The following is a 72,089-nucleotide window of genomic DNA, read 5'->3' on the forward strand; positions in this document are numbered from 1 at the left end:
CAGACCCATGACACCCTTACCCAGTTAGCTAGCAGCTAATGACCAGCACTACCTGCGCAGGTAATAAAAGGACAGGTAATGTTTTGTCGCGCTGTTGCACACACAGCACCTCATTTGTTTCAGTTCGTCAGTTGCTACAAGACAACTTACCACCGTGTACATAATAAGCTAATACTCCTGTTTGCTATAGAGTACAGTGCATGCTGTAGCCTGCATCTCCCAATTAATTTGTGTTTACTCTACAGCTCCGCACTGCTCAGGTGGCAAAAAATGCACATGCTCTTTGCCTGCTCGTGACCAGCGCGCTCTGGTGTCAAGTGCAAGCATTGGTTAATGGTAGTCATGTGACTGATGCAAGCCAGATTCTTTTATTTAGCAAAAATGTGATTATTAGTTCAATGTTATTGTTGAGAGGAACGGGCACTGGGGCCTATCCCAGATGTGATAGGGTAAGAGGCAGATTGCCAGTCTATCACAGGACTAACAACCATTTACACTCAAAGGTATTTTAGAATCACCAATTAACTTAACCCTAGTAACTACAGGACTTTTAACTGTGGGAGGAAACCAGAGTACTCAGGACCTTCTCACTGTAAGGCAACAGTGCTAACTACTGCACCACCAAGCTGTTGATCCAGTCTTATCAAAAATAGGAACCAACCTCAGTGATTTTCCTGTGGTTTGAAATCTTGTGTGATCGTGTGAATTTCGTGATTCCAGTCAACTAATCATTCTTACTAGGTTGTATCATGTTATCTGAACAAGAACAAATTAAGTTGCTGAATTTCATCCCAATCCTACATGATTTAATTATGTTCACCATAGAAACATGAAATTATTTTGTTCAAATTCCAAGTTTGAATCTTGTAAATGTAACAACCACCCAATTTCATTTTTTTGAGTGTAAGTGAACACAGACCTATTACTTAATCAAAGCTCACCAGATAAGGTTGGAATTGCCGGATTTGCTTATGTTAGTTACACATAAGTCACTTATTGGCATCTTAATAATAATTTAGAATTATGTAGAACAAAACTCAGCTTACTGGAAATTGAACAAATTATTTTTCTGAGTGTTGACATCAGATCATGTGATTGGTTTGAACATCTAAGAATATCCCATTTCTTTGCCTTGGGATATTTTGAGTCGTTTTTGCAGTACATTTTGAGTCCTTGTGGAGTTTACTGTTAAATGCAGTCCAACCAACTGCCAAATCTCTGAATTTGAGCAGAGATTATATTACTGCACTGCACACTTCTGAATTCATCCTGCTGCTTCTGTCAGCAGTCACATCGTCTGAGGGGACCAGTGACCTGAATCCACTGCAGGTAGTCCTATGCCATAACATTGCTTCCACCATGTTTGACAGATAATGTGGTTTGCTTTGGATTATGAGGTGTTTCTATCCTTCTCTATACTCTTCCTGTTATTCTGGTACATCTTGGTGTTTTTGGATAATGTCACAGCTGTCTGAGGCTATACTGGATAAAAAAAAAGCTGGTGCGGTATAGAAAGTTTAATTTGCCAGTTTTATTTGACTTTTGTTTACATTTACGGAGAGAATTTTGTAATAAAACTTTCATAAATGCAGTAGCTTATTTAGTTTAAATACTACGCTTCATAGGCAATTGTAAAAGCGTAACGGATCGCAATTTATGCAAGTTTGAAATTTGCGTTTGTAAAATAGTCTAAAGTGTGGTCAGAGTGAAATTTACCTGAATCACTGTACACAAACCTTTGTAACAGATTTCAGGTAAATTTCACTCTGTACTCGGTGGAAACTAACGGTGGAACACCCCCCCCCGAAACGTCTTTATCAAAAGGCAAAGTTAAATGCTGCGACAATATTTGACAGTACACCAAATTTACTGTACACATATTGTTTGTTTATATATTCATTTTTTATTCTTTCATTCATTTGTTTTTTCCGCATGAAGATTATTTCTTATCTTTAAATATTTAAAAGAAATCTGATGGACTAACTCAGTTAATTTTAACAAAAGAAATAAGCTGACTTACTTAACGTGATGAATTTTCATTATGACTTCCAGTTATTGATACTTATTACTTATAAAGTGATGAATTAATGATTAGAAAAATGCATTACATATGACAATTATTAAAAAAACTTATGACTCGAAACTGTGAAACTAAATGAGAATTATTATTTTTGAAAATATGATAATTATAGGAAACTTATTCTGAATAAATAAAGAATAAATGTTTATCACTCCACGTCGCTTGGTGACACTGGGAGTCAAGGTGATGAGGATGACGTGTTGTGCGGCAGGTATATAAGCAGAAGCCAACATTCGAATTTGGTTTTCATGCGAGAGCACTAACAGGAGATTTTTCTACAAGTGCTGTGAAAACTCTAAATTTTACGAACTACTTCCAAAGTTGTAAAACCTTGAAGGAAAACCAAATTGCTGTCCAAATTCAGGGGTAGCATGTTTCAAAGGACCCGATCTACCCAGTCCACGTAGGGAAGGTCCTTCGAAAGCCGGGTACGCCGGAAGTGAGCGGCTGTGAAACTGGACGGTTTAGCTTTCAGATTTGCGTCACCAGCTGTCTTGGTGAAGTTTAATAAACTTAGCCATCTGCTACTTGCTCTCTAAAGATATATCAGGACATTGGAGTAAATTCTCTACCATCTCACACTTCTGTTTAATCAGTTTTCTGTTTGACGTTTATTCAGCTGTGTGAAAACCAACTTTAATCTCAGCCAAACCAATTTACTCAGGAACATATAAAACACTGAAAAAAGCCAAACAATAAAATTTTTAAGTTATCTAAGTGACTCATATATCATGTTCCTGAGTAGCGAAAGACCGCGGTTTGAAAACAACGTGCCGGGAGTTGAGTGTTCTCGCCGGCTCTAGTGAGCCTTGAATCCCCAGCTAGCTGTCGAGCTAGTGGGTAACAGACATCTCCGAAAACGTCGGAGCACTTTTGCAAATATGTGATGTCTTGATAAACCGAGCAGATATTTGAAGTTTACACAGCTACATTCTCGCCTGAAAATATCTTAAAAGTTTATTTTGTGACCCAGAAAGAGTAATATTAAAACAAAGTACCTGCCGCCATTGTTGGAAACTGGGATTGGCTGGGCTGTGCTATGAATTCTTGGATAGGCTGGGCCATGAAGGATACACCCGACCCATCCTTCAAATCTGGGGAAAAGGAGGACGCATTTGTCGGCCGCATTTGTCGGAGCATGCAATTTAGCCATTTACAGTGCAAAATCTTTTTTCTCACCTTCTACCAATCTTAAGGCTTTCATAAACAATGAGTTGTGCTGTGTGCCTCTCATTGCCCGTGTGTGGAAATAGGATATGATGATATAAAGCCATGTCTTGACATTTAAATCCTTAATTTGTCTGATTACATCATGATTAACATAGATGACATTTTTGTTTTCTCATAGCTGAGCTGGTGAATCCACTCAGTGTACGTCAAATGGTCATCACAAACTTGAGGAACTGTCCTTTCAGCTGCAGCCATTTGAACTCCATGAAAAATCTAGTCTTCTAGCTCTACCGTGACCTGGTTGCAGGGTCCAAGGAGTTTCCTCACATTGCATTCAGGGGATCCATTGACCCACTGCAGCTGATGACACCTTTTACACCCGTGCAGCAGAGTCGGAGGGAGAACACCATGCCATCTCCTACAGACTCACCAGCTGGTATGATAGTGCTGCCTGCAGGGTCTCGCTTACATTCTCAGATCCTGACTCCAGTACTTCTAGAGAAGGTGGATATTTCTGTGCTGAAGACAGACCAGAGGAACTGTGCCCACACCCTGGATGTCAATAGCCTCACCGTCACCAGAGTCATGTCTGCCGTTTATTGAACAGAAGACAGTAAGATGACAAACTGCTGGAGAGTCAGGGACTACAGCTTAGAGGGCAGAGGTATTATGTCGGTGCTCTGCCAGTTTCTAAAGAGGTTTGCACAGGTGCGAAGAGAAAGGCTACAGAGGAAGAGACCAGCAGCCCGAGCCCCGCTCCACCAAACAACTGCGTCAAACTGTGATTAATAATGAAACCTTTCCCAGAGAACTTGTTTTCTCAAAACTCTGTAATAGTTTTAAGACTCTGGCACTGTTTCTGTGAATTGCATTGGGCGTATATGGCAGGGTTGTGACTGGATCTTGCACCAGGGACATCTATTGTAAAGCCAATTGAACTAAGAATCCATAAAGACAGTGCCAAGTGTACATTATACTCACCTACATTTCAGACATAAGCAAGAAAGAACAAAGTGGTAAGTAATAAATATGAATAAAAGTTGTCTCTAAAATAATGTCCCAAAATGTTAGTAAACATGTTGAGGTTTTAACTTTTATTGTTGCTTTTCTGCCTTTTGTTTTTTAAAGTCAGAAGAAAAGAAGAAGTAAGAAGAGACACCACCATAAGAATTTCACTCACTAAATTACCATACCAGCTGGTATGACAGTGCTGCCTGTAGGCTCCTGCTTTTATTCTCAGATCCTGACTCTCGTAATTCCATCATCTTTCAACATCTGATAGAAATCTTCAAGTAAACTGATGACACGCATCTCTAGCTGTCTTCTGATTGAGCCTTTCTCACTGAAGTCAGGTGACAGCACAAATACAAGGAAGTCTGCATCCACTTGAAAAAAGAAATGCATTAAATGATTATACAAATGTTTTTATAATAAAAGTAACAATACACATAATGAAAGTCAGTGATGCAGTAATCATCACAGCTCATCTAAACCATAGAGCTTTGTTTGAGTATTGGGATCAGCCGCACCACTGCATGCTATGTGATGACACTAAAAGACAGGGAGGAAATAATACTTGAATTTATTCAGAATGAAGACGTCATGCTAAATTTTCTGACAGTCATTTCAGTAATGAGTACACAGACTTTATCTTCACCTGACAAGCTGGAGTCAGAACCTCTGATTTTTCCTCTTCTGACTATTGACTGATGTTGTATGCTGATGTTATTTTTTTTGTTTTAAGCCTAACCAGATTCCTCTATAGGAATTCTGTGTTAAAGGGTCAATGCACCAAATTGGGTTTTTGATAGCAATTTGTTTCAAATTACACACCTAGTTATTCTTTAAGCTTCGGTTCTTGATTTAATCGAGGCTGTAGCTCAGGTGGCAGAGTAGGTCAGCCACTAACCAGAAGGTCGGTGGTTCGATCCCAGGCTGCTCTAGGCTACATGCCAAATATCCTTGGGCAAGATACTAACCTACTGGTGGTGGTCAGAGGGTTCGGTGGCGCCAGTGTCCGTCAGCCTCGCCTCTGTCAGTGCGCCCCAGGGCAGCTGTGGCTACAATGTAGCTTGTGTGAATGGGTGAATGACTGAATGTAGTGTAAAGTGCTTTGGGGTCCTTAGGGACTAAGTAAAGCGCTATACAAATGCAGGCCATTTACCATTTAATCTAAAACCTTCAGTTTCACATCTAAGACTGGCCTGTTTGGTGCAGGGCTGATAAAGCCAACGTAGTGATATGTGCTCGTCTAACTTGTGCCCACTACTAATCCCTCTGAGCAGTTTCTGTCTTTCCTTCCATGAGCAATAAAGTTGGGTTAACTAAAACTATCTTGAACTATGGAAGGTTAAGTGTGACCTACTGAGCTGTCACTGATTTCGTTTATATGTTTTTTTGTTTCATTTAAAGGTTTCCGGTGTCTGGTCTCTTCACTGTGCTTTGCTCCACCACTCCAGCAAACCTAGAACTTTTCTAGTAGCTTTTATATCTGTCTTACAGTGAAGTGCTACAGACACAAGTCTCTATCTCTCAATCTCTCCCAGTATATTCACTATATATGATGTAGGTTTGGATTTTCACCCCTCAATTCTTTGTTTCTCCACTGGTCGACCTGCCTGTGTGTATGTTTTTCTATGTGTTTTGTTTTGGCTCCCCTCCCAGTCCCCTGCCTCCTCCTTTATGTGTACGTATGTGTGTGTGTGTGTGTGTGTGTGTCTGTGTGTGTATTCCAGCATGCCAGTTTATGGGCATCATTAGGCTGGAAAGGGTTTCCCGCGCTGAAGCAAACCACACCTGTCTTCCATCTTGATTCAACAGGTACACTCTCAGTTGGCATGTGCTTTTCAAACCTTACCTTTAAACTGTGTAATATAACGGTCATTTCATCCACTCACCTTTGATCTTTAATAGTTTTTGAGATGTTGGTGAAAAATGTGTTCATCACAGTGCAGATTTCTGGCATTTTTTGTAAATTTAAGCATGTAAAAATCTGATTATTTCTAATAAAAAAAGAGTGAAATTGAGGTTAGACTTTTCTCTAGATCCGCCCCTGTTTGTCACACTGATATCGTATCATAACAGTACAGTTGACAGTATTTTTCCAATGTCAAGTAAACCATTTCTACAGTTTAAATGAGCTGGGTGGCTGTGGTTAATTTGGACTGCAGGGCAGGATTGGGAGAGATGCGCTCATATGTTGGTGCCATACTCTACACTCTTCCGGCAGCTGTAAATAAATGTTGATTGATCACACAGCAACTATCTGGCATTTTAGCTAAGATGAACACAAAGGCGTTCAAACGATGGTTGGAGGGCAAAGGACCACAGTACTGTACCCTTTACCTGCCAGTTGGGCACGTCCCAGTACCGCTGATATCACATGAAAACTATGGATTGACACATAAGAATGATAGTTTGTTAACATCCCACAGTGTCACCTTTCAAGATTTATTCCTCTGTGTACAGTGAATCTTCACTTGCTTCTTTCTTTCACAAGTTTAATAAAGTGCAGTCATTCATCAGAGTTTACCTTGGAGGGGAATAGATGGCAAGCTAAAGGTGTCACAATTCCAGAGAATATAGATGTTTGAAGAGCAGAGCGGTGGGCTGTGACACCACTGTGGTGGGTATGTTTGTGATCCAGGACCCAAGGGCAGCACAGGCACACTGCGCTTTGATATAGTGTTGATAAATTGGTGTAGAGGCTTTTGATGTTGTGTCAGGTGTGTGTGTATATGCTCCCATTGGTCAGGCATTTGTGTGTTGCCTGTGACACATGGGACAAAGTAGTAAACATACTGTATGTAGCCCTCTTTTTGGAGCTACACGTGATTGCGTACAGCACTTTAAAAGTTGACATGTTGATGTGCCCTTGATGCCACAAAAAACAAAAGTCCTTTAAGTGAAGCTATTTTAGTGAGATATAAAGTGATGGAAAACACTTTCAATTCTGAGTGCTGTATATGCTTTGTATCTGTTAACTAAGGCTCAATGGATGGATGGCTCAAGTACATTTTTGAGAAAACAATGTCAGTTTACTACATTATGGCATCTTCAAAGCCAGAGTACTTACATGATTTAAAGATAAGAAAGTAATAATAACTGATGTAATCTGAGTTCTTATTTTTATTCATATTTTAGTTTGCAGATATCCTGTGCAGTACAAAAAAGAGACTTAAAAAAGTGGTGTGCATACTGTCTTTGTACGATAGGCGTATAAAAAAAAATGGACATAGCCATCACCCATTGTCACCTATTGCATAATGGACTCAAAAATGGATGTACTACCAGATCTGAAAAGTGAAGCCATTGTAGAAATGCATTAAATCATTTTATTGCCCATTCAGAAGTCTTTCTGTGATTGCTGAATGACTTCTATCAAGTCTATAGGAAAATGGCTTTCTAACTAGATCCGCGTAATCACTTTTCCAGATGAGTCATTATTTCATTTCATTTAAAAGTTTAGGATTATTTGTGAAAGGCTTATTGGCTAATGATTTGTGATTTAAAAATTTGTTAGCTGATGAGTAGATCAGAAACCAATGGGTAGGATCACCATAGATATATTTATACAGTCTGTGGGGACTAACTCACTTTTAGACTTAAACCTCTAGTAGAAATTGGAAGAACCACGGTTGTTAGTTTCTGAGATGGCTTTAATTGTTTTCAGCACCAAGCCTACTTGAAAACCTCAATATTTTAAAAACACTACTTATTTGTTTAATGGTTCAACTATTTGCTAAAACAGCCGACTGTGGAATTCTAAAACTATATCTTTTATCTGAACACTGCTGAAATTAAAAAAAATAAAATAATAAAGACTATATTTATAAGACAAACATAGCCAATATCGCCATTTGTTAGGGCTCCACACAGCCTGGAGCTCAGTGGAGATACTGAAGAAGGGGTGGTTCTGAGTAAGGATGTGAGGGATAATTTATGCTTATACAGTTGTGATTTGTTAATCACATGGATGCCCACCTGAAAGGATAACTAGCTTTATCTTCCTTTTCGCTACATAGTTTTGAAAACTGCTTTAATGCTCCTTGGCACTAATTTTACAAGAAGCTGGAACTCCACTGGAAGGATGGAATACTGTTCTTCCTAAAGATATTCCTTCATGATTTGATGACGGTGATGGATGCCATTCCTTAGCACATGGTTCAAAATCTTCCATAGATATTCCGCTGGGTTGAATTGAGTGTGTACAGATTATATCCATGGTGGCCCTAAAAGGTCACCTGGAGAGCATTTTATAGGCACTGATTGGATCTACTTGTTCCCCTAGAGTAGTGTTCGGGGTAGTCACCATGCATTTCTATCCTGATGCCTCCATCCATAGCACATGAAGAGCCATTGGTAAGGTAATGATGCAAATCATGAGCTATGTATGCTGACCTTCAGTGGTCAAATGCGCTGCAACTTAAGAAAACACAAGCAACATGAAAAATGCCGCAAAAGCACACAAAACACAGCACTTCTGTTGCTTGTGAGATTTTGTTTTCTTCAACTTTCATTTTGTTATTTTATGATTTTGCAGTGTTTTTCTTTCTGCTGATATTTTCTTAAGTTGCAGTGTTTGTGTCCTGTGCAGGTCACTGTACATAGCTCATGGTTCTCCATCATTATTATACTGAAACCATCCAGTGGCTCTTCATGTGCTAGTGATGACCGCATCAGGAGAAAAGAGCTGTGATTCCCCAGAATACCTTTGTATTGATTGCCACTTGTTACCCAAGAGGGAACAAGTAGACCCAAACAATCCCTGTAAAATGCTCTTTACAGCAAAACACAGTCACATGAAGCTCTCACTGTAAGTGTCAGGAATTCTTTGAATTTTCTCTAATAGATGATAGAAAAGGTAAGAAACTTTAAGTTTTCTATTTATATAATGTATGCACAAAGTATGTGCTGTGGTGTTGGAATCTTAAAATACCTTTTGCTTTCCAATATTTATTACAGGGGCTCATGTTTGACTTAGAATAAGATATGAATAAGATAAAGCCAATCAAAATGTAGCAGCATGTATTATATTAATATGTAGCAACAATTATTTTCCGGTGTAAACTGGAATAAGGTAGAATGGGCGCAGTTGTGATTGGTGATGACCCTAACTCTAATCCTAGCCCTGCTTCTAACCAAGGGTAATGTGAAAGTCTTTTTTGTTTTTATTATTATTCTCGTGGGACTTGGCAATCAAGGAACAAAAAAAGAGAGTTTAATATTTCAGACACACACAGAAATAATAATCATATTAATAATAATAACAATTTTACCTCCAAAAGTTGGTGGCCCTCACACCAATTGTGAGTAAATTCTTCGAGCTTTGGTTCTGAAGTTCATCATGGACAGTCTCCCAAAAGACCTGGATCCCCTTCAGTTACAGAACCAACCAATCCACAGAAGATGCTATCTCTACCACACTCCACGTTATGCTGTCACACCTGGAGAGGAAGAACGCCTACGCCAGAGTCCTTTTCATCGACTTTAGCTCAGTTTTTAACCTGATCATTCTAAAGCAGTTGGTGGAAAAGCTGATGCTACTAGGCGTGGACCCTGCAACCTGCAATTGGGTTTTCAGCTTCCTGACAAAGCGGCAACAGACAGTCAAGATGGGCAGCCACACATCAAAGACTATCTTAGTGAGTACAGGTTCTCCTCAGGGATGTGTCCTGAGCTTGCTGTTGTTCAGTCTGCTCACACATGACTGTATGGCCAGATTCAGCACTAACCACACTGTGAAGTTCGCAGACAACACAACAGTGATTGGTCTCATCACTGACAACGATGAGTCCACTTATATAATGGACGTGGAGCAGCTTGAAGTGTGGTGTAGATCCTATAATCTCACCATCAATGTGAACAAAACAAAAGAGATGGTGATCGATTTCAGGAAGTCTTGCAGTCTTGGTGCTGCTGTGGAGAGGGTCAGCAGTGTTAAGTTCCTGGGTGTGCACATGATGTTCTGTCCTTCTCCACTAATACCACAGCAGTTATCAAAATAGCATCTCCACTCCCTCAGCAGACTCAGAAATGCAGGACTCTCCACACTTCACCTCACAACTTTTTACAGAGACACCACGGAAAACATCCTGACACAAAGTTTTATATCTTGGTTTGGCAGTTGCAAGTCCTGTGAGAAACAACAACTCAATAGGACTGTTAAGAATGCCAGGACGACTGTTGCCCCTCTCATGTTTCTGGAAGAGATCTACAAACAGTGCTGCATACGCTGCAGCGTAAGCTGTCTCCATCATCAGAGACTCCCACCACCCCTCTTATGGTCTGTTCTCCCTCCTGTCGTCTGGCAAGAGGAACAGGAGCATCAGCTGCAGAACCAACAGGATGCTGGAACGGTTCTTTGCACAAGCCGTGAGACTGGTAAATGGACTGTACCCTCTCCCATCCATTCAGCTATTCACACACCAATACTGTAAGAGCCACAAACAGATTGTGATGCCCCCTATCTACACATGCACGCACACACTCACACATATACGCATACGATATACTCTTCAGATACACACATTATCTGATCTAATTATACCCTTCTGTGAAAGGACTGCTGCTATCTGAATGAGTGTGACTATTTAAACTTGCATTTGTTTTAGAATTTAGATTTAGAATTTATGTTATTTATCCTTAATTATTGCTGCAATTTATTACTGCCTTTTTACTGCTCTTTTTTTAAATTTTTCAATTTGTATTGACTATTGCACTGTAGAGGCTGTTGAGAAACAGTATTTCGTTTCAGCCTCGGTATTTCTCGAAATACCACACAAAACGACATTAAACTTCTACTTGAACTTATTGAAAATACACAGTTAGGGTAGGGTTATGGTTAGGATTGTCATTTATGATGATTTAGACCAGAAGGTCAAAAGGAAGGCATTATGTTGGGTTTTTGACCACTCGAGCTGCAGAGGGGGCGACAGCATGTAACTCTTTCCTATCTTTTTGCTGATTGGATTTGAGGGTAGTGTCATTTGAACAACATGTATGTCAAAGTTAGCAATAGAGTTTCAATATGGTTTTCAGAACAGTGGGCAGTGCACACACTGGAATTGTTTCTGTCCTGTTCCACTGATTTGCACAGTAGGAAGTAGATTATGAAACAGAGTAGGGGAGACCTGAGCATGAAAGCTCTAGTGCGATTTGATCTCAAGCCAGTGGGGAGGCTCAAGAATCCAAAGCCAGTCAGTTATTTCTGTGCACTCAAGCTGACGTTAAATATTGCCTCCAACTGGGAGAAGGCGATTATGCTTGGGCCTGAGCAATCTCATTGTAATTGCTAACAACCAGATGGACACATCAAGCCGAGTGATTGTTCTCATCACAATTTGTATCACCTCTGTCCATGTCAGTGCAGTTATCCATCTTCCCCAGAAGAATCTACAGTAAGTGCAATGTAGCATACCACATTATGTTTTGCCAGATCAGAAATACCTGTCCAACATTTTTATTGCTAATGAACAAAGCAGCCTGTTGTGGTATCTGCAGTATATGCTCAATTTATGTTGTATTAATATGCTGCAACAGGGGAGCAGATAATTAAGAAGTCTAAGTTCTACCTTTGGAACTTTTATTCTGCTAAACCATCTCGGAACCATCTTGGAAAAAGAAGCCATATATGTCCACTGTGAATGACCCTCTTTGAACAGAGGCAGTGGCTAACAACATCAACTGTCTGCCATCTATAATCCAGTTTTGAGATCCCTTCCCAGATGCCTTAACGCCCACTCACATCCTGGGCCTCCTGACCTCAGGATCGGTCAGGGTGGGTCTAGGTTTCACAGTGAGTTCACCTGAAACCCTGTGACCTACACCCGTTTTCACACCTTGGCTCGTGTGATTAGATAGAGCAGGGGTAGGCAACCTTTCTGATGGCGAGTGCCATTTAAAATTTCCTCAGAAGTCAGTGTGCCATATGATTGCATTAGCAATAAATTTAATAACGCTCTATATGAACAGTTACACATTATATAGAACCACTTTATAGAATTATATTTGTTTGCAAATGTTGGCAGCTATCAGCGAATAGTTATCAGCTATTTTGAAACAAAAAAAAGACACTTTTTATCCATAACAGCAAATGAACTGTACAACAGAAAATACAAATGCTATTTATGGTCTCCTCACAACAATGATAAGAAAAATAAACTGGGCCAATATGGCATGTTTGTTAATACAGAGATACACATGTTAATGTGATCTCTGGTCTCCCACTCAGAGACACAGGTCTCCGAGTGTCCAGCATTCAGACGGCTACCTGAGGACACTCATGTGAGAGAAAATCTGCTCACACAGATATGTAGAGCCAAATACTGTCAATAAGGCCTCTGCAATGTTCTGAAGACAGTTAAACTTGTCAGGTAGTGATGTCCAGCAGGTGAAAATGCAAGCTCCATGAACACGCACAGCTGTGGATTCTAGCTGCTTCGATGTCGCATTAACTGGCATTAACTCAGCCAGTTAATGCGAGACAAATCTAGCTGCTCATTAAAGATTTCTGGTTTGATCAGAAAATAAAACACTGGTCCATACACCTGAAAGTCCCAAAAATGCATTGTGTCTCGAGTCTATGGATGCATTTTGACTAAAGACCGGCCCCCCAGATATTAAAGCCATAAAGCCTTTGAATGAAAGCAAACGCTGTTGTGACAGTGATGTACTCTGTCTTGTTGGTAAATGTATGATTTCTATTCATTTTACGTCAGATAAAAACTTTGGTTGTAAGCTTCAGATAATTATTCAATAACAGCCAGACATTTTAAATGAGAATAAGAAAGTATTTCTTTGTGCCCCCCTTTCCCTGTTAATGCCCTACCTGGCCCCCCTGGCAAAACTTTGCTAGATCCGCCCCTGCACAGTTACCAGCTGTCAGCTACTTAGAAAATGATCCTGGTGTTATTTGTCTCTGAGGAAGTTCATAACTTCCCTTCAACTCATTCATGTCACCTAAAAGGTAAACCTGTTTCTCCATCACCTGTTCAGCTCTGATGATTCAGTAAGGACATCTCCTGGTTTCATCTTCATGTTTCAATCTCACCAGATATACAAACCGATATCATGACCGGCAGCTTTTACAGCTGTGGCTCCAGAAAACCTCAGCTGATACTAGAAATTAATATTAAATAAATTCTAACAACAGCTGACCAAGCTTAAACGTGCTGCTGTTGTTTAGTGCGACATCCGGCGGTTTCCTCTTTCTGGCGCAAAGTGGGCGATAAACAAACAAGAGAGAAAAGCTGATCAGCTGATCATTGATCAGTTTCATGATTGAAGTAGCAACAGGAGAGAGAGGGGAGAGAATGAGAGAAGAAGAAGATGCAGCTGTGCAGCAAAGACACAGAATAACTCCAGCTTTGTGTCTTTTTCCATCCTGGCTGAAGTACGGGACAAACTGTGTTCCTTCTCAGCTCAACACGAAACGCGTAATAATTTCTCTGAATGCCGGACGATTCCGTTTGTACGGGACGGTTGGCAACTCTACTAACTAACCTTATGAATAAAATAAAGTTCACTATCAATAAAATCATAGCACCCGCCCAGCAGTATATAAATTCCATCATGCTAGCTAGCACGCAGTACGAGTTATTGCAACTGACTGTAAAAAGTCAGCACAACGAAAATAAACTCCACCTAAACTTGGTTTATATCTGACCCAGATAAACTGCAGGTCATAACTTCTTACCTGAAGTTTAGTTCACCTGATGCTCCGACCGGCGGCCGCCTCGGGTCTCTCCTCCTGCCTCCCCTTCCCTCATCCACCTGCTGGCCTCCACCACTTGTTAATTTTACTGAATCTGTGGAAGCTACGCCATAGCCAACACCAAACAACTGAGTTATTTTTACAGACCGACCAGCATCTGGCCAATCCACCACCAAAAAAATAAATAAATAAATAAAATAAATAAATTTAAAAAATCATCGGGCCACCGAGCAAATGTCCGGTATGCCCGATGTCCAGTCCAGCTATGGTCGTGCGTGCCATCAGTTAACCCTTCGCGTGCCAACGGTTGCCGACTCCTGAGATAGAGGATCATTAGGAGGTCCATTGTCCCTCTTGGGGAGACACTCCCATAGGGCTTAAATCTGGGACTCTCCACAATTTGACCTTATAACTGAAGAAGCTTCTCGGATGAGAGGTGAAACGTCTTCAAGCAACTTAAAGAAGTCCAGATGATTTTCTTTCCAAGCTCCGTAGACTACGATGACCTGGATGACTGAGAACCTTCACAGACCATCTCAGAAAAAATCCCGGATAAGGAAAAATTATTCTAAATTACAGAGTAAATGCACATAATTGTGTTTTAAGACTGTACACAAACATGATGCAGTGATTTTGAGTCAAACGACAGTAATTTGTGCTTTGCTATTGTTCCAAAACAATAACTTGGATTCTGTAAACTCCGTGAAGTTTACAGTTTAGCATGAAGGCAATAGTTTAGTGTGTGTGGGAAGTATTGAGTAGAGTTGTTGTGGAATTACAGGGATTATTTTACATAACCATCATCTTATCATTGCATTAATTATCATTTCATCAAAGCGTTTATTGAAGCTGCTGGCATTGTGTTATAATTTGTATTATAGGGGTTATCATAATCAAATATTAACATGTTTATTGCAGGTGCAGTTATAACTACTTTAAAATGATTGAGTTAAATATATATATCAAAACTCATATGCTGAGTATATTGTTACAGTACAATAGTAGCTGAGCAAAGGCCTGAATGTATTCAGCTTCTTGTGGCATTTGAGTTTGCTTAGTTACAGGTGACGGAAGGAGAGGTCCAGTCCGTGGTGACCTCAAAGGCCTTAGATCATCACCATATTCGGAAGAGTATGCCACAAGGAGGAACCTCTGTGTTTGCATTTAATTCTTAAAATACATGAATGTTCTGTACATGCAAATTATGTGCTTGTAAACGCAAGAAGGGGCGTTACAATACCCTGATGTTATAAAAGCAATCTAGAGTGTATTTTGGGTAGAGATGTACAACTGATGTTTTGCAGTTTACACCTCTCCACGCTGCGTGCATTAAAATCAATTGTTTGACCGACCTCTTCTGGACTATTATTGTTTTACTCTCATCCTCAATTTCGAACTCATAACATTGTCCATATATATGAAAGCTTATCTTATTGCATCAGTAAGTTCATCGGTTCGGTTTGGATTGTCTACTCTGGGTTTTAGAGGGTTTAACTTAATTGAAAACAGTTTCAAAAGAAAATTATGCAATTAATGTGTTATTATATCTTTTGTTTCCAAGCTGTCAGACTTGTAATTTCTTTTAGATGATTTTGAGCAGTAGTTCTTTTGCCTCTTTGAAGGTCTTTCAAAGTTTCATTTTGGACATTGGCTGCTTTTTCACTCATTTTCAGTCCGATCCTTGTACCTGGCTGTTTTCAATGGTTTTTTTTGTTTGTTAAGCCGCTTAAAGCTGTGTTATAAGTGCAACCTTTTTTATTCAAGCATAAACAACCTAACTAACCCAGCTAACCCAGGGGATGAACCGGTGTTCATCCCCTTAAAAAAGAACTAGTTTTACATTTTATTTTTAGGCATTTTGTTTCTAGCTGTTGGATGCAAACACAACATAGCTCACCATCCAGGGGTGGGATCTTTCCAGGATTCCCGTCCTCCTCCTGTGCACATTGGAAGCAATCAACCTCACCTGTTTGTCATCTGCTGATCAGTTGGCTGATACTTATGCTTGTAGCAAACCTTCAGTTTTCACCTGAGCATCAAACTAACTGTGGCAGTGAAAGCCTCTCTGACCTTAAAGTCTGTTTCCTGTTGTTAGCTTGTTGATTACTTACCTGTCTTCTCCTCCGTGCAGAAGCCCTGGCGTTAATCTCTGTGAAAGAAATTGTGTGAGAGGGAGCAGTGGATGAGATTCTGTTCCTCTAGTGGAGATTCTGGATTTTGCTATCAGACTGCCTTCCCCCAAGGACTTTGTAAATTGAGACTGTGGATTTTCTGCCTGCCTGAGGACTTTTGTAAATAGTTATCTTTTCATGTGCACCATAAATAAACTCATTGAATCTGAGTCCAGCCTGCCCATTGATTATGACAATAAATATACCTGTCGTTATTTAAAATTAATGTAGCCTCTTTGGAACTAGAACTTTACCTCACTGAGGACAATAATATTAAAATAAGGTGTACAATTTCCATCTTCAGTAGTTTCCATTTTGTAGCAGGCCCCTTTTCTGGGACCTCCCAAACTCCCATTTGTATTCATGGAAACTGAGAGGTGAAGAGAGCAGAACCCGTGCACAGAACACGTCAGGCACCAGTGGCAGCAAATATGACATTCGGAAAGTTGGAGAGGGCATGCTAGTACAGCAGATAATGGGAAAATCTTTCAAAACTGGATACAAATTCCAAATGAGCCTGCAAATGATAATTTGATAATTTGTTATAATTTTTTAATATGGTCACCACAGGAAATAACTATTACATTACAGAAGACCAGCCACTGGAGGTGCTATGAGGTGCTGTAAGGGACATTATTACTGAAACGCTTTCACAGACACTACTGAAACGCTCTCACACACACTACTGAAATTTTATCTCTCACACACACCACTGAAACGCTCTCACAGACACTACTGAAACGCTCTCACAGACACTACTGAAACGCTCTCACAGACACTACTGAAACGCTTTCACACACACTACTGAAATGCTCTCACAGACACTACTGAAACGCTCTCACACACACTACTGAAACGCTCTCACAGACACTACTGAAACGCTCTCACAGACACTACTGAAACGCTTTCACACACACTACTGAAATGCTCTCACAGACACTACTGAAACGCTCTCACACACACTACTGAAACGCTCTCACAGACACTACTGAAATTTTATCTCTCACACACACCACTGAAACGCTCTCACAGACACTACTGAAATGCTCTCACAGACACTACTGAAACGCTCTCACACACACTACTGAAACGCTCTCGCACACACTACTGAAATGCTCTCACACACACTACTGAAATTTTAGCTCTCACACACACTACTGAAACGCTCTCACACGCACTACTGAAATTTTATCTCTCACACACATCACTGAAACGCTGTCACACACACTATTGAAACGCTCTCACACACACTACTGAAATTTTATCTCTCACACACATCACTGAAACGCTGTCACACACACTACTGAAATGCTCTCACACACACTACTGAAACGCTGTCACACACACTACTGAAACGCTGTCACACACACTACTGAAACGCTCTCACACACACCACTGAAACGCTCTCACACACACTACTGAAACGCTCTCACACACACTACTGAAATTTTATCTCTCACACACATCACTGAAACGCTGTCACACACATTACTGAAATTTTATCTCTCACACACATCACTGAAACGCTGTCACACACACTACTGAAATTTTATCTCTCACACACATCACTGAAACGCTGTCACACATACCACTGAAACGCTCTCACACACATTACTGAAATTTCATCTCTCACACACATCACTGAAACGCTCTCACACACACTACTGAAACGCTCTCACACACACCACTGAAATTTTATCTCTCATACACACCACTGAAACGCTCTCACACACACTACTGAAACGCTCTCACACACACTACTGAAATTTTATCTCTCACACACATCACTGAAACGCTGTCACACACATTACTGAAATTTTATCTCTCACACACATCACTGAAACGCTGTCACACACACTACTGAAATTTTATCTCTCACACACATCACTGAAACGCTGTCACACACATTACTGAAATTTTATCTCTCACACACATCACTGAAACGCTCTCACACACACTACTGAAATTTTATCTCTCACACACATCACTGAAACGCTGTCACACACACTACTGAAATTTTATCTCTCACACACGTCACTGAAACGCTCTCACACACACTACTGAAACGCTCTCACACACATTACTGAAATTTCATCTCTCACACACATCACTGAAACGCTCACACACACTACTGAAACGCTCTCACACACACTACTGAAATTTTATCTCTCACACACGTCACTGAAACGCTCTCACACACACTACTGAAACGCTCTCACACACACCACTGAAATTTTATCTCTCACACACACCACTGAAACGCTCTCACACACACTACTGAAATTTTAGCTCTCACACACACTACTGAAACGCTCTCACACACACTACTGAAACGCTCTCATAGACACTACTGAAACGCTCTCACACACACTACTGAAACACTCTTACACACACTACTGAAACGCTCTCACACACACTACTGAAACGCTCTCACACACACTACTGAAACACTCTTACACACACTACTGAAACGCTCTCACACACACTACTGAAACGCTCTCATAGACACTACTGAAACGCTCTCACACACACTACTGAAACACTCTTACACACACTACTGAAACGCTCTCACACACACTACTGAAACGCTCTCACACACACTACTGAAACACTCTTACACACACTACTGAAACGCTCTCACACACACTACTGAAATTTTATCTCTCACACACACTACTGAAATTTTATCTCTCACACACACTACTGAAATGCTCTCACACACACTACTGAAACGCTCTCACACACACTACTGAAATTTTATCTCTCACACACACCACTGAAATGCTCTCACACACACTACTGAAATGCACTCACGCACTCCACTGAAACCAGAGGCATTTCTGCTGAACAGGAAGTTGTTTCCTGACAAGGAAACTGATGGAAAAAGTGGTACATTTCAAAACACTACAAGGATGTCTACTCAGCAACCTGCTAGTACAGCACTCCCCAACCTTTTTTGCGTCACGTAACATTTATGGCCGACAATAATTTCACAAACCGGCCTTTAAGGTGTCTTGGATAAATACAATAAAATAAAACCAGTACCTCTACCAAAAAAAAAAAGATTTATTCATAACACATGGGAAAAGACCCAGGGAAACCAAGTTAACAATATAAACTATATAAAAATAAAAAAAACAATAAATACCCTGAAAACCATGAATTTCAAACCCGAGCCTCAACTCTCGCGACCTGGTACCAAACGCCTCACAGACCGGTACTGGTCCAGGACCCGGGTGTTGGGGACGGCTGTGCTTGTAGCCTAAGTGAAGCAGCCACATTATTTAACAATATATTAGCTTCCTTGAATCCAGGAATGGATTCAAGGTGCAACATGGAATTCGGCAAGTATGTCCTGTTTCCCCTAAGCTATTAATCAAGAATTCTAACAACATACAAGGAATATCAATTTTTAATAAAGACTTCAAAATAAGTCAATTCGCAGATGATACATCTATTTTTTGAAAGATAAATACGTGGTAGAGAAAACTAAATTCTGTTTTGGAAAGTTCGATATCTTGATCGGGATTTTATGTACCTCAAAATCACATTTCAAAATAAAGTCTAATCCTCCTATTTTATTAAACAAAGATCGTGGGATGTGGAACTACATGGAGTCTGGCTGTGATAGACAAGATTTTAACCATTTAATTCTAAGGGTGCCAACCATAAATTCAAATTCTGGAGCTCTGAAACCACCTTTGTTGTATTCCTTCACAAGCTGAGATATTTCAATGTAATGGGTTTTATTCCTCCACAAAAATTCGAAAATAACTGGGTTAGCCTTATTAATGTTTTTAGAGGAGATATATAGAGAGTGACAAGGATAACAACTGTATATATGATGCAAAGATGCTTCTGATTAATTTCGGACTTAAGTTAACTTCTATGTGGTCAAACATGTATGATTATAAGATCATTCAAAAAGGCAAAGTCTTGTTGACTTTGTCCCTTTGTGGTGGCGGGTAGCGTGAAAATGGACACTACTTTGCAAATATATTTATGAACTGAATTTAATTGAATTAATTGTAAATGAGTATTTGTGGCAGAGCTTGAGTGGAGGTGGGCTACAAAGAATCACCCCCAAAAATATTTTGACTTTTGACAGGATCTCAGGTTAATACAGTCCAGATAAAATCTCAAGGAAAAAATCCTTCCAACACGTTAAATGTCTCCTGACTCCACCTAGTTCTTCTATGTCCTGTAATACTTCGACTTTATGAGTAAAATACAGGCTTGGGTAAAGTCAGATGTCTAAACAAGTTTCTTTTTAATATTGCATAGATACTATGAAAATCACAGAACTCCAGTTCTATTCCAAGCTTGCCCCCACAGCTCCTGCTGACAAGAGCCACCAAAAGTGGATTACGTTTCCAGGCCCTGGACTGTAATCAGAGCCGACACTGCCAATAGAGCCAGGGCTGGCCAATTGACCAACAGGCAGTGGCCTTTTTTCATCATCCATTTAAAGATCAATATGAGGGACCTCATGCTCATCGGCTCAACTATACTGAAGATAGGATGAAATAAAATTGAATAGCTGCGTCTACAGAAGAATGAAACGGTAGCAGGGCTTAGAAAAAAGCCCTGAACATAATAGAAGTTTTTTTTTTCTCCTCTCTTGGGTCAAGTACAAGGAGAGAATAGATTGGAGTGCTTCCAGTGAGCAGTGAAAGATTTTATTATAAATCTCAGGAGGGCCGAAGGAGGTAACACAAAGACAGTAGCAGAAGAAATAAGCAGAGGGGAAAAAAGCATATAAAGGTGAGAGAGCTGAAACTTGCAGAAGAAACCTGGCAGGCTGTTAGGCTGGCTAGATGTAGATGTGATGACCTGCAGCAACAATGAACAAGCTTGTAGACTTTTCTAAAGAAGACAAAAATGACATCCCTACATTCCTACAACTCTTGTGGGACTACATCTCTAGTCTCACAAGAGTTGTCTGAATGGCCATTTTTAACAATAGCTTCACCAAAAAAGGTGAAAAGAATGTTATTAAACCAATAAATCCAGTTTGGGGTTTTTTTTATGACAGTGCAGATTTCTGACATTTTATGTAAATTTAAGCATGTAACAATTTGATCGTTTCTAATAAAACGAGTGTAAAACCTAAGTTAGATATTTGTTTATGTATGTAGACTATGTTCATATGAAATGTGTATACTTACAGCATTTGATGTATTTTAACTATATACATGAATGTAACACCTGCATATGTGTAAAGAAATGGCTTTGATTTTGCCACCCTAAGAACATTTCTCTAGATCTGCCCCTGCAGTGACATAACATTTCATGCATTCTAGGCAGATTTATAAAGTATAAACATGGGCTCCACACCGAAACATTAAGATTTGTACTGATATTTTTATGGATGGTAGGAAAGTGTGAATGCAAGAGCTATTTGCTGCAGGTGAGGAACAAAAACTGGTACCCAACCCACACCTTCCCTTAGTTTATGTAGAGATTAACTTCAGTTCCGTAATAGGTACTGAACTTATTATCGTGTAGATACAGACACTATTTTTCCCCTCACACTTTGTCAGGATTAATATATTTCTCACATGAAAGACAAATATGACTAAAATACACCTTTGGATTTGGAAGATGAATGCCAGTGAGACTATGCAGTGGTGTTTGTGTTGTATGTTGAGGTGACACTGAAAAGGGATCTGAGCTGTGCTCCAGCTCTGTTCCTGACATGTTCCTTCCCTTTTACTCCCTCGATGAAACTCTTCATCTTCTGGTATGACTGCAGGAAACGCACTTTCTTCAAACAATCACAGTTATGAAAGGGGAAGTGAATGAAATGAGAGAGAAAAATAACACAAGTCAACTTTCAGTTTTTTTCAACTCTTGCAAAGTTGTCCTTCATTAGTAAAGATGCGTAATTTTTATCAAATCAATATTTAATGTCCAAACATTCTGAAGTACTCTAAGTTTTATGTCTAGGACCATCTTAAGCACGTTTACAATCTATTTTGAGTTGTGTTTCAGGACACATGGTGCATGCATGAAAGTCCATTAAAGAACTCCTGAGAAAAAAGGGTTAGTTCCTCTCCTATATTCACCAGTTAGTAGCTACCTTGATTGTCTCCTGTTTTGTTCTTAAGAAGTAAAATAATTAAAACCTTTTTCCTCTACTACTGCTACAAGAAATCTGAACCACGATTATAATAACAAAACCCAAATAAAACTCATTGTTTTAGCTGTCTTATAGTAGATCTGTTTTAAATTTCACATTTTTGTTCACTGTCAATAGAAAATGTTGCATTGTTTTAAAGTCATGTCTATACGGATGCTTGTTTTCATGTTCATTGCACATGTCCGACAAAGATACACAGATCATTTGCAAACGAATGGTTTATTTGAAGAGTTTCAGTCAGGATTTACACTGTAAAAAAAAACACTGTCAAATTTACGGTAAAATACCGGCAGCTGTGGTTGCCAGGAATATACCGTGAAAAAAATGTGGGCTCTGTAAAAGACAATACGGTATACTGGTTTTGTAATCCTAAATTTTAAGGTAGACAACGTATTATTTGACCAAAATCATGATAGAAAAAAACAAATATATTTGTCAATTATACAGCAATTTAATGTAAAAAATGCAACTTTCCATAGCTTTTTACGGATATTTGCAGTAAAAAAAAAGTTATAATATAATAATATTTACAGTAATTTGTTGTTAATTTAACAGTAATAGGATAGACCCTATTATTGTAAATAACTGTAAAAATAACAGAAATATGTTAAACCTTATTAAAACCTTTGACAGTAAAAAACACAGTGAAATTGTATAACAAATTACAGCATTTTATTTTGACCAGATACATTTTATGGTAAATTCCTGGCAACCACAGCTGCCGGTATTTTACCGCTAAAAATACAGTACAATATGAGGAACATAAATGGTTTACCGTACATTTTACATTTGCAACCGCTAAATATAGAAAAATCTAAAGATGCTCATATATAACCAAGGTAGTGAATATTACTGATAAACAATGAGAAAATTTGACATACCATTTGAAAACAAACTAAACATATCATTTTCTCTATTCCTACAAAACAGCATAGATCTTGAGAATACAGCATGTGTCCATATATATGGCTGGTAATCCATGGAGGAATGAATAAACATGAAACAAAATATTACCTGCCCCTGACCTATCAACAGTAATGAGTCACTGGGTCCTGCCTTGGTGAAGGAAAGGACTCAGTGGAGTTTCTAATGCGCATGGTGTCGAAGATACAAGCTCTGCAGGAGTACTTCAATGTCCATCAGGAGTTCACTTTGGACTGGCAGGATCCCCTCTGCAGCAAAAAATGGACAAAGTTTGATCAGTGCTTGAGCAAAATGCACAGAAATGAACAAAACGTGCTGCCAAAAACAGATCTAATGATAAATGATTTCTTAAGTGTAAAATATACAGTTCTTAAAGGATAGCTATTGTCAAAATGCAACCTGGGCTGTTTTTTTTTTTTAACTGTAAACGAGACAAACATATATCTAAAAGCATAATTACGACAAACGAGCCGTTTTTGAGATTGACCGTGATTTTGTTTTGTGGTCAATAGCCAGTGAATGGGAATACTAGGGGGGCGGGGCATAAATTTGAGCGCATCAAAATCGATACAGTAAAAAAAACAAAAAAAACAGCCCAGGTTGCGTTTTGGCAATAGTTATCCCTTAAATCTACTTATGTAAAAGTGATACATACAGGGAGTGCAGAATTATTAGGCAAATGAGTATTTTGTCCACATCATCCTCTTCATGCATGTTGTCTTACTCCAAGCTGTATAGGCTCGAAAGCCTACTACCAATTAAGCATATTAGGTGATGTGCATCTTTGTAATGAGAAGGGGTGTGGTCTAATGACATCAACACCCTATATCAGGTGTGCATAATTATTAGGCAACTTCCTTTCCTTTGGCAAAATGGGTCAAAAGAAGGACTTGACAGGCTCAGAAAAGTCAAAAATAGTGAGATATCTTGCAGAGGGATGCAGCAGTCTTAAAATTGCAAAGCTTCTGAAGCGTGATCATCGAACAATCAAGCGTTTCATTCAAAATAGTCAACAGGGTTGCAAGAAGCGTGTGGAAAAACCAAGGCGCAAAATAACTGCCCATGAACTGAGAAAAGTCAAGCGTGCAGCTGCCAAGATGCCACTTGCCACCAGTTTGGCCATATTTCAGAGCTGCAACATCACTGGAGTGCCCAAAAGCACAAGGTGTGCAATACTCAGAGACATGGCCAAGGTAAGAAAGGCTGAAAGACGACCACCACTGAACAAGACACACAAGCTGAAACGTCAAGACTGGGCCAAGAAATATCTCAAGACTGATTTTTCTAAGGTTTTATGGACTGATGAAATGAGAGTGAGTCTTGATGGGCCAGATGGATGGGCCCGTGGCTGGATTGGTAAAGGGCAGAGAGCTCCAGTCCGACTCAGACGCCAGCAAGGTGGAGGTGGAGTACTGGTTTGGGCTGGTATCATCAAAGATGAGCTTGTGGGGCCTTTTCGGGTTGAGGATGGAGTCAAGCTCAACTCCCAGTCCTACTGCCAGTTTCTGGAAGACACCTTCTTCAAGCAGTGCATCCTTCAAGAAAAACATGATTTTCATGCAGGACAATGCTCCATCACACGCATCCAAGTACTCCACAGCGTGGCTGGCAAGAAAGGGTATAAAAGAAGAAAAACTAATGACATGGCCTCCTTGTTCACCTGATCTGAACCCCATTGAGAACCTGTGGTCCATCATCAAATGTGAGATTTACAAGGAGGGAAAACAGTACACCTCTCTGAACAGTGTCTGGGAGGCTGTGGTTGCTGCTGCACGCAATGTTGATGGTGAACTAGAGCTGGGCGATATAAGATTTTTTCATATCACGATATGTTTTTTTCATTTCAGGCGACAACGATATATTTCATGATATAAGCCAAATAACTATATTTGTAAGATTTAAATGTGCCGTTGCTCACAAGTAAAATGTGAAATAATCAGCAGCTTGTTTTAATTAAAATATTTATTTCCCATAATAAGTTCAACAGGGTAGATGTACTTAAGGAACATGAGACTTCAGTTTCAGATAAATAAAGGCAAATATTGCAAACTACACAAAAGGCAGCCGCTAAAGCGTTTAAGTTTCAAAATAGAACAAACAGAACAGACTAAATTGTCAATTCCACTTAGAAACTGAATATTAATTCTAAAAATAAATCTTAGTTTGTTTTACAGAAGAACAGACAAAATTGACTAACTTTTGTCAATATCAAATAAACTGAGAACTAAAAGGAAATTCTCAATCTCTCCTTGTTGTATAGCTTAGCTTTTCAAACAGTTTTAACAGTTACTTTAGTCTGACAAAAGCCGAATGACAAATTAGCGCTTTCAGTCAGAGATTGAGCATGCACCGCTTTATTGTATTTCCAGACTTGCTTTCGGCACAATTTACAGTGCGCGCTACTCTGTTTTTTGTCAGACTTGAAATAGCCGAAATACCTTCACACTACGGAACTTCTGTGGCCCTTCCGTTCGACAAGATCTCCGGCATCGGAACCACCATCTGTTTTTTCTTTGGTAACCTTCGCTCACGTTCTCGGTTGATTTTTCTCTAGTCGGCAAACTCATTTCCTTCATTACCCGGGCTGCACAGCTGCAAAAACAAATACACATGTGCGCCTTGGCGCTTGTGCTGTACGTAACAAGTCACGTGACGTGATGCTGCGGCTGTGATTGGTTCGGCTCTGCGCTACTTAATTTGGATTGGCTTTTTTTTTCTTTTCTTTTTTTTTTTAAGAGGACAAGAGAGATGAGGCCTATCGCAATAGTTTAATTTTTCTATCGAGAAAAAGTTATTTCGCAATACATATCGTTATCGTTTTATCGCCCAGCTCTATGGTGAACAGATCAAAACACTGACAGAATCCATGGATGGCAGGCTTTTGAGTGTCCTTGCAAAGAAAGGTGGCTATATTGGTCGCTGATTTGTTTTTGTTTTGTTTTTGAATGTCAGAAATGTATATTTGTGAATGTGGAGATGTTATATTGGTTTCACTGGTAAAAATAAATAATTGAAATGGGTATATATTTGTTTTTTGTTAAGTTGCCTAATAATTATGCACAGTAATAGTCACCTGCACACACAGATATCCCCCTAAAATAGCTAAAACTAAAAACAAACTAAAAACTACTTCCAAAAACATTCAGCTTTGATATTAATGAGTTTTTTGGGTTCATTGAGAACATGGTTGTTGTTCAATAATAAAATTATTCCTCAAAAATACAACTTGCCTAATAATTCTGCACTCCCTGTAGACAACGCAGCCCTAATCACAATCATAATTTGTTGGAAAACGTATTTAAGTTTCCTATTGATTTATCATAGAACTTGAAGTTAATGGCTGAATGCATGGTGATGAGACTACATCAATCTACATTTTATAGCGTATGAAACTGCTCACCTGGACATGAACCTGAGCTCGGCTGATTAAGATTAGTGTCTCCTGTCCATCTTTCTTTAGCAAAACTTGAATAATACCACTGCTTACCTCTTATTGAATCTTTGGGTGCAGACTTAATTGAAGAGCCTCGTATAAACAGGCAGGGTGTGATGTTTAGGGAAACCAAAGAATACAGGCGCCATCATTTCTGCCAGAAGACTCATGGGGTGCAACGAAGCTTTCATTGTGGACTGGCTAGATACCTTCTGCATTCAGAAAGAAAACAAGAAGGGCATACACCATAAACAATAATAACTGACAAAAATAATGAGACAAGAAATTAAAGTAACAAAATAAGTGCAAATCAAGTTTCCCTGTGTTGCAGTGTAGCTGAATGTTTTTCAACAATTTGATTTACGGTAAAACACATACCAAATATTTCCAGCCAAGGTTTGTTTCAATCTTCAGCATGTTTTTCCTGCCATTGTCTTGAAACTGTTTCATCTGTCCCTCTCATTTGATGCTGTTTACAAAAACAAAACAGCAATATTGTAAAGGGAAAAAGGAAAATGAATTTAATGGAAAAAAAAGAAAAAAAGATTATGACCTGAAATCTCACCATTTCCTGAGAGTCACAGGTCCTTTGACTATCCTTATGGTTTCTGCTCAAATTCAGTGTCTGAAAAGGGCAGGAACAAAACAAACCTTTTTAATCATAAAGAGAGAGTTCTGACACTGACGTTCACACATCGCCATTGCACATGTAAATGAAGAAACCACCGCCACACCAGTGACATGGGTGGGGGCAGAGTGTCTTCGGTAAAAATGAGCCTTAAACGCGCCATACCTGGTGTATGTCTGCTTGCAGCCTGCTTCAATACACCGAAAGAAACAACGTGGCTCATTCCGATGCAGTTTACAATGAAGCACGTAGCCCCTTGATGACTGAACTACCTTACCACAGAAATTACAGGTTAACATAACTCCATGTACTTTGGTAATTCCTCCCTAGCGAATTAAGCACGCCAAACACAGAAACTAATCCAGAGCAATGCTTCCCTCGCGACAGTAATGCTAACTCAACTCACAAATGCTAACTAAATTCACAACCTCACTCATAAAAAACGAACTGCTAAAATTATCTATAAACGCTGGGCTGGTGGATTTTTATAACAGAGATAACTTGAAGTTGCATGTACTCACCTCACCTCGAACTAATTGTAAGCTGCCAGGATGACTACAAATTCCGAAGATGCTGTGGTCCAAGCAGCAATAAATGGCGCTAATATATGAGTTCAAAACTGTGTCCGTTAGCGAAGCCAACTTGAGTCTCCTGCATGAAAAAAAGAGCGGTTGGCACACAGCTCAGCAGCGCGCCGCGCTATTGGTCATTTTCAGGTGACGTCATCCCGCAATATAATAGCTGTGTCCCAAAACGTCGGCTGCATCCTCCGGAGACCGCATTTGAAGGCCGATTACGTCACAGCCAGGCAACGAAGGCTGTCCCAATTCGTCGACTCCTTCAAATGCGGCCGACAAATGCGTCCTTCATTTCCCCGAATTTGAAGGGTGGGTCCGGTGTGTCCTTCGTGGCCCACCATATCCCAGAATTCATAGCGCGACCCAGCCAAATTTCAGCTAGCAACAATGGCGGCCGCTACTAAGTTTTAAAATTACTCTTATTAATCTTTCTGGGTCACAAAATAAACTTTTAACATATTTTCAGGCGAGAAAGTAGCTGTGTAAACTTCAAATATCTGCTTGGTTTATCAAGACATCGCATATTTGCAAAAGTGTGCCGACGTTTTCGGAGACGTCTGTTACCCAACCGCTCGATAGCAAGCCGGGGGGTTCAATTGGTCGCTCGAGCCGGCGAGAGCAGCGGACTCCCGGCTTCATCGTTTTCAGACCCCCGCTCTTTTGCTACTCAGGTTAAACATGATATATAAGTCACTCGGATAACTTAAAAATGTAATTGTTTGCCTTTTTTCGGTGTTTTATTTGTTCCGGAGTAAATCGGTTTGGCTGAGATCAAAGTTATTAGATTATTAGATTAAATAAAACTTTATTAATCCATCGGGTGGGTTCTTCCGGGATTTTCACACAGCTGAATAAACGTCAAACAGAAAACTGATTAAACCGAAGTGTGAGACGGTCGAGAATTTACGCCAGTGTCCTGTTATATTTTAGATAGCAAGGAGCAGACGGCCGAGTTTATTAAACTCCACCGACACAGCGGTGACGCAAATCTGAAGGCTAGACCGTCCCATTTCACAGCCTCGCACTTCCGGCCTTCTCGGTCTTCGAAGGACCCGGCCCACGTAGACCACGAAGGCCGGGTCCTCCGAAGGATGCAGCCGACGTTTTGGGACACAGCTAATGTCGCTCTTTGTTTCTTTAGGAGGAGGTTCGAATTTGATCTGCAGCCACATCTTGCCTTGCTTCCCCTTTTTTTGGTGAAATGGTTCGCTCATACTGCACAATGTTGCTACCAGAATTTTTTTTCTCTGCAATTCGAACGTAAAACGTCTGTACACAGTTTACCAGCAGTTTAGCTACCAATCAACAGCGATCACACAAACTCAAAATTTAAGGCGGACCCACTTAAGGTGGTCTGATAATATGGCGTGAAACACAACATAAAGTTGTTTTAAAAATAATAATTAAAAAAGATTATTGAAATCAATTTTATTCACAACCATGAACTTTATTTTTAACATCTTCTTTTGCTGTTGATTTTTTTTATCAGAAGGTTAACAATGATATACTGCAGGCCTAACTTTTAATCTGTATATCAGTATCTGAATTTTAAAATAAAAAAAAAATACTATCAATTTTATTGTCTTTCACTGCTGATATTTGCTTCTTTTTTTTTTTTCTTTTTAATGGTATTTACTGGTTGTATTATTACTGTGGACCCTATTGTTTAACATCTTGCTTCTGTATAAATGAATGTTTTTGTTTGCTTAAAAATCTACAGCTTTATACTGTGAATTCCAATGTGCACAACCCGAAAAGATGTAGTTTTACTCAAATAATACCGTAAAATCTAAGTTTTTCAGACATTTTCAACATTACAATATTTAATTGTAAAATGTATGCATATTTATTTGTTTTCACAGACAATATTTATAATTTCAACATTTTATCACAGTAAAAAACAAAGTTTTATCCAGTCTCACAATTAACGGTTATTCAATCTATTTAATACAGTAAAAGGAAGTTTTTGGTTTTACGCTCCATTACCGTTGGAATTTGACGGTGTTTTGCTGTATATTTTACTGACTTTTGTTACAGTGTAGAGTGCATCATAGCATAGAAACAGCACTAGTAAACGTAACAAAGGATCTTCTTATGGCCTCTGACACTGGAGACACCTTGTCCTTGTCCTACTCGACCTCAGTGCAGCATTTGATTTTTAGAGATTTCAGAGATAAGAACACAATGTTAGTATTAAAGAAACTGTGCTACAGTTGTTTGAACAACTATGTGATTACATCCAATTTGTGCATGAAAATAGTCTTCTTCACACAGAAGTTAGTCACAGAGTCCACAGGTTTCCATACTGAGACCAATAATTGTTACTTTATGCATGGTTTATTATTCAAGGTTGATTTTGTAGTCCTGTAGTTTCATTCCATGTTTTCCCCGTCTGTCATGTTTATCCTTCGTTTCCCCAACTGTAATGTCTCTCTCGCTTGTGCTCTCTCACCATCTAGGTTCCTTGATCTCCTCTCGCCCTCTCCCTCGCCATCGTGTTCCTCCCTCGCTCCTCCTTGTCCTCTTAGTGGTGTCAGTGTTTTGTCCTCCCTTGACTGTTGCCGTCTTACAGTCTACGTCTCACTGTGTTTCCTGTTTTATTTTGACAGTCTTGTGTTCCATGTTCGGTGTGTTTAGTTTTGCTTCCCCTGTGGTGTCATGTTCATTTGTGTCAGCTATGTTCCCCGTGTGTTTCCACTTCCCTCATTACCCATCTGTGTGTATTTATGTCTGCGTCTCCCTCTGTCCTGCGTCTTGATCTCCCTCATGTCTGGTTGTTTCTCCGTGTGCTTAGTTCCTGTAACTCCCCAGTTTAGTTTTGTATCATTTTTCTTTTCAGCAGTAAAGCTGTGTTTTTCCGAGTTAAAGTCCCGCCTATGAGTCTGCTTAAGTGAATTGATAATAAATCCAAGCATATCTAAGTGTTTTTTTTAATATTTTATGAATTTGGAAAAACAATAGCCACAACACTTGCATTAGTCATTCCATTTTTTCCATTAGTCATTCAGTTTTTAACCTCTCAGAGCAGAAAATGCTTAAATATACACTATAAACAACAAAACACTCAATGTAGCTATGCTATTTATTCACAGCATGGATACCTTTGTTGTGTGGACATGTGTTTGCTAAATATATAAATAACTGCTACAAAATTAAAAGAGGCAAGTTTCCACCAGCATGATGACACTGCTTGCAGTTGTGTTATCACATCACTTATGATGTCAAGCTAGCCAGCGTGTGGTGCAAAAATAATAAAATTCATTATCTCCAATCAGTCAAAGTCAAAAACCAGATGGAGTTAAAATAAGGACAGGGTTGCAAATAAAAGAGGAAAATGAAAAGTCAGAGCTACAGAAGCCCGAAATCAAAACTGCGACAGCATAGTAATGACTATCATAGAGGCTGCAAGGTGGTCAGAGTTATAAAATAAGAGTATTAGCGTAGAAATTTAATGACCAGATGTTCTTTTCTTTATTGTTTTTACAGATTCAAACCTTTGTATTTAATATTTCACCAAAGCCACTGCAGTTTTATTCAAAATAATAATAGACCAACCCATGTAGGATATTTAGATATTCCATTCAACCCATATATATGTTCAGTTTCTTGAGTGGAAAATGATGAAGGTCAGTACACTACATAAGCAACCTCAAGGCTGTTCAGGTTCAAAAAGCAAAAAATACACCAAAATACACCAATATACCCAAAGTTGGCAAAAGAAAATAAAATTCAGTTTTATTTATCGTGCTAATTCACAACAACTGCTGGCTGAAGGCAATACACACACACACACACACACGCACACACACATATATATATATATATATATATTAGAGATGGCACGATACAACTTTTTAATGTCCGATACCGATATCATAAATTTGGATATCTGCTGATACCAATATGAATCCGATATAGTGCATTTTATAATCAATAAAACAGTTTTTTTTTAAATATATTTTGCTGCATTTTGTATAAGTTCATACTCAAGTTTTAAAAAACAAAACACTAAAGCTATTCTGTTATACCTTTATGCAAAAAAATCAAAGTTCAGCAATACTGATCAATCTTGTAAACTTAAGCCTACACCATCCTCCCTATTCTGGTATTTTAAAGAGTACTTAGTGGAAATATTAAACAACCTAACTTATCGGGTTGTCAACTCCCAGAAAAAAAAAAATAGGGAACCACCCCCCCCACCCTCCGCCTCATGATGCTTAATCGACATAATCAACTTTAATTTAATGCATGTGTAAAACAAATGCACAGAAATCAATTATTTTTCTACAATAATTAAATAGATTCAACATTTTTCTTCAACAGAACTTTCCCTGTTAATGCCCTATCGGCCCCCCTGGCACAACTTTGCTAGACCTGCCGCTGTACAGTTACCAGCCGTCAGCTACGTAGAAAAGGATCCTGGTGTAGAAAGTAATATTAAATAAATTTTAACAACAGCTTATCAAGCTTAAACGTGCTGCTATTGTATAGCCGCTGGTTTCCTCTTTCTGGCTCAAATTGTGCTTTGCAAACATTCAGAGATGAACTTAAACACTTGCTTTACTTCTCTGGGATAGTTTTCTTGGAGATGAAATGCCGGTTTGGTAGCGAGGCTCCAAATGCTCAACCAGACTGCCGACATGTCTCGCACGCCACAGCCGCTCTATCACGTGACGCATACTGCTCTGACGTGCTAAGGTCAGGAGCTGGGTTACGCCATGTCGCAAGTTTTGTGAGGTGCTTTTGTGATAGTTAATGGATCGGATTACATTTTTCATTTCTCTCCGATATCCGATCAGGTCAGTATCGGATTGATACCGATATCTAATATTGGATCGGTCCGTCCCTGATATATATATATATATATATATATATATATATATATATACATATATATATATATATATATACATATATGTATAAAGACTATAGTTTAAAACCCACAATATTTGAAAGAAACTCACACAAAGCCCTATGACCAAGCGGTTGATAACACTGGGAAGGAAAACCTTCAGGTAGGACAGGAAGACACTTTCAGCAGAATCAGACTCAGGGAGGGGCAGCCATCCCCTGTCACCGCAAAAGAGAAGAGAAGAAGAAGAAGAGTATCAGGACAAAAGGCAGACTGCAGGAGAGAGCACCAATTTAAATGATTGGATTTCCTCAAGAACAGTGCATAGGGAGTTCCATGGAATAGGTTTCCATGGGTGAGTAGCTACATCAAACCCTTACATCATCAAGCGCTACCACCAGACTCAGTGGAGCAGTATAGATGTGTTCTGGCAATCCGATGGACCAGTCTGGGCTTGGCGGTTGCCAGGAGAGTGATACTTGTCTAAATGCATTGTGCCAACTGTAAAGTTTGGTGGAGGGGAAATTATGGTGTAGAGGTATTTTTTAGGAGCAGGGTGTGGCACTTTAGTTCTAGCGAAATAAATTCTTAATGCTTTAGCATACCATGTCATTATGGCCAATTTTGCACTGAACAGTTTGGGGATCACCCGTTTCTTCCTCCCACCCATGTACAAATCAAGGTTCATAAAGACAGATGAGCAATGAGCACGATTTGGTGTTGAAGAATTTGAGTAGACTGCACAGAGGCCTGGATGAATTAGAGCAGAGACTGTGATCCAGGCCTTTTCGTCAAACATCAGTGTCTGACCTCATGTGCACTTCTAAAAAAATTGTTAAAAAATTCCCCAAAACACACTCCTAAACCCTTTAAACCACTGTGCTCCCAGGCAGAATGAGGGACAGGCAAAAAGGAAGCTTTCAACCACGACCCAGTTCATGCAAAAGACAGTCCTTCAGCCAGTCAGTGAAAACACTGCTAGACAAAAAACACCATAAACTCCAAAGAATGGAGTCATACCACCAACTGACATAATGTAAGTGCAAAAAAACACATTAAAATAACTCAAACAAGGGGTAGAGAGGTGGGGTTTTACATAGCCCAGCAGAACACTGGCCAAGTGTTCTGCAGTTCTGTCCATCTCCTGAATCTCCACTCTAGAAACTTCCACAACACAAAACACGTGCCCACAGCAAACCTACCTAAATGCCCAGGGCTGTAAAAGATAAAAGAGGAAATACTATGTGGCTCTTTAGCCTGCATGGATTAAGATGTGGCTGTTTACCATAGATTGCAGGATAGATTCTGAGAAATGATGAATTGTCTGTGGATGAGGCATGAAGTGGTAGGTCTGAGCGCTGACCTCTGATGAGAGATAGAAAGGGGATTGTGTCTGCGTAGGTGAGTAAGTGTGTATGTGAAGGCAAAATGAGACATTCATGCAAATGAGTTATCTTCTGCAGTGTGGCCACTTCAGTTTCAAGTGAGCAATAGCCTCGTAGCACCGCACTTCATCTACATTTCCATATTTATTTCATTTAATAAGAATTTATGATTATTAAAATGAGATACTTTTGACCCTGGAAAACCCAAACCTTTAAAAGATACAGTACCTTTAACTTATCATTAAGTGGAACTTGCCAAAAATCTAAGTGCTTTATTGTACTATTATGAGCCCTTTTTGTTGAATTAGATTAGGCCTAGTATGTCATAAATTTTATGAGTCATCCTCTGTGAAAAAAGTGACTTGAATTTGTAACATGATGGAATCTGTCGTTTTTGGTCACAACGTTGTATGATGAACTTGTGCAACATCTTAAACTGTAAAACCTGCTGTAGGTTTCTGATCTGTAAATCAGCCTGACCTGCGCTTGTTGACATCAAGCACAGTGAGGAATCATACCTGCTTGTATAAACAGTTTATCACATGCTGTGGTTAAATATTCTATATTAATCCTTTTGAAAATTCACTGTTGGACATGGACAACATTTCTCTCAAAATCTTGCTTCACCTATCACTTGGCTCCAGAAGTAATTCAGTCTTTCTACACGACTATAAAATGCTCAAATAAACCATCCACATATGGTTTTGGAGCCTGTATTCAAATGACATATTTGGTGAGTATAGCTAAGTTCTTTCATAGTTATGTAGTAGTTAAGTTCTTTATCATTTTAATTTTGTGACGCACCCATGCATTCAATCAAAGAAGATTTTTAGAAAATGTACCTCATCAGTATGATATTCATAAATAATAGTACTGCTGGAGCTGAAGACTGAGCTTTTAATGAGCTCAGGAAAGAAACAGAAACAGAGCAACACACTGATTTAAAAAGTACATTAAAAAAGTCAAAGCTGAATTGATTACCTAAAGGGGGATTAAAAGAGTAATGAAAAATTAAATGTGTGTGTTAGCAAAACAAATGGTTAAACTAAATGATTTCCTACATATGCTAATTAAAAATGCTTGTGCGGTGTGTACTTGTTGAAGTTGTCTGTTTTATTATGCCAGACGTACGATGGTCCCGTCTTCAAGATCTTCTCTGTGAAGGATTTTCCTGCTGATGCACTAAAGGAGCTAGTAAAAAGTTTCCTTAAACTCTGTTCTAACTCCCCCACATTGGCCAAAGCATTAGAAAATAAGAAGCTATATCACAGCCTTCTACAGCCCTGCCCAGCTCTCCTAGAGTAACTGCCTGTCTCCTGGTATCTCCTCCATCATGTTCTTTAGACTGTGCTGGGAGACAGAGTAAACCTTCTGGAAATGGCACATATTGAAGCGCCAGTCTATTTTTAATAAACAGACCTTGGATTTAATCATTGTTAGATTTTGTCTTTCACTTTAATGAAACCATAACTGGAGTGAAATTTCAATCAGACATACAAGTTGAAGGAGCCTCTTCAAACGCTTAGGTTTGAATGTAAGCGATGAAAGTCGAAATCCACAGACGGCATGTGAAAAAATTTATTTAAAGTTGATATGACGTTTTGCAAATATGAAGCTTTTGCAGATCGAAGCAAATGTCCAACAGAATTACATTTTGTATGAAAATTAGTTCAGAGGGCTATATAACTAATTTATTTGATGATATGTGTTCTAACATCTGGTAACCACATAGGATTTCTTATTTTCTCCATAGTGAGTGAAATGAAAACACCCCTATCCTGTTTTGAACAGTGAAAAAGTCCAGCAGATCTCCTTATATTTAACCCGGTGACAAGCATGCATCCAAAGGCTGCCAACCTTCTTGGAAATAGCCTTGTTTGTTTATGATAATTAAAATAATGCCTTAGAATTAATGTACTAATAAATTTTAACGTGCTCACTACCCCCTGTACCATTTGGATGAAAATGATAATAAAATAGTTACAGAGGCCAAGATTTTCTTTGACCTTCTGAGCAGTTATTTCAGCTAAAGTCTGCCAAAAACGTCCCATAACCTGGCAATGAAACGTCGACTCTGTGGGGAGCAGGCCACTAGCAGGTACTGTCATGTGTTGTGTGGTGGAATACTGTGTTCATTAGCACAGAGAGCTGTTAGGATGCCAGATTTCACACAGGGGACACCCCTGTGTGAATCTTTTTGCAGCCCACAGCAGCAACTGAGGTCATCCCCTCTGTCAGCACAATAGTATCTCCCTTCAAAGAAGCTAAAAGGAATCATTTCCAAAGAGTGCATGTACATTAGAAGATTGTTCTCCTGTGCAGTGAGTTTTGTCAGCCTGCATTTCCCTCTTCATGTAATATGATATGAAAACTATTATGTGTAGGCCAGAGAGCCAGGAAGTTTGTTATGCTTTATGCTTTTTTACTGTTGTCTTTCTCCTTTCCTTTGCTTCCCTTTTCCCACCATGCACAATAGCATAAGGTAAGAAACTGTATTCAGATGGAGTAGCTGGGTTCAGGATGCTTTTCAGACTACAATAGCCAAATTCAAAATGGAGAATTCACAAGAGACAAAAGGCAAAAGGCTTCAGAGATGCAGCAGAGGAAGACAGAGCAGCGGGAGTCCTACATTCTCACTGTTTCTTTTTCTTGCTGCCTGGCACAAGACAGTCCTCAAAGGACAGAATGAAAAAAACATATCATTATTAATTATAGGAATGCAGTATTAGAATAAAATAATGTGTGTGTGTGTGATTATAAATTGTTTTAATGCTTATATATCAAAGCATTTATAAAAGTCATAATCACACACATATAGTTATATTATCAACATTTTTGGGGGTCATTTTGCCAAATGCTACGGCTCAAAAAGGTGTTGAACTTTAATATTACGATGTACTATAAAGAATGGAGGTCTAAATTCATTTTTTTCTGTAACTAATAAAAACACTACTTATCTACTTAACATGTGTGCATCCTTCTCATAGTATAGTCTAAATGCATTGGTACAAAGATTTGGAGCTGATTCTGAATCCTTAGCAGAGGATTCAAAATCAGTGTGTTCTTTAAGTAATGATCAAACTGAGCTTGGCCAGATTTACAAACAGTGTAACTCCTGCCAATTTAAAAACTAAAGCAGGCATATATACTAAATTCAAACACTGTTTCACTGTGTTTGGTGGGGCAGAAATATTAAAACATTTGGAGAAGTGCCCAATGTGACATGAGAAATTAATCTCATTCTGCTTCACCTAAAGCTGTTTCTACTTGGTTTGTATTCACAAGAACACACTTGTGATAACATTTTTAAAATATATTTTAAAAACTTCTGAGTTTTAACATGATAACAAGATTGTTTGGGGTAGGAACAAAAAAGATAAATGATAAATAAAATAAAAATCAAAGAAAAACGATTTCAAACCTTTCAGGAATGTTTGGGGTTTTTTGTGCTGTATTTTACGTTTATTTATTTATTTTATGCTGGAATATGGATTGCCTTTCAAGACAGCTGCCAATGTTGCAAGTTATAGATATCCCAGCATATTAACTCCAAGCCCAAAAGACCACGCAATGCTCAGTGAAAATGCGAAAATCTTCAGAGCTACATCTCAGACTTTACAGGCATCAGTTGACATGTTAAATGTTAAAGTTCATGACAGTGCAATTACAAAAGAACTGAACAAATATGGATCGTTTTGAAAGGTTACCAGGAGAAACCCTCTTCTCTCTAAAAAGAATATGGCAGCGCAGCTTAAGGCTGCAAATTTTCTTCTGAACCAACCACAAGACTTCTAGAACAGACCAAAGTGGAGGCATTTGGCAATAACGCACAGCACCTTATTTTGTGAATACCAGACAGCATATTAGCACAAATACCTCATACCAGCTGATAAAGTTGTGGAGGGGTGATGATTTGGCCGTATTATGCTGTCACAGTACCAGGGCACCTTGCAGTCACTGAGTCAACCATGAACTGCTCTACATACCAAAGTATTGTAGAGCCAAAAGAGAGGCCGTCTGTCCAACAGCTAAATCTTTGTGAAAAGTGGATCATTTAAGCGGATAATGATCCCAAGCACATCAGGAAATCTATGACAAAATGTCTGAAAAGGATAAGAATCAAGACATTGCAATGGTTCAGTCAAAGCAAGACTGAATTCATGTTTTAAATGTAAAAAAAAAAAGTGAGCCAAAATTCCTCCACAACAATGTAGAAAACGGATGAAGTCATAAAGACAACATTTATCACTCTTATTGCTCCTTAAGGTGATTCTACAAGCCAGTGATTATTGGGTTTTTCACACACTCCTTTTGCATGTTGTCTTGATTTTAGTTGAATAAATACAAATTACACAGTGTAATATGTCATATACTGTATTGCTGTTCATTTGAAGTTGTATTTAATTAATTTCCGTTAAGTACTAGAATATTCTTGTGTACTACTAACTAAAACTTTAGATTTGACAGAAGTATTTTTTATCTGAATGCGTTGTTAGGGGAAAAAAAATCATGGTTAGTGTTCACTAAATAGAAAACAGATTGATTTCTCTTTGTGTGTATATGCATTAGAATTATTTGGGGTTTGATCTAGTCCAGGATATCTTTTTATTACCAAGAAAATAACTTGGGGGATTACAGTATCTACCTGATTCAGCTCTACCTGATAGAATTCATCTCTAACTTGATGAATTAATGTAACATTCTCATCCTCCTCCTGTACCCAAACAACCAATAGAAACCAGCATAACCAATCAAAACAATCTCCAGTGTGTTTATTGGTTTTCAGTGCAACTTCAAAATTCTACTTACAGGCTTAAAAGATTTGATGGTTTGACTCCTCAGAATGTTTGGTCTGCTTACTGACTACTTACTTTCTGCTTACCATCAAGTGGAAATTTTATAACTGAATAACTCAACTATATCAGATCCTAAGTGTCAGTATTGTTTTTAGTTGCATTTAACTTAATATATTCTCTTGATACTTGCTGCCATATGTACTTTAATGTAACACACTTTGAGCTTCGCTCTAATGAATTGTGGTATAGAGGGAAAATTGCCTTGCCTTGATTCAATGTGTCATTTTGATATATAAGTATTAAGTTAAATTTTCCTTATATTTCAAGTATTTCATTCATATAGTGAGGACAGAATACAAAAAACTAATTCCATGAGCTTAAATTATTTATCTTACCTGACTAAACTTTTAATTGGATGAATGTCTCAAAGTGACAAGATTGATAGATTGTGTAACAACCAAAGTGAATGTTGCCAAATTTGTGTATCTTGTCAGTCCCTGTAAACTCAGAGTAAGTACTCCTAATTTATTTATAAGTTTGCAGTACTGTTGCAGCATTAGCCTATTTATATTAGAAAAAGCATCAAGTTAACTTAATGAAAGCAGCATTCGATTAAGGGGCAATGTACCTGTTTAAGATCCTATTAAAGATGTAAGGGTAAAGTTAGAATATCTGCTTGACAAAACAGGGTCAGTTTCATTAAATTTAGAGGCATACAATTTTTAAGTTGTGGAAAATATTGTATAGGACACTGTCCTACATGAAGTTACAATTATGTTTTCCATGACTAAGTAATATATAAATTACAGACTTCTTCAAGTTTTACATGGGTCTACACATGTTTTAGCAACAAGAGTAGCAAATGTCACATGGATATTTAAAAGATTTTATTTATTTATTTATTTATTGTTTGGTTTTTTGCATTCAATGGGCATGGTGAAAATAAAAGGGAGACTTACAATTTATTTTCTTAATTGTTCAACTTTAGCAACCTTTTATTTAATGACCGGATTTCTATGGTACATACCTTAGTTTTAATAAGCGAATAACTTGCTTTATTAGTAAAGAAACTATTGAAGTTGGTTCACTTTTTTTGATTCTCAGAACTTCATCAGGAAAGTACAATACAGACAATGAAAACTACTGCTCTAAATTGTGACTGACCAATTCATATTAGGAGCTTATTGTTACTAGTATTGACTCTGCTAAACATGCACTACTGCTATAGAGATAGAAGGCAATAATATCTATAGACTGTTTTTGTTTGTTTGATTTTGTTTTGTGACTGAGCAATACTACGCAGTGTTCCTGGATGCGTGTTTTGTGTTGTGATCAGACGAAAATAAAAAAATGCAAACGGCCAGTGGCAACCTTATGGAGGACCACAAGAGCCACGCGCATCGAAATAAAAAATTCTGTGCTTAATTTTAATAAACTGCATTTCAAAATCCTTTTTCGAATTCCACTTTAATAAAAACATTTTCGAATTGGACTTTAATAAACTGCATTTCAAAAAACATTTTCGAATTGGACTTTAATAAACTGCATTTCAAAAAACATTTTCGAATTCCACTTTAATAAACTGCATTTCAAAAACCTTTTTCGAATTCCACTTTAATAAAAACATTTTCGAATTGCACTTTAATAAACTGCATTTCAAAAAACATTTTCGAATTGCACTTTAATAAACTGCATTTCAAAAAACATTTTCGAATTGCACTTTAATAAACTGCATTTCAAAAACCTTTTTCGAATTCCACTTTAATAAACTGCATTTCAAAATCCATTTCCCTTTCCTGTTGGCTCAGGGATTAACATGTGGATTAGCAGTTGGATTAACAACTTCATTTTAAAAATCCTGCTGCTATTCAAATTAGCCACACCGTGGGATGTAAGGAGCTCTCTGATTGGTTGGTCAGACACAGGCTGTCTGCCAGCCTGGATTTTTCTAGCTCATAGCTTCGCCCTGCTACGAAGCGTGTGTGCTTGTACAAAGGCCGTTCAGCCTCGGGATTTACACTCGGCTCGACACGGATATGTGAAGAATGAAGGGAGCCTGCAGCGAAACGGAGAGCCCAACCTCTGACTGAGTGCCCGTTTACTCAGTCTGACCACCTGTTGAAGGTAACGTGCTAACATGGCTAACGCTAGCATCACCGCACGTAGCCCCGTTATTTTAAGGTCATTTTAGCTTATGAAAATTTTACGTCGCAGCTGTACAAGCTAGCTACGTGTTTTGTAAGCTGCTGTGCTCTTCACAAATAAAGCTGGAAGCAGCTCAGACTGTTAGAACCAGCACTGAGGCCTGTTACATTTATACAGTGTTAGAGCAATGGCTGCAACCTACAGCCTTTAAACTAGCGATTAAAATGCTGACAGTAAACTCGTCAGTCCAGATGTTACCACATTACTTTGTGATACTTGGAGTTAAAACAACTGAGACAGGCTGATTAAAATAACAGCTGTCAGTTCTCTCATTCCTTATATCAAGACTGGAGATCACACTACTGATTTCAGTTCATTTACTATGTGAGTGCACAGATTCATTCTCAACTGGACATAAATGATGATCAAAGGTTGTATATATGATGAATTCATCAAATCCCAGCCTCTAACACAGTGCGCTGAATCTTAGCTTTGGATGTCCAGTATATTCTAATCAGTGCAATTTAAGCATTCACTGAACCTACAGTATCTACACCTGTGTGGCAAATGTGTGGTAAAGATACAGATAATGAAGTTTAATTATTAATACAATATACATCATGAAAAACAAAAGCTGAAATTGATTCAGTTTAGTACTTTCCTCTGTATGCTCTGTGATTATAAAGGCCTTAAATTCTGTGATATATACTGTAAATGATTTTCACAGAGGTCTTAAAGTACTTAAATCACTGCTGATAGTCTGGTTGTTTATATTTTCATGTTTTTGTGTCTGTAGGGCTGTTTGATGACGATTTGGACTCCTCTGGGAGATGAGGACACACCCACATCTGTTCCATACTGCAGCCATTGATGGTGTTACGGCTCTGAGTCAGCTTTGGGCCATCAGATGCACACACTGGAAAACCAGCGCCTGTACTTCATGCAGGAGAGATGACCTCAGTGATGTAGGTTCATAAGCGAGTTCAAACATTTCTGGCCTCTTATCACTTAGATTTCTTAATCTTAAAAGTGAATGCATTTAAAGCAGGAACTGCACACCTAGCCATCAGAAGTTTGGCAGCATGAGTACTGTAAAGTTTTGTAGGGCCCTTGTTAAAAATTCCACAAGCACCACACCACATTTGTCATATACAGTTCCATTTTGTACAGTACATTGTTGAAATTATAAACTATATATTCTAGTTATCCACTTGTCAGTAATTTTTGAGTAAATGGATGTCACTAATAAATCAGTGGTGATTCACCTGCAAATGTTTTTAACAAACTTTGTTTTTTGTAGAATTCATCAGCAGCTGTGAAGAGATGTATTTGAATATCTTCTGGTTCCACTTTTCTTAACCTGGAAGCTGAGGATGGCTGATTCCTGACAAGGACACACACCTCAGCGCTTATCATGGGTGTTACATCCTCTGTGCCGCAATTCCAGAGAAAACGAGAGAGCAACGACCACTCATTAAGACCAGACAGAAATCTGTCACTTTCTGGCAGCTGTGAAAACTTCCAATAAGAAAGTTTGCATTCTTAGAACAATGCTGGGTCATGTGTGAAGTGTCATTATATGAGGATATTACATTTTGACTTAATTCTGCTCAATTAAGTGTTTTGTTCGTTGATCCAATATGGCAGCTTTTTATTGTGCTCCAAGTTAAAACTCATTGTCCTCATGAGCACAGCATCTAACAACTCTCCTTAAAAAAGTCGATTGACTTTAACTGGACACAATGGTTTCCAGTGGGAGATACATTCATCACTCATCCGTGACACTGGAGAAGTCACCTGGATGAGTGATAAAACAATTTTCCATGGAAAATCCAGAGGAACTAAACTTTGTTGTTGTTTCTTTGGGCTCAATTTCAGCTCTAGCAGCATCTCTCAGAAGAAAACCGTTTTGCAAATAATCAGATAAAAAGATTGTTGAACCAGGTGGTATTCTCTGGAGTTTGAGACCAAAACTGAACTCAAACAGTGAATTGACATTAGACTGGAATTCATAAGATGAATAGAAATACTGCTGAAGCTGAATGATTCATTCATGTATATATATGACTTTTTTTTTTCCCCAATTCACCAGGTCTATAAAGTTCAGTATGACTGTGGTACATGATACAAAAGAATAAATACAGAAGAATAAAAACTTTGTGAATAACTTTACTCTTCTTAAAAATAACTCATAAAACAAAAGTACAAATGTGTACAAGTTAGAGACTTCCTCAGTAAGTTTACACTCTTTTGGAGTGATTTTAATTGTGTGTTAAAGAGAAAGAGATTAGGAGGTAAAGTAGAGGATGCAGAGTCAATCATCACTGAGGTCATCTCTCCTGCATGAAGTACAGGCGCTGGTTTTCCAGTGTGTGCATCTGATGGCCCAAAGCTGACTCAGAGCTGTAACACCATCAATGGCTGCAGTATGGAACAGATGTGGGTGTGTCCTCATCTCCCATAGGAGTCCAAATCGTCATCAAACAGCCCTACAGACACAAAAACATGTGAAAATATAAACAACCAGACTATCAGCAGTGATTTAAGTACTTTAAGACCTCTGTGAAAATCATTTACAGTATATATCACAGAATTTAAGGCCTTTATAATCACAGAGCATACAGAGAAAAGTACTAAACTGAATCAATTTCAGCTTTCATTTTTCATGATGTATATTGTATTAATAATTAAATTTCATTATCTGTATCTTTACCACACATTTGCCACACAGGTGTAGATACTATAGGTTCGGTGAATGCTTACATTGCACTGATTAGAATATACTGGACATTCAAAGCTAAGATTCAGCGCACTGTGTTAGAGGCTGGGATTTGATGAATTCATCATATATACAACCTTTGATCATCATTTATGTCCAGTTGAGAATGAATCTGTGCACTCACATATTAAATGAACTGAAATCAGTAGTGTGATCTCCAGTCTTTATATGTTGAATGAGAGAACTGACAGCTGTTATTTTAATCAGCCTGTCTCAGTTGTTTTAACTCTTAAGTACCACAGAGTAATGTGGTAACATCTGGACTGATGAGTTTACTGTCAGCATTTGTAATCGCTAGTTTAAAGGCTGTAGGTTGCAGTCATTGCTCTAACACCGTATAAATGTAACAGGGCTCAGTGCTGGTTCTAACAGTCTGAGCTGCTTCCAGCTTTATTTGTGAAGAGCACAGCAGCTTATAAAACACGTAGCGAGCTCGTACAGCTGCGACGTAAAACTTTCATTAGCTAAGATGATCTTAAAATAACGGGGCTACGTGCGGTGACGCTAGCGTTAGCCACGTTAGCACCTTACCTTCAACAGGTGGTCAGAATGTGTAGACAGGCACTCAGTCAGAGGTTGGCTCTCCGTTTCGCTGCAGGGTCCCTTCATTCTTCACATATCCGTGTCGAGCCGAGTGTAAATCCCGACGCTGAACGGCCTTTGTACAAGCACACACGCTTCGTAGCAGGGAGAAGCTTTGAGCTAGAAAAATCCAGGCTGGCAGACAGCCTGTGTCCAACCAACCAATCAGAGAGCTCCTTACATCCCACGGTGTGGCTAATTTGAATAGCCTCCAGCAAGTTGTTAATCAAAGAGCTAATCCAGCAGCTAATCCAGCAGCTAATCCCAGAGCGAACAGGAAAGGGAAATGGATTTTGAACTGCAGTTTATTAAATTGCAAGTGGAAAAAAGGATTTTGAACTGCAGTTTATTAAATTGCAAGTGGAAAAAAGGATTTTGAACTGTGTTTTATTAAATTGCAAGTGGAAAAAGGATTTTGAACTGCAGTTTATTAAATTGCAAGTGGAAAAAGGATTTTGAACTGCAGTTTATTAAATTGCAGGTGGAAAAAGGATTTTGAACTGCAGTTTATTAAATTGCAGGTGGAAAAAGGATTTTGAACTGCAGTTTATTAAATTGCAAGTGGAAAAAGGATTTTGAACTGCAGTTTATTAAAGTGCAACTGGAAAAAGGATTTTGAAATGCAGTTTATTAAAGTGCAATTGGAAAAAGGATTTTGAAATGCAGTTTATTAAATTGGAATTCAAAAATGAATTTACAATTGCAGAATTTATTCTAAAATTCATTATTAAAGCACAGAAATTTTTATTTCGATGCGCGTGGCTCTTCTGGTCCTCCATAGTAGCTAGCTCGTACAGCTGCGACGTAAAATTTTCATAAGCTAAAATGACCTTAAAATAACGGGGCTACGTGCGGTGATGCTAGCGTTAGCCATGTTAGCACGTTACCTTCAACAGGTGGTCAGACTGAGTAAACGGGCACTCAGTCAGAGGTTGGGCTCTCCGTTTCGCTGCAGGCTCCCTTCATTCTTCACATATCCGTGTCGAGCCGAGTGTAAATCCCGAGGCTGAACGGCCTTTGTACAAGCACACACGCTTCGTAGCAGGGCGAAGCTATGAGCTAGAAAAATCCAGGCTGGCAGACAGCCTGTTTCTGACCAACCAATCAGAGAGCTCCTTACATCCCACGGTGTGGCTAATTTGAATAGCAGCAGGATTTTTAAAATGAAGTTGTTAATCCAACTGCTAATCCAACTGCTAATCCACATGTTAATCCCTGAGCCAACAGGAAAGGGAAATGGATTTTGAAATGCAGTTTATTAAAGTGGAATTCGAAAAAGGTTTTTGAAATGCAGTTTATTAAAGTGCAATTCGAAAAAGGTTTTTGAAATGCAGTTTATTAAAGTGGAATTCGAAAAAGGTTTTTGAAATGCAGTTTATTAAAGTGCAATTCGAAAATGTTTTTTGAAATGCAGTTTATTAAAGTGCAATTCGAAAATGTTTTTATTAAAGTGGAATTCGAAAAAGGATTTTGAAATGCAGTTTATTAAAATTAAGCACAGAATTTTTTATTTCGATGCGCGTGGCTCTTGTGGTCCTCCATACAACCTAAGCTGTGTGTTTCATTTTTCCATTTCCATTACTTTTACCGATTTCAGCCTCCCATAAAGGCAATATAAGGCTGTGAGCTGTTCAGTGGCGCTCCGTCAGGACAAGCAAGGCAAGCAATGCTTGGTTTGTCAAATCTAGAAATAGACATAAATTAAAATGTACCAAAGTATCTCACTCCTTTCAACACAGACAGCACTCTCCTCACCTGTCAATTTGTATGTGCATCCAGCCTTTACATTACGGCCATCGTCTGACTGAAGCTTGGTGAGCCGAGAGTTGATAAAACTCTGGCCTTTGACAGCAAAATGTGGAAAGACCACAGTGCAAGGCAAGCTGCTGCTGGCTCAGTTTTCACTGTTCTGACATCCAAATTGTGGGGCATACACAATGACAACATTCAAAATCACCCCTAACTTCCCTTTGAAGCTCTGGTGAGCCTGCCCGACACCCTCTTCATCTGCACAACACTATTCATATGCTCTTACTTCAAGATCATGCCATTACATTTCTCTTCCTACTGTGCATACCATAGCAGAGCAGCCTGAATCCACCTCCAGTGCTCCTGGTCTTGATTCCCTTCCTCTTTCTCACACAATATATCTACCTTCCTTCTTTCCATCATATCATACCAAATGCACTTCCTGACTCAACCCTCCCCATTTATCCACGCTTTTGACACTAGGAGAGTACTGGCTTGTGCCTCACTGTGTCTGAGTTGTACAGTGAGGCTTTTTGAGATCACAGGAAGCCTGACCAGTCAAAATTAAGGTGTTCCTAGTTAGGTTCATGGATAGTTTATATCCAAATATGATGTTTTAGATATTTAATTAAATCCTTATCTATCATACATTATTGTTACCAATATAGAAGAATACCCCTAAGTTGTGGTTGGTTCTGCAGCATCAAAACATACATAGAGATACAAAAAGTGTCATAAAGAACTATTTTCAGACACAAGCTAAACAAGGACTTCTATACGTGATGATACACCCCCAGAGTCTATCATCACAGACAGCTTGATCTCAACATCAAGCTGTCTGTCTGAGATTGCACGATGAAAGACAAGACGGCTAGACATCTTAAACCAACAGATGAACTCTAAAAGAAGACTACAACAACCGAACAGCCAGGTACCTTGAAAACTCTGTGTAGGTATGCCAACAAAAAAGAAGTAAGATGAGAAATTCTTAGAATTTTAATGCATTTCATAGCAAAAAAAAGGACTCCTGAGTGGCTTCATACCTGGCATATAATCCAAAGTTATTGAAGATTATGAATAAATGATTAACCTTCATATGGTTTCAACATTTTAAAAATCTCTAAATTGATTTAACTGAAATTCAAAGCCCTTTATTTGATATGTTGAATCATTAAAATGTATAAAAGCAAGGCAAGGTTGGAGCAGGCTAACAAGTGGTGTTACACTGTCATACCTTCTACTCAATACGTAAGCCAAAACCCAGAGGTGCTCAAGATTGCCAATGTAGCATCCTGCATTTACAGCATCAGCTTGAGATCAGATAAAACAATCTTTTTATGTTTTTTTTTTTTCTTTTGAGGCTGTGTGTAGTTTTCTTTAGAATACACTTTGGACTGTACACTCTGCTGCTGATCATGTGTATAACCTTGTAAATTCCCACAGGTCAGATATAAACGTGCATGTGTAGCTCTCTGTCAGTTAGATCAGGACAGACATTGTGCATACAAGTGCTTCTGACTGGACAGACAGTCAGAAGCACTATTACAGACGCACATGTATGCTCTTTAGTGTTTGGATTTAGTTCTGATCCTTGTTTGAATTAGAGTCAACTTATTGCCTCTGTGTTTCCTGTTTCCTCCTCCTGTCACTTCCCATATGTTAAGTTTATTATTAAGTTGGTTAAGTTTTTTATTATCATTATTATTATTATTAAATCCTAAGTCTCCATTTACCTGTCTCCTGTGTTTCACACTTGCACAAGTTAGGGTAATTAGGCATAAAGAAGAAACGAGGCTTGTAATTGTTTGTTAAGGAAATGGAAGAAGTACTTATGAGTGCTTAATAGCTGATGGATGGAGAAAATGGGAGAGAGAGAGAGAGAGAGAGGAGGGCAGAGGAGGAAAGTTAGTCAGTCAGGAAGTGCAGAAAATTAGTATGGAGAACGTGAAAGCAGTTATGAAGAGGATGAAGAGTGGAAAGGCAGTTGGTCCAGATGACATGTCTGTGGATGAATGGAGATATCTAGGAGAGAGGGCAGTGGACCTTGGACCAGATTGTTTAAAACTATCTTAAAGAGTGAGAGGAATGGAGAGGAAGTGTACTGGCACAGATTTTCAAGAACAAGTGTAATGTGCAGAGCTGTAGTAACTACAGAGGGATGAAGTTGATGAGCCATGCCATGATTTTCACTGAAAGTGACCAGGATGGGCAGGATTAGGAATGAGTATATCAGAGGGACCGTTCAGCTTGAGTGGTTTAGAGACAAACTTAGAGAGGCAAGATTGAGAGAGTTTGAACACGTGCAGAGTGGAGGAGGGATAGTGGATTTATTAAACAAGAGATGTTAAAAATCTAGCTGCCGGGCAAGAGGAATACCTCAGAGGAGGTTCATGGATGTAGCAAAGGAGGGCAATAGAGGGTTATAGCAACAGAAGAGGAAGCTAGGGAAAGGATGTGATGAAGGCAAGTGACCTGCTGTGAAGACCCCTGAAGGGGGCAGCCAAAGGAAGAAGTTTTGAATTTAAACATCCTACAATGAGGACATATTTTGGTTTATGGAAGTGTTTAAAGGTGGTTTATAGGTTCATCATGCCAGAATCAGTGTGGTCTTTACACTTTCAAAGAGAACAAAAAAGTTCAGATTTCTTAATAAGCCCAGCAAAACTAACTGATCACCAGAATCAATAACCAACAGGGTATTTTATTTAAAAAATCGATCAGAGTCTCTAAACTGTTCCTGTGTCTGGCTTCTTGCCCTCTTTACCTGCGCTTTGCAGCTTGATGCAGCCTCTATAACAGATTGTTCCTTTAATGGCTAGTTTAAGCAACACCAAGCAGACAACCACTGCCATTCATGAAGGATGTCCTGTCATGAATAATCAGCTAATCCTCAGACGTTATGAAATACCTGACCAAAAAAGAAAACCACTGTTGTCTTTTTTTTTAAATTTCTGAATTTAAGATAGAACATGGTTGACTTGTTGGGTCTTTTCTTAACTGTGTGATGTGTACTGAGATAACTTGTGAATTGATTGAATATAAATAAAACTGAAAAAAAATCATTTGGACAAGATGAACTTTTTTGTTGTCTTTAGATGCTTTTTTTAGTACAACTCTTACATACTCAATATTACATTTACAAAAAGTAAAACTAATAGCCAAATTTGGGCTCTATGTCTGAAAGCATTTTCAAACAATAATTTTAGCTGTTCAGCTTCAAGTACATGGAGGACAGTTTTGGAAGTGCCTTTTAGGTGAATTGCAGCCACTTTCAGTACGGTTGGAAGTGAACAGACTCTGAAGCAATGCTGTACAGAATCTCCTAATTTCTCCTCTCAGTGTTTCTCTCTGCAATGTTGAAACAACTCTCAGACCATGCTTTAATGGGTAAATGCATCAGACGAGTAAAAAAACAATATTAAAATGGTGGTTTCCACAGGCACTGTTATTGCCTAGTGGAAAATGTATTGTGCAAATGGGAATTTTCATCAAGTGGCCTCAGTATTTCTAAAATCATTACTGCAACCTTGCCGTGAAGCATTTACTTCTCACTGTGAAAGCTTAACTTCTACAAGTATGAGATATGGGCAGCCACATGTAACTCAGTGGCTGCCACAGGCCCAGCACTGGCGGCAGCAGGCTGATAAAGCATTTCCAAATGAAGGCAAATATCCTCCCTCATGGAACTTGCTTTCTCTTAACACACATTCAATTGGCTGAAAATGTAGACTGCTTTAAAGACATAACACACATCAAGTGTTTCTAATGTTTTTATTCATCATTCTTTCAGCATTGAGGATTTAACTGGTCTGATGCCCAGGTTTAGCTTCTCTCTTAATACAGAGACTTGGGTGCAGCTTCATCCCCTTAACATAGCCAAGTGCTCCTGATATCAATATCTTTGGAGTAATTTGAGTCCTGCTTTAATCTGCAACACACGTTTGAGTTTTGACCCATTCCATAAAAAACAGTAGGACAAATGCATAATAGTGTGCCTGGGGCTCAGTTGTGACCCATACACCCCCTACTAAGTCAAGCTGAGTGGTTAATTACAGTATTTGTGTGCTGCTCAGACACTGTGGCTGCCTACTGGGGGATGCATGTCACCATAATTGAGGTATTACGAATTGTTTCATTTGAAGTGAATCTCCCGGTCAAAATAGGCAATTTAGGAATGATCTAAATGAAGATGTCCTCAGTGAGATGGGCTGCATGGGATTGGGTACATGTCTTTGCATTTTTACACCAACAAGTGATTATTCAGAATGTTTGTCTTTGTAGGGACAGATCGGCAAGACAATGAAGAGAAAGGTTCTAATGGAATCTTTGAAAGATTTATTCTTCTTTGTCATTTACACAACTGTTCAGAGACTCAATTCAACACTGGGGAGAAGCCAGTTTGCTAGTCATTGCAGTTTTCAGTCTTCTAGGATAGATCCCAAGGTTTGCACTCCTTGATTTTGGTAGTTCATCTATCTTGCTGCCAGATCCTCCATGCTCTGTCAGTCTGGATGGACAGCTTCAGCTTCTCCTGATAGATGTTCTTAGGTTTTTGGCGGGGTAGGAGCTACTCAAGAACAATATGTCTGTGAAGGTTCTCAGTCATCCAGGTCATCGTAGTCAAAGGAGTTTGCAAAGAAAAGCGTCTGGACTTCTTTGAGTTGCTTGAAGACGTTTCACCTCTCATCCGAGAAGCTTCTTCAGTTCTAAGGTCAAATGGCCGAGAGTCCCAGATTTAAACCCAGTGGGAGTATCCCCCAAGGAGGGACAAAGGACCCCCTGGTGATCCTCTAATCACATGCGCCAAGGTGTGAAAGTGGGTGTGGGACCTAATCCGCCAGGGTTTCGGGTGAGCTCATTGTGAAACCTGGCCCCACCCTATCATGTGATTTCCTGAGGTCAGATGGCCCAGGATGTGAGTGGGCGTTAAGGCGTCTGGGGAGGGAACTCAAAACTGGATTATAGATGGCAGACAGTTGGTGTCGTAAACCACCGCCTCTGTTCAAAGATGGTCGCTCACAGTGGACATAGATGGCCTCTTTCACTCCTCTTTCAAACCATCTGTCCTCTCTGTCCAATATGTGAACATTGGCATCCTCGAAAGAGTGACCTTTATCCTTAAGATGCAGGTGGACTGCTGAGTCTTGTCCTGTGGAGGTGGCTCTTCTATGTTGTGCCATGCGCTTGTGAAGTGGCTGTTTGGTCTCTCCAATGTAGAGGTCCGGGCATTCCTCACTGCACTGTACAGCATACACCACGTTGTTCAGTCTGTGTTTTGGAGTTTTGTCTTTCGGGTGAACCAGTTTGTGTCTGAGTGTGTTGCTGGGTCTGAAGTACACTGGGATGTCATGCTTGGAGAAAACTCTCCTGAGTTTCTCTGATACACCGGCTACATAGGGGATGACAACGTTGTTGCGTCTGTCTTTCTTATCCTCCCTCGCTGGTGTCTGATCTTCTTTTCTGTGCCTTTTTGCTGACTTTATGAACGCCCAGTTAGGATAACCACATGTTTTCAGTGCTTCCTTTACATGTGTGTGTTCCTTCTTTTTCCCTTCAGGCTTAGAGAGAACAAGTTCTGCCTGGTGGTGTAGGGTCCTAATTACTCCAAGTTTGTGTTCCAGAGGGTGATGGGAGTCAAAGAGGAGATACTGGTCCATGTGTGTGGGCTTCCGGTAAACTTCAATGTTGAGGTTGCCATTCTCTTCAATGTGCACAGCGCAGTCCAGGAAAGGCAAACAGTTGTCCTTAGTGTCTTCCCTGGTGAACTTGATGTTTTTATCCACGGCGTTAATGTGCGCAGTGAAGGATTCCACTTCTTGTGTCTTGATTTTGACCCAGGTGTCGTCCACATATCTGTACCAGTGGCTGGGTACTCTCCCTTTAAAAGAGCCAAGAGCCTTTCTTTCCACTTCCTCCATGTAAAGGTTGGCTACAATAGGTGACACAGGGGAGCCCATGGCACAGCCATGTTTTTGTCTGTAGAAGCCTTCGTTGTATTTGAAGTATGTTGTGGTAAGGCAGAGGTCTAACAGTGTGCAAATCTGATCGGGTGTGAAGTTGGTCCTGTCTTCCAAGGAGCTGTCTTCTTGTAGTCGTTTTCTGACAGTCTCCACTGCTTCCGTGGTGGGTATGCACGTGAAGAGAGAGACTACATCAAAGGACACCATGGTTTCATCTGGATCCAGGGTAAGTTTCTGGACCTTGTCGGTGAAGTCGGTGGAGTTCTTGATGTGGTGTGGGGTGTTCCCCACGAGAGGTGCCAGGATGGTAGAAAGCGACGGCCTTCTTTTCTTGTAGTGTGAGGTTAGACGGAGGGACTTTGGCACTGGAGAGGGTGGCTGAGACTTTCATCCTGATTTGCTCTGCTTCTGTCTGTGATAATTTATTAATCCGTATGGCGGTTTCTGTGGCTGTGATGAGGTAGCCAATGGCGAAATTGAGTCCTTTGGCTAAAACCTTCTTTTCAGGTTCAGTGAGAAGGTTTTAGCCAAAGGACTCAATTTCTCCATTTCTCCGCAACAGTTGCCCATAGTGGACCTCATCACAGCCACAGAAACCGCCATACGGATTAATAAATTATCACAGACAGAAGCAGAGCAAATCAGGATGAAAGTCTCAGCCACCCTCTCCAGTGCCAAAGTCCCTCCGTCTAACCTCACACTACAAGAAAAGAAGGCCGTCGCTTTCTACCATCCTGGCACCTCTCGTGGGGAACACCCCACACCACATCAAGAACTCCACCGACTTCACCGACAAGGTCCAGAAACTTACCCTGGATCCAGATGAAACCATGGTGTCCTTTGATGTAGTCTCTCTCTTCACTTGCATACCCACCACGGAAGCAGTGGAGACTGTCAGAAAACGACTACAAGAAGACAGCTCCTTGGAAGACAGGACCAACTTCACACCCGATCAGATTTGCACACTGTTAGACCTCTGCCTTACCACAACATACTTCAAATACAACGAAGGCTTCTACAGACAAAAACATGGCTGTGCCATGGGCTCCCCTGTGTCACCTATTGTAGCCAACCTTTACATGGAGGAAGTTGAAAGAAAGGCTCTTGGCTCTTTTAAAGGGAGAGTACCCAGCCACTGGTACAGATATGTGGACGACACCTGGGTCAAAATCAAGACACAAGAAGTGGAATCCTTCACTGCGCACATTAACGCCGTGGATAAAAACATCAAGTTCACCAGGGAAGACACTAAGGACAACTGTTTGCCTTTCCTGGACTGCGCTGTGCACATTGAAGAGAATGGCAACCTCAACATTGAAGTTTACCGGAAGCCCACACACATGGACCAGTATCTCCTCTTTGACTCCCATCACCCTCTGGAACACAAACTTGGAGTAATTAGGACCCTACACCACCAGGCAGAACTTGTTCTCTCTAAGCCTGAAGGGAAAAAGAAGGAACACACACATGTAAAGGAAGCACTGAAAACATGTGGTTATCCTAACTGGGCGTTCATAAAGTCAGCAAAAAGGCACAGAAAAGAAGATCAGACACCAGCGAGGGAGGATAAGAAAGACAGACGCAACAACGTTGTCATCCCCTATGTAGCCGGTGTATCAGAGAAACTCAGGAGAGTTTTCTCCAAGCATGACATCCCAGTGTACTTCAGACCCAGCAACACACTCAGACACAAACTGGTTCACCCGAAAGACAAAACTCCAAAACACAGACTGAACAACGTGGTGTATGCTGTACAGTGCAGTGAGGAATGCCCGGACCTCTACATTGGAGAGACCAAACAGCCACTTCACAAGCGCATGGCACAACATAGAAGAGCCACCTCCACAGGACAAGACTCAGCAGTCCACCTGCATCTTAAGGATAAAGGTCACTCTTTCGAGGATGCCAATGTTCACATATTGGACAGAGAGGACAGATGGTTTGAAAGAGGAGTGAAAGAGGCCATCTATGTCCACTGTGAGCGACCATCTTTGAACAGAGGCGGTGGTTTACGACACCAACTGTCTGCCATCTATAATCCAGTTTTGAGTTCCCTCCCCAGACGCCTTAACGCCCACTCACATCCTGGGCCATCTGACCTCAGGAAATCACATGATAGGGTGGGGCCAGGTTTCACAATGAGCTCACCCGAAACCCTGGCGGATTAGGTCCCACACCCACTTTCACACCTTGGCGCATGTGATTAGAGGATCACCAGGGGGTCCTTTGTCCCTCCTTGGGGGGATACTCCCACTGGGTTTAAATCTGGGACTCTCGGCCATTTGACCTTAGAACTGAAGAAGCTTCTCGGATGAGAGGTGAAACGTCTTCAAGCAACTCAAAGAAGTCCAGACGCTTTTCTTTGCAAACTCCTTTGACTACTCAAGAACAAACACAGACTTGCCCTGAAGCCACTCCTGTCTATTGGCAATAGGATTCAGGTTATTGTTATGCCAAAAGGTATGGCATTTCACCTTTTAGAATGGCAAAACATTTATATCACCCATATATCCATGCCATGTCATATACAGAATCCCCCCAAAACCTAATCACAACCCGTCAAGAGAAATGGAACATTTCCATATCAGCCATTTCCTGATTTTGCATGAGGAAGTGGCTAGTCCATTCAGTGCCCGTCACTAGCCCACCAGCTACACCATGGTACAAATCTGTCATTTACAGTCAAAGTAAACAGCAACTGAAAGGTTTTCACAGCTTCTGTCTGGAATCAGAGGTAAAACTGGAGTTCCAGCTGAGACTGGTTGACAAAGATCCTGTGTCATCAGTAATCATTTGTAATGATTGTTACAGATGAGTTGAGTACGTGGGTTGGGCCCATGAAAAACTTGCTGAGTCAAAGCCAAGCAGCTTAATTTGCTAATGACACTTGTTTTGAGCTTCTGGTATCCCCGGTGCTGACAGTCAGGTTTCTGATTGGCGCCTGATTAGGGGCACCTGTGATCTGAATAGGGCCCATGCTACAGGGCAAATTCAAGGTCGTGTTCTGAAAAACCAAGTTGCAGCTTTATTTGGAGTGAGCCCTAGTACCATCTCCAAATTGAAGGTCAATTTCCACATAATGGGGATGTCAGAGACAGGCTGTGAAGTGCAGAAAAAGACTACAAGAATACAGTTTCCTCACTCTCTCAGCTCTTAGGCTCCTAGGCAGTCTTCTACAGATTTGCAGGATGATATAGCTGACTTCTCTCTACACAGACAATCTGAGACAGACTGCAGACAGCCAAACTCAAGTCTCACAGGGCTGCCATGCGCCATGCCATGATTGTTCTTCACTGTCAGACCTATTTGCAGTTGTGTCTGGAATATCTATACTTTACTAATCATATCTTCACTGTCTGGGACCAAACTTCTTCCTCCAAGATGATAATGCTTGCCCCCACAGAGCGGGGTTGATCACAGACTACATCTAGAATTAGGGAGTGGAGAGGATGGAATGACCTGCCTACAGTCCTGACCTCAACCCCATTGAACGCTTGTAGGATCACCCTCGGCATGCTGTTCTTGCCAGAGTTTTGGATATATGGCAGTTTTTTTCCCTCCTGCTTTCCATTATTCATAAAGTGTTGCTTACCAAATTCTAAACTACTAACCCAATGGTGGCTCTATTAGAATACCCATTTGTCTCTTAGTCAACTCAGGACTCAGTTGGGCTCTAAATGAATGCAACTGGCCACAATTTGAGTGTCAGGGTATGGTCTTTTCGAAAGATATACCTTGGTTTTGGACATCTACTAAAGATGCAAAAAAATATTTAAAAAAAACATCATTATACTTCAGAATAAGGACGTACAAATAAATAAAAATGAAATGGTTTAAATAGTAGATAGACTTTATGGCCTACTTTAGAAAATTACCATATAATTCGTCTTCTGAAATTTTCATAAAATCTATTTAAAGATATGAAAAAAGTAATTAAAGCAATAAGCAATGAAATCCTTTTCAAGTTGGGTAACTTAAAAAGCTTTAGGCTCTTAAACATCACTTTAACATTTGCGCCTAATACACACATTTTTAATCCAAACTGATAAGCAATATGTAGGGCATTTATACCATTTAAAGGATACTTCAAATGCATAATATATAAAGACATAGTCAATTTAGTATGGAAAAACTACAGCATGGCACATGTATTTGATGCTTCTTGAAGCATTGCCCATATTTCTAAAAGCTGTTTTTTATTACCATCAGTCTTCCCTGTAGGGAGCAGGCAACAGAAGGAGAATGCAATTATCCAAATGTGTACACTCACATTGCCTAAGCGCAGCAGAATATATTACACAAACATGTGGTGGAAAAGGATCACCCCTGCGCTGTGTGTGAGCTGCATACATGTGTATCCCATCTGAGATATGGGAGTCTCCAATTGTTATTCTGCACTAGTTGCTGTGTGCCTAACATGTGCTGCACCTTTCCCAAGTGTATATATCCACTGGTGAGTTTCGCATGGATTCTTCAGTGATCAGTATCCCATTGGGACTCCATAACATGACCTCCAAATGGAACACATTCTGCACATTTTCGCAGTGCACCTGTTCTCAAAAATCTCATTGTGGCTCAATAGCCAGCAGTAGACACAAATGCAGAGAGTGAGTACATTTTCAACAATATATACTGCATAAAGATTTAGTTATGACATCCATGTGAGAGAACAAGTGGGGGACATAACTTCATAACTCTACTCTTGAGTAAACAGAGCAAGTTATTTGTTCTCCTGGCTTGTTTAAGGCCTCTTTCTTGTCAAAAGCTGCCACCTGAAATCCAAACTAGATTGTATGAATTTAGATAGGTAATTCTAGTAGTGACTGATGTAGTCTCAAGCTGAGATGAAAAAGAGGGTACACAGCTCTGATAACCTCACTTGTTTCTAACTTCTCACTTCCAGATTGATCTCAGCTGCAAACTTCTAGCTTTCACCCCTAAACCACATAAAAATGTATCTGATTCTGTGCAGTTCCCACTGGTGCCACAAACTCCCCTTTGATCATCCCCTCTTTGATTTCTGACGTCCAATGTATTTTTTTAAAGTCTGTAACACTTAAATCAGCTGCAAAGATTTCCCAACTCGCTCGTTTCCTGACACTGTTAATTTTTCTGCCCACACTGTCTGGTTTCAGCTTCACAGAAAATAACGTTAATACAGTGATATTTTTTAGCAAACATCTAGATGAAATGCTATCATTAGTCTTGGAGCTCACTTATTCCTGCTGACAGCAGCATGAAATATATCTGATTCAAAGTAACATTATCAAGTGCTCATATTAATGTTACATGCACAGGCACCTGAGCAATGGAGCAAATGCATCCCCATGGGGAAAGCAAAGGGTTTTAGTGGCTCAAATTTCACTTCCAGCCCTCAGTAGCAATGATAGAGAGAGTTTGTATGTTTAGTAGAAACTATTTTTTTAGAAGGTGGGAAAAAGCAGTTTGCTAAACAAAAAACAAAACAAAAAAACAAGCATGTCACATTTCAGCACTGCTTAACTTTGCCACCATCAGCTGTGGAGATGGCATGTTAAGATAGGAATGCATTCTAGAGTTATTTATTCCCAGATCATATGATTTTTTAAAAAATTCTGTTTTTGCTTCATTAAAAAAAACAAAACAACTGATGCCAGCTATCCACTTGCCCAGGAGATGGCAGAGTGACAGAAACCGAAACAGTAAAAACACAGAGAGAAGAGAAAATATGAGCAAAAAGGTTTATGGCATAGATGTACACTGCAAAACTGAAATAGAACAAATACCCTCTGCATCACACTCCTCCTCTCAGCAAGTAGTGTTTTCTCTCTCGCTCACTCTCACTGTCTCTCATTATCCCTGTGTGTGATAACAGTGGAATCAAGTGAACAGGGGAAGGGTTTGCAGCTTCCAACCATCCTCTGTTATGTCTGCCTTTATATCGTTTTTAATTTAATCACTTCACCCTGTAATCTGTATATAAAACTGCTTTCTAAGTCTCTACCTGCCAGGCTCCTGCTCCAGTTCCACCCCTGCTCACCAAGTTTAAGTGTTATCACCCACTGTCCTCTAGTTTGTCCCAGAATCTCTGCCTCCTCGGCCCTCATTCCTTGACTAAATTCCCTCCAAAACCTAATTTGTTGGGGAAAATTTTTTGATTATTTAGCTTTGCTTCTAGACTCCACTGCTCGCCTTCGCCATATAAAAAAGAAAATTGGACTTCAGCAACAGACTCAAGGTATGTACCAGTTTAGCTCAGTGTATGAGCAGACACCCACCTGCCACATGGCTAGAATACAGCAGCCTGGGTTTGAGTCTGACCTGTAGCTCTTTGCTGCATATATTCCCCTTTCTTCCTCCCTGAGTTTTTGTCCATCTCTACTTACAATCCAATAAAAAAGGCAGAAGCCCCCAAAAAAGGATGTTTAAAAAAAAGAATGAATCTGTATACAATATAATACAGAGGGCTTGCTGCAAACAAGCTAACAGAGTGGGGGCTGTGAACTTACCAGTTAATACAAAAAAGCTTACTTAAGCTTATTTGATTTTATACAGTCCCTTTACAAGATCACATTTTCTACATTTCATTCACACTACGTATGTAGTGTACATCACACATTTAAGAAATGTGTGATGTACATGAAGATAATAGTAATCATTTGACTCTTTACATTATTTCGAACCAAGGTATGCCAAGCTTCAGTGCTTTTGTGGACCTTTTATTAACCTCAACTGCAAGTAATTTAAAGTAGGCATGATGATCTATGGAAGTGTTCCTGAGTCCATGCAATGAGGACCCAAAAATAACACGATACTGATTTTTTGGTCTTGTCCCTTGTGCATAGAGATTTCTCCTAATGTTCTTATGATATCATGTTGATATATTTTCTATGTTTTACTATGAATAAAATGTGGGTTTGTGAGATATGTAAATCATTGCCATCTGTTTTTATTTACATTTTAGAGATCATTCCAACTTTTTCTGAATTGAGTTTCTTCTCTCTTCCTATTTAACTGGAAATCCCAAATCTGGAGAAAAAAAAATCAGACGCACAAACAAAAAGTTAACAAAAAGTTAAATTACACAACTCAGTTCTTAATGATCAGTAGCATTCTCGTTAAAAAACCAACGCCCTCAAGCCTCTGAGGAACCATTCAGGGAGGATATTTGGTCTTAGTTGTAACCCATGCATGCAACTTCACACTCATTCACACAAATACATATTTTTTCACATCAGCTGCTACACACTGAGGATGGTAGGAGAAATCAAATTGAGCTCTGCTATTGTTATAAAAGAATGAGAGCGAGGGGAAAAAATGGGGGTAAGGGATTGTTCGACAGATCAAAAGAAAGTAACAATAAAAGGTGGATAAAAAGGGAAAAATAAATCTGTAATTGAGACTGCACATGCGCAAATAATAATAATAAAGAGAAAATGTGAAAAGGTGTGATATAGAATTAGAAACTGAGAAAAAAATAAAAGCACTAAAGTCTCAAAAGCTGTTTCGATCTTGAAATGAAGACATTTATTTATGGATGGAAGACCAAGTCAGATATGGATAGTAAGAAAAAGAAAGTAGTAGAATAGACCTGGGAAGGAAACACAAGAAACAAACATGATAAGAAAGGAGAGAGCAGCATGACAAGACAGGACATCAGCACAGACAGAGGTAGAGAGGAAGAAAGAATGTTTAAACAATACTGAGAAATAATACTGAGGCTAGTTCAAGGAATTTGAGCTCTTTCTGTAAAATCACATGATCAGCTCTTCTTTCATCAGAGACTCAGGGGAGTTAGTTTTATGGTGAAAAGTTTATAGATAGAAAACAATTACAGGTAATAACATTGCATTTTGACCAAGAATAAGGTTGTTTGTTGTTTATGTTCCACCATTACAATTTTTTAACTAAATCTCCTACAAGGTGTCAGAAAAAGCTGATAACAAGCCCATAAACATCATAAATGTTACCTGATCGAAATCTAGCTGATCTCCAGTTCAGTTTCATTCAATTTCTGTCTAAGGTTCGTTTTCAGACCTTAGACAATATAAACAATGGATGTAGCTTCTGTTTGTTAAAACTAAGCCAACACTGAAGTGATTAAGCCTCCATTTTTCTTCATGGCCACCAAAGACTGATCCCTATGGCCATAGTTGGACTGGCCATCGGGCCCGGTAGGCCGATTGTGATTTTTTGTTTTTATGGGGCAATGTTTTTTTGTTTTTGTTTGGTTGGGTTTTTTTGTAACGGTATAAACAATGAAAGGTGGTGGATTGTCCAGATGCTGGCCGATGTGTAAAAATAACTCAGTTGTTTGGTGGTGGCTATGGCGGAGCTTCCACAGAGGCCAGCAGGTGGATGAGGGAAAGGAGAGGCAGGAGGAGGAGAGACTTGAGGCGGCCGCCGGTCCGAGTGTCAGGTGAACTGAACTTCATGGAAGAAGTTATGACCTGCAGTCTATCTGGGTCAGATATAAACCAAGTTTAGGTGTAGTTTATTTTCGTTGTGCTGACTTTTTACAATCAGTTACAATAACTCGTACTGCGTACTAGCTAGCATGACGGAGTTTCTATACAGCTGGGTGGGTGCTATGATGTTACTGATAGTGAACTTTATTTTATTCATAAGGTTAGTTAGTAGAGTTGCCTGTAAAAAATGGAATAGTCCCGTATTCAGAGAAAATATGACGCGTTTCGTATTGAGGTGAAAATGAACACAGTTTCTCCCGGACTTCAGTTAGAGTGAAAAAAGACACAGAGCTGGATTTATTCTATCTTTACGCTGCACAGCGGACTCTTCTTCTCTCATTCTCCCTCCTCCCTCTCCTGTTGCTACTTCAATGAAACTGATCAATGATCAGCTGATCGGCTTTTCTGTCGCAAGTCCCGTCTCTCTTGTTTGTTTATCACCCACTTTGCACCAGTAAGACAAAACCAGCGGATGTGGCGTTAAACAACAGCAGCATGTTTAAGATTGATCAGCTGTTGTTAGAATTTATTTAATATTAATTTCTAGTATCAGCTGATGTTTGCTGGAGCCACAGCTGTAAAAGCTGCTGGTCATGATATCGGTTTGGATATGTGGTGAGAGGGAAACATGAAGATGAAACCAGGAGATGTCCTTACTGAATCATCAAAGCTGAACAGGTGATGGAGAAACAGGTTTACCTTTAAGGTGGCATGAATGAGTTGAACGGAAGTTATGAAGTGTTTCTGAGAGACAAATAACACCAGGATCCTTTTTCTACGTAGCTGACAGCTGGTAACTGTGCAGGGGCGGGTTTTGCCAGGGGGGCCAGGTAGGGCATTAACAGGGAAAGGGGGGCACAAAGAAATACTTTTCTTTCTTATTCTCATTTAAAATGTCTAGCTTTTAATAAATAATTATCTGAATCTTACAACCAAAGTTTTTATCTGATGTAAAATGTATAGAAATCATACATATACCAACAAGACAGTGTACATCACTGCCACAACAGCGTTTGTTTTCATTCAAAGGCTTTATGGCTTTTCCTAGAATACCTGGTGGGCCGGTCTCTAGACTGCCTATGGCTGAAAAAAGACTTGATTTAAGTCTATAGGTAAACAGTCCCTGGCACTGACCTTAGTTGGATGAAGACTTTTTGGACTTTATCAATCATTTTGCATCTCACTGAATAGGACATGAAGGTCCTTTGAAATAAAAAAAAAAAAAGGCCTTTCTGAGCTTCAGAAAAGAGTCTCATAGAAGGTCTGCTGATGCAGTTACAATGACATCTTTTATACGGTCAAGGCAGATTCCAGTGTGACTTCCACATTTAGGTCACTGCTCTTAGTCCCATTCTGAGACATTGCTCTGTTGCAGTTTAGGTGTATTTATAAAACACCAGTTCATACCATCAGTTGGCTCAAGGTGGTTTATATCACATGGTGAAATCCCAGGAGGAAACTCCTCATGCATCTAGTCAAGCTTTAAAATGATAACAGTCAAAACATTTGGTTTGAGGCCTTATAACAGGACTTCAATAATCCCTGGGTGCCATTTGACAACACATTATCTTTTATATTGGTTATAGACAATTTATAGTGATTAAAAGATAGAAAATGATTATCATTATTAAGCCCAATTCAAGTTCATAAACTAATGGTTTCCACCAGCTCTGTAAACTGTACAGCCAAAATACCACAAGGATGACAGTAGATAACATGGGACACTCATAGATTCTGTGTAGATTGTCTGTGGGTGTATGGGTCCTTGAATGTCTAGTCTGCAGAACAACATTCTTGGGCAGAACACTTAATACTCTTGGACAATGAAACAGAATTCTTTTTTGCACTCAGTCATGCAATTTGTAAGCACTGAAGTAACATTTTGTCTTGTAGCATAGTTAGAACAACTTTTGTGAGAAGTGTCCATCAGTAAACGTTAACAGTAGTTCTGCATCATGTTCTACATCTTAAATCACTAAATGGATGGGTCTTTCAGTATGACAATCACCCAAAACATACCAAAGGCACCAAAAGACAAACATGGGTGTAGCTATCCTGGCCTCACCCATTACACTGCAATTGCACCAACCTCAACTGCACCCACCACCCCCCAAAAAGTAAAAATACAGTACAATGTACTGTGTAATAGTAAAGGAATTTTCTGCAATGCATTGTGAGATGAAGAACCCCAAAAGGAGGGAAAAGTAAGAGAGAGGGCAGCCATTACACTGTCAGACTTCATCTGGTTTTGGACTCTGGAGCTGGAAAAACTGCTTTCATGTTTCAGTGGTAAATATTACATTATATATTTTAATTTATTAAAATAACGTATATCAAAGAACTTAACATGTTTTTATTTAGAAATAATCGTTAATTTTGTGTTAACTAGTGTCTGCTGTAACCAAATAAGTTGGGAATGTTTTGCTAACTTACTTTGAAAATAATTGTGATTTAGGTTTAACATGACTTAAGCTTTCCATTTTAATGAATACTTTATTAAGTGTGCCTATGCCAAGAGGCACACTTATTACTATTCGTCGGATTTATTATTATTCTTCTTCTTATTATTCTCCATCTTCCGCCTAAATTTTGGCACGTAACTCGCCCTGCAGTTTTGAGACAAGCTTCATATATGTTACCTCATTTTGTGCGGCTGGATCTGGAATGGTGTGCTATGACTTTTGGTGTTTATGACTATTATAGTTTTTTAAATATTAATATTTCAGTGAAAATTTTCCCGCGCTTCTCTGCCGCACAGTTTTGACACAATTGTTACATATGTTAGATCATTTTGTGCGGCTGGAGCTGGACTAGTATGCTATGACTTTTGGTGTTTATGACTTTTGTAGTTTTTGAAATATTTAGATTTTAGTGCAAATTTAGGCCAATTTCTAGGCTCCTGAGAAAGATTCTGCTTTTGGCCCCATAGAAACAGACTTCATTTGTGGTGTCTTGGCTCTCTCTAGTGGTATACCGGGAGTAGTATGGCCTAAAGGGTTTATGGTGGGTGGAAAACTCCATATCCCACAATTCATAGCACGCCTCTACAGAGTAAACAATGGCGGACACCACTTCGTTTTATATGTCTTTTATTCGTGTTTCTAGGTCACAAAATAAACTTTTAAGATATTTTCAGGCGAGAATGTAGGTGTGTAAACTTCAAATATCTGCTCATTTTATCAAGACATCCCATATTAGCAACAGTTCTCTTACGTGTTGCTGATAGCCGGCTGGCTAGCTAGCGCCGCTAGCGACCCTTCGTGAAAAAGCACCCAGGCTTGGCTGACAGTGAGGTGGCTAAAATTTGTTTCATCACCCGATCGCTCGGCAAGGGTCTGTCTTAGCTGGACTTATTTTTCGTTTATATGGGCCGATGATGCTGGTCGATGTGGAAAAAATAACTGAGTTGTTTGGTGGTGGAGCTACAACAGAGGGCAGCTATCCACCGGTGTGTGACAGAAAGGACATGCCGCGAACGAGACATACGAGGCGGTGAGGCGACCACCGATCGACCGGTGTTTGCTAACGTGGAGGTCAATCGTGGATCAGGGAAACCGAAGGCAGGAGCATGAGGTGAACTGAATTTCAGGTAAGAAGTTATGAACTGCACTCTATTTGGGTCAGATATAAACCGAGTTTAGGTGTAGTTTATTTTCGTTGTGCTGACTTTTTCAGTCACTTACAATAACTCGTACTGCGTGCTAGCTAGCACGACGGAGTTTCTATACAGCTGTGTGCGCGCTAAGTTACCGATGTTACCGATGTTGAACTTTATGACAGCCTCCCCTGTCATTCTCTCGCCTGTTGAAACTTCAGTCATGAAACTGATCAATGATCGGCTTTTCTCTCTTGTTTGTTTATCGCGCTAAAAAACAGCAGCACGTTTAAGCTTGATCAGCTGTTGTTAGAATTCATTTGCTTTTAATTTCTAGTATCAGCTGATGTTTGCTGGGGCCACAGCTGTAAAAACGGCTGGTCCAAACCAGATGTCCTTACTGAATCATCAGAGCTGAACTGGTGATGGAGAAACAGGTTTACCTTTTAGCTGACATGAATGAGTTGAAGGGAAGTTATGAACTGTTTCTGAGAGACAAATAAACACCAAGCTCCTTTTTTTGTGTAGCTGACAGCTGGTAACTGTGCAGGGGCGGATCTAGCAAAGCTTTTGCCAGGGGGCCAGGTAGGGCATTAACAGAGAAAGGTGGACACAAAGATATACTTTTCTTTCTTATTCTCATATAAAATATTTAGCTTTTATTAAATAGTTATCTGAATCTTACAACCAAAGTTTGTATAATAATACACAAGATTGGCTGTAGACCATTGTTCATCATTCAGAACACTGTGTAAAAATAACAAAAAACAAAAAGTGAATGCAAAAGTGCATAAATATTTATTTTACGTGTTTGATGTGTGTGGCGGGGCGTGGTCTGCAGTGCCGCTGCAGGGGAGGTGGACCCACCTGAGCGGCATCGGCAATCACGCCTCTCGGGCGTAGTCTGTGCTCTCTCGGCTGTTTTCTGGGTGTGTGTCGGGCTGTGAGTTGAAAAGCTACAGCTGGCTGTGTGGGTAAACCAACCATGTGTGAAAAGTGGTCCATAACGTAATGCTTCAAAGCGTGTTCATGCAAACATTGTCGGGGTCTGCCGTGATACAATGGGACTTCTGCTCATGAACCTGTGTGCACAGCGTCTGCAAATCAGGGCTGTACGAAGTCACCTCATCTTTACCCAAAACTGTAAGCTGTCATCTGTGAGGCACGGGCGGTGTTTGTTTTTACCATAGTTCATGGTGGAGAATGGCTGCTCTTCTGAGTTTTGCTGTTTGTAGCCGTATGAATGGCAAACTACACTGATTAGCAGCGGCATAGGCACACTTAAAATTTCTTCTGAAATTTTAGCTTTCTAGTTTTTCACTATGATGCCACCAGTTTTGGCCTCCGGTGGCCAAATAAAGAACGTTATTCGTAAATACTAACCTTAGCTGTTTGTTTCTCTTTAGCTTTACACAACTGCAAGCTAGCTAATGAGCTAAAGTCAATGCTATAGATGCAACGCATGCAGAATCTGCGGTAAGTTGCTTTACCAGCAGAGAGAGATATTTAATTTTTAGCCAGTATAAAATTAATTACGTCGAAGTGTTTAAAAAGACATTATTAGCACATTTACATGCAAATACATATTATCCACTAAGATTAATTGTTTCTGGCGATTAAGTACTCTAGAATGTACCTGATATGTTTTTCGCTCACTACTGACATCTTTTCTTTAAATCTATTATCTTCCCTTGCTCGTACTGCAATTTCTGCATCCAGTAATGTGACCTCTGTATGCGGCTGCAGTGGACCAGCGTGTCTGTTACACGTTTTGCCAGTTGTGTTAAATGCCATGTTTGTCAATGTTTATCAAGTGTTTTGTTTAAGGAAAACACCCAGAAAACACTTGAATAAATGTATATAATAATGTTTGCATTAGGACAAACTGGTTAAAAGGGAGATTTAACTGTTTAAATGTACTGTTGATTAAATTCCTAAATTTAAGAAATGTGTGCCAAATGGTGTATTAAGTTGTAATTTTATAGAAATGTAGGCTTGAGGATATAAAGAAGTACATTTAATGAATTTTAGTAAAAGAAAATGCCTGTAAATAATAATATAAACAGAATTTTCCTGTCAACGGAAATGTCTGTTAATGGTACAAAAATATACTGAGAATAAACTGAATTTTCCATTTTAGAGTTGAAGGAAATGACCTTATAGGATATTATAGGTATAGGCTTATGATGTACTGTCAATCTACAGAACTATTTTGTTTGACCATATAGGAAATGTCTGTGAACTTTCATAAAACAGAAAACTGTAAATCTGGTGGCAGAAAATTACCAGGACATTTTCTGGGGTTTTTTCAGATTTTTTTTTGTTGTACGGTGTGAATTTGGACTCTTAAGGTTCAGTGTTAGCAGAAGCCAAAAATGACCTTATTTGGATGAAAAGGCAAACTGCCAGTTTATCTGCTTAAGCAAGCAAACATCCATGGTTAGCAAGCTGCATGTATTAGCATACGTTAGCAGACTAAAGTACAAATATAAAACTAGAATTTCACTAAAACTAAAGCATAAGTTTCATAGACTGTCTGCAGATAACCCATTAACAAATATTCCAAAAAAGTATAACAAGAGAGGAGAGGTTTATTGGCTCAGAGCAGAGGATGAGGCCCTTAACTCGTTATACCTATTAGCTATAATGAATAAAGCCAGATAGTTATATTTTATGGTTGCTTATAATTTCAGTACAACTCAAAGACTACCACAAAGTAGTGCACTCCAATGACTATTGCCAATGCATTTCAGAAAACAGCAAATTCCAGTGCTATTAAAAAAATTGCTTTCTTGACTTTCAGTTAGATTTATTAAGTCCTCCCTGGTGTCGGTGCAGAAGATGAAGTGACTATCCCGAGCACAAAAGCTAGGTGGAAACCTCTAGATTCGGTTTTCACATTCCATCATGTGAGAAGAAGGCATGAATAAAGTAGTAGGAGCCTGAGGGAGTGTGTGTGGGGGGGGGGGGTTATTGCATCAGGTGAAGGGATGAAAGCGCAAAGTAATCATTATTTGATATTCTTTCACCAGTTTTCTCGATCATCCTCCCTGACTTCTATTTTTAACTGCTATCATTCCTCCCCATGGGGATCTTGTTGCCAATTCCTCCCAGTAGTCATAATTGCTTCGCTGGTCTCTTCATGTAATGGCCCCATGCTGAGTAATCCTGACCATGGCACAGGCCGTGCTCTGTGAATGACTAAAGATTACTTCATTGATTACCCCTCTCTCTTCCCTTCCTCCTCTCCGTCTCTCAGTTTCATTTCTCAATCTTTCCATGCCCAGCAGTAATTTCCTCACTGCTAACTTCTGCTGTTTCCTACCGCTGGGTTCACAAGACTGCATGCAGCACAAAGTAGGGCCTTGGTGGGTAATTCCCCTCCTGGCTGGTGGTCAGTGCTGTGTTTTTATACTTTTGCTTTATTTTATTTTGTTCCTCAGACTACTGCAGGTTTGTGCTTTCATGAAGTGGAATCTAAACAGTGTCAATGGTGAAACGAATAACAAAAAGGTTGAGATCGTGAGATGACACATTTGTTTAGATACAGAGAGCTATGACAGCACTTAAGAGAAAGAAATGAAGAGGAAGCATAAGAGCGAGTGTGCACTTAGCATAAACCAGTGTTGGACTGACAACTAGATTGCAGCAAAGCTGAGAACCCTTGACTGAGGTTGGTGTTGAGATCGTAGGTGGAGTTTAGATGTGCTGCCCACTCCTGATTCTCACACAAAATCCACTGCCTTGTTCAGAAACCAATTTCACAGTCAGTTTAACAAGCCACTCCAGTAGGAAATATTCATACTCTCTTGCCTTCACACCACAATTTCTTTCAAGGGAAATTGAAGCTCAGATTCTCTGGGAATGAAGTTCATATTTCTTTTGTTTATTGTAGAGAGACAGAGAAGTCATAAAAATGACAATATCGTGCTCTCGGAGTGAGCGCGGGTGGAACAATATCTGTTTTCTGTTCTGGGCCAACAATAATCCAACAGACAATTCTTTCATTTTCCTTTTTATTTTTTTACTGCCAGTCATAAACAGTGCACTATATTCGATCCAATGTGGAATACAGGGCCACAAACAACACATTACAGACTGGGAAATATAAACCCCAAAAAAGATCCTCGCAGGAATAATAATAATATGCATGCTGACAGTTTATGTGTTAGAAACTACAGTCAAAAAGGACACTTGAGTAAAATAAAAATGAAAGCATGTTATGGTAACTGGTATGAACTATGATTTTTAACCACCTTCTGCACTGGTTTGAACAATTTCAAATCAGCATGTTAAATAAAACTTTCTACCCTAATTTCAATGCTATTGTATCAGCTTACCATCTTCTTTTATTATTTTAGCTGAAGAATGTTTTTCATGTTTCTATCAGTATGAGGGAGCGAAACTACTTTTAGAATTGGTTTAATTTTTGAGCTAATAAATGAGACATGAAGAAGCTGTTTCATTTTTAATGCTAACCCATTGCTCTGCGTAGGATAAGTTGGAATGGATAAGACATGTGGGGTTGTAATTTGCCATTCAACATCTGTTATTGTGCACTTCCAATTTTTCCAAATCAGTAGGTGGGGTGCTGTACAGTTCAGTGTGTCTTTATGAAAATGTTGTAACATGAGTGCAAGTTTGAGGGGCTGTGCATGGGATTTTATTTTCACACAGTTATAGAAAAAGGGTTTTCTCAAAAATCCCTCTGTGTTATGTGAAATAAATGGGAAGGTATTGTTCAACAGTGTTTCAAGCTAGGCTAGGGCCTTTAAGCATGAGTGGGTCTTGTTCCACATTAATATTGCTGATGCAGCCATAACCTGTTGGAGCCTGTCATGACATTAACCCCCAAACCAGATTGCGGACATTAGTGGTAAAGGGAGCTGCCAAGTTGAAGAAGCAAGCCCATCGGGTTTAGCCTGTGGAACTCCAGGTGCAGCTGACAGGCGCAAGCAGGCCAGCTGAGCGTCACTCTGCAGTAACTGAAACAAAAACTTAAATGTGGGTTTGGTGAGTCCATGGCCTCAAAACAATTCTGGCAAACCATCAGGCAATTAATGAAGGGGAAGCAGTGCTCTGTTCACTTATACAGTCCCGGTGGGGCGCTGCTAAACTCAACAGAGGCAAAAATCAGTTTTTGGTTTTTGTCCTGATGGCAGAACACTGGACCAACTCTTCGTGCCATTGAGGATTTTTGAGGGTCAGGGTTAATTTGGTAAACAGGCAGACAAAGAGAGGGCATTCAACTGCATCACTTGACAACAGAAAATTATTAACTCTCTGTGGTAGACCAAAATCCTAACCATAACCCCAATTCAACATGGAGGCTGTGTCTTACCCAAGGCAGACTGAAACAGCCAGGGACAAAACCACCAAGCTTATAATTAGTTTGTGACCTGCTGTACCTCCTGAGACACCCCATTAGAGCTCAGTTTGCCTGGAACATTACTTCCAAGTGTTCAAGAGGAAGAACCATCTCAACATTAACTACCAAATGAATCTTAACTGCAAGGTTGCTGTCTGTGCTCTGCCTGGATCCAGGTAATCCTTTAACACCTCACTTGGCAGCACATCCCTAAGAGGAAGGTAACATCAGAGACTACAGTAAAAACTGCTTCAAGAGCTGGGTCACTGGGGAGTAAATTTACAGGGCCAAAGTATAATTTTGACCCTGGTAATCTTAACTGGTAACACCGAGGGATTTGTTTAGGAGACTTGTGTTGAAAAGGGACAACATCTTTATGTGATATTTTTGCAGCATGCACCTTTTTTGTGACCTTTGGATATTGTGTATACAGGTAGTTAAGGGTTTGTCAGAATGTGACTCTGATCGCACCTCTGTATTTGTCAAAACATGTTACATATTTCAGGACAATCTCCTGCTCTTTAAAAAACAACAATTTCTGATGCTCTGAGAATGAGAATTGCTTTGTTATTCCCACTGTGAAGCAGGAAGGAGGAAGAAGAGATGCGATCATGGACGTGTTAGTGACACTGTTGATGATTCAGAATTCAAAGCAACACTTAATGAGATTTGTTCTGTTACTGCTGAGACACAGATTCCCATCTGTTTGTTTTTTTTCTGATAAGTGTTTCATCTTTCTTTCAGTTAATAGGGAGGATCGAGGTTACCATTTGTTTAAAATGTTGATCAGCTGTATACTGTCCAATTCTACATTTTACTTTCTTACTTCCACTTTACACAACCACCACTTATCTGTCAGATTGTGCTTTTATATATGCTTTTCTGTATTTCTGAAAATGGCCAAATAAGCTGTTTGAGAGGAAGCCTGAAGACCACAAACAACAGAGGTGGGAATGGTCCTCAGATAGCTGCATGGAAAAATTCAGGAAAAGTAAGAAACCTGTAACTATATTGTTGATCATAGGACAGCTTGACCATCACTAAAGAAGCCTCAGATTTGTTTAACTAAAACCTTTAATTCCAGGAACCAGGGATTTGTGCAGGTGAACATCAGTTACCTAATGCTTACCTCTTGTAACCCTTTCTCAGGTTAGCAACCTGCATCCATAGACTGCAGGGCTAATGGCACAGATTCACAGATCAGCAAGGTGCTGACTAAATGCTAGAATTTTACTCAGCAAAACTGTATTACAAATTTAATTGATAGGCTATAAAACAAATCATATAATCGGTCAGCTAACATGATAAAAAACATATTAAAAGCAACAACAACAGACAGCAAACTTCAGTATCCAGATGAACAAGTTAGGAAGAAAATGTATGAAAAAGAAAGCCATTCATACAGAGCCAAAATAATGTTTGGTAGCAGTTATCCTCTTATTTATTGCTGATTGCTTCTTCTTACTTAAAAGATGTAATATGCAGTGTTTCCAGGTTCAAACAGCTTTCTGTTCTACTTACAACCATGACATGGGGCAAAGAATTGTTTGGTCTTAACTAATCGTACTACTGTACTTGTTTCTTATTGTCAGTTTTAGTTGGTGTCACTTTCAGTTTCAGCCCATTTGCAACTTTATCTACCAACGCTAACTAGGGGTTAGAGAATTTAAATATACCTTTTAATAAGATGTTACAAAGCTATAAGACATTTGCCAGCTAGAATTTAATTTGCAGTTCTTCACTTGTGTTGTATTCTATTAATTATTATGGATCATAACAGCCCATTGAGTCTATAATAATATGGACGGGAGTGAGGACAACAAGCCATTCAGTGAGCTTATATTATCAGAGATGGATGTTGTAATTTGGTGCTTTCTGTTCATTTTGCTAAGAATGCAGGATGTGTAAGAAAGCAGCTTTACAGTGTGGCATGGGTACTTAAACCTGAATATGTCGTCTAATGCTGTAAAGTAGCTTAAGTGATAATACACAAACCGTGCAATAAATCTAATCAAATGTATGTATGATGTATGTATGTATAAATGCATAATGCATATTATGATGAGATAATGAGATTTGGTGCTGTAGTTTGTGTTTTGTGAATTTTGTAAACTGTGTTGCAGTATATTGAGAAGTGTTAGAGAGCAAGGTGTTGTCTTTTGACATGTCTTTTCCATATTCACAGTGTAAAGTGAACAATAATGCTGAACTATGAATGTGCTGGAAACGGGACAGAATAAGTAGGGTCATGAAAGAAATGGAAAAACTACATTTCCTTGTGTATCTACTGCAACTGAGGAAAAACAAACCTTTAATGTTTCAGATCTTATATATTCACCAGCTGAAGTACGCTTACTAACAAGATTTTCAAAGCTGACTAATAACAGCAGAGGTGAAGATATAACCAAAAGATAAAGAAGGCATAAGAGTATTTTCCTGTTTATTGTACAGCATGTCCTTCAGATCGAGGTACTCAAAGATTTGCTACCAAGAGACAACAATATATTTTCTGTGGCTTTATTTTTGTCTTAAATATTAAAGGGTTTTTTGGGGGGTTGTTTGTTTTGTTTATGGAGGGGCAAGAAATGAGC

General features: G+C 39.3%; 1 long non-coding RNA gene across 3 annotated transcripts; it reads right to left on the bottom strand.

Moving 5' to 3' along the window:
• Positions 1–23,298: 23,298 nt before the first annotated feature.
• Positions 23,299–27,999, bottom strand: LOC109195370 (uncharacterized). 3 transcript variants are annotated; one of them, XR_003214973.1, is made up of 5 exons: positions 27,784–27,999; positions 27,200–27,259; positions 27,013–27,103; positions 26,689–26,846; positions 23,299–23,449 (listed from the first exon to the last, which is right to left on the bottom strand). It is a non-coding gene; the product is annotated as an uncharacterized LOC109195370 (long non-coding RNA). The 3 variants fall into 3 exon arrangements; XR_002057008.2 differs by having other exon boundaries at positions 27,428–27,999; XR_002057009.2 differs by lacking the exon at positions 27,784–27,999 and having other exon boundaries at positions 27,188–27,226.
• Positions 28,000–72,089: the final 44,090 nt, after the last annotated feature.

The sequence above is a fragment of the Oreochromis niloticus genome, linkage group LG18 (genome assembly GCF_001858045.2).
Source record: "Oreochromis niloticus isolate F11D_XX linkage group LG18, O_niloticus_UMD_NMBU, whole genome shotgun sequence".
In the NCBI taxonomy this organism is placed as follows: Eukaryota; Metazoa; Chordata; class Actinopteri; order Cichliformes; family Cichlidae; genus Oreochromis; species Oreochromis niloticus.